Source organism: Telopea speciosissima, chromosome 6, assembly GCF_018873765.1.
Source record: "Telopea speciosissima isolate NSW1024214 ecotype Mountain lineage chromosome 6, Tspe_v1, whole genome shotgun sequence".
Taxonomy (NCBI): domain Eukaryota; kingdom Viridiplantae; phylum Streptophyta; class Magnoliopsida; order Proteales; family Proteaceae; genus Telopea; species Telopea speciosissima.
The window spans coordinates 47,337,372-47,409,460 of NC_057921.1; the positions used below are offsets into that span (position 1 = coordinate 47,337,372).

Genomic DNA, 72,089 nt, shown 5'->3' on the forward strand with positions numbered 1-72,089 from the left:
TAAAAACATGAAACTTGATCAATAGTCATAAAGATTCCTTTAGATTTATGAAATGATCAGACCAGGTCCGAGTTAATCCGAGTTTTTATTGATTCAATGTTTTTACTCGAATTATGTAAAACTCATCGAATCCTTTTTTTTTTTTTTTCCTTGGTTAAAGTAGGCCACATACTTTTCATAGATCATAAGTTTGATTTACAATTAAACAAAACCTTAGAATTTTTGTTTGTTGTCTTCAGTATTAGCCCATGTTTTTTTCTTCTCATGTGTGAAACAATCATGACCTCACTCGGAGAAGGAGAAGAAGGATGATAGTATAAAAATAAGAAAAAAAATGACTTGCCTTGATCATGTTTGACTTTCTCGAGTCAACGGATTTTGAAAAGGGCGAGGCGAGTCGAAAATCCTAGTTCTCAAATGTTTTTTAATCAATTTACTCTCTCTTTTGTGTTTATTGTGGGACCTCTATCGATATACCGTCTCATACGCTGTTATTGATGTGACATGAAAGATTCCTCCTACACTAGCAGTGTGAGACACTATTTCCATATAGATAGCCTTTTTATAAGGATCGAGTTTTCCTTCAGCCATGATGAATGAGAATCCATTCATCAAGGTGGGTTCAGATGCACATGAAAGGTATCGGGAAGATATTTTGGGGAGCATACTAAAACCCTATAGGGTTTGTGAACCCTTGGATGGTGGCTAAACATTCACCAAGCGGTGGAGGAAAACTTTTTCTTTTCTGGCAAAAGGTTCTGTACACAACCATGCACTATGCACGATCAAGTACAGAATGAACGATGAGGACTTTAGGGGGTCGAAATGACCAAACACCCACTATTTGATCGTATAACACCTTCATTTTCTTTATTATAGATTGCAAAAAATTTGACTTTTTGAAACAAATTTAAAGTATCATATTAAGTTTGTGCAGAAGTAAAATTGTCTTCTTACCCCAAAAAAAATAATAAAAATAAGGGTAAATTACATATACCTCCCCGTACTTTGGCCTAATTACACGTTCCTCCCCTTGGTTTTCTCACCTTACATTTTGACCCCTTATGGTGACGGTGTTAGGGTGTCTTAGTTAATGGTTTAAAAAGACTATTTTACCCTTTACTAACAAATAAAAATTGCATTTCCAATTCTACCCTTTTCATCATCTCTAAAATCGACTAGGTTTTTATTTTCACCCACCTCCAACCTTATCCAAACAGTACCACCTCCAAGCAACTCCGCGAGCAACACCTCCAAGCATCTCCATCTCCGACGAAGGTTAGTTGCTTCTTCAGACAACAACCTTCAAGCAACTCCGCGACAATCACTCTAAGCATCTCCATCTCCGACGAAGGTTAGTTGCTTCTTCGGCGACAACAACCTTCAAGCAACTCCGGCGACAGCACCTCCAAGCATCTCCATCTCCGACGAAGGTTAGTTGCTTCTTCTTTTTCATTTCATTCTCTCATAGTGTAATACCATATGCTCATTTAGCGAAATAGCTTTCAATCCCACCCCTATGTTCAAAAAATTAGAGCAAAATCATTTTCAAATGAATTAGGTAGAATGTATGTAGGTTGTAATTCGAATTAGGGAAAAATCATGTTCAAACGAATTAGGCGTAATGTATGTAGATTGTAATACCATATGTTGATTTAGCAAAATAGACTTGGCTGATCCAGTTTATTTATAAATTGTGCTTTTATATCCATGTTAATTAAACTCGCTTGATAAGATTAATAGATTTTCTAATACCAACTAATCTAGTTTCTTGTTTGTGAGCCAATGTCTACATCCGTGTGAATGGCAAAGAACCATCCCGGATTGAAGTTCAAAAACATGAAGTGTTACCGTGGGTTTAGAGCGAGTAAAGATATCCGAGTCTAAGGTAATCCGGACAAACTTTATTGTGTTTGTGGAGCAAAGAATAAATAGGACAAGTGCAGGTTTTTCTCCTGGTGTGATCCATATAATGAAGAGATAATTGGTGATAGGATGGTGTTGAATGAAGAGATGCAAAGTGTACCAAACCCCGCCCTCCGTATGTGGTGGAAGAGATGTCCAATTTGAAACTCGATTCGGCAGATGGAGCTTAGACAAGCGCAGATGGAGGTTAGACTAGGTCGGTGGGAGCTTGTTGGGCAAGTTTTATTTTGCTTTGTTGTTGTAGTTGTTTTAGCCTTTATTGTTAAAAAATTGTAAAAGATAAGTTGATGAAGTATTGTAATCAAGTACTATTTAGCAATGAAATGAACAACTTTTTTAACGTTGTGTTTGTTATGATTTGTTATAATCTTCAAAGTGGCAACATTTCCCATATTTTAGTAGGTAAAAGGACCTGATAATCTGAAAGTTGTCCTAGTTCCAAATGGGCAGCATCTCCGTTAAAACATGAGAAAAATTGACAACATGTATGGACCTTGATCATATGTGAAGTTGTCCTAGTTCCAAATGGGCAGCATCTCCACTAAAACATGACACAAATTTACAACCTATATGGACCTGATCATATGTGAAGTGTCCTAGTTCCAAATGGACAACATCTCCCTAAATCAGACAAAATTTACAACCCGTATGCAAGGATAATATGTAAACATGTAATAAAAATCATATGGACAGCATCTCCTCTAAAATAGGACAAAATTTACAACCTGTAAGCAAGGATAATAGTAAACATCTAATAAAACCCATATGGGGATCCATAATAAGTCACATCAAATCAACCACACAACATTACATATGTTCCACATAATTCAACCATCCAACACTTAAACTTTCAAACATCCCTAAATTGTTCCAATCAACCTACTTCCACAAAGTACGAAAACTTCAAAACACATGACATTGTTTGAAGACCCATATACAACCTGGGTCAATATTACAAAACAAGTTCATAACACTCATAAAAGATCCAAAAAATCCAAGTCTCAGCCAACACCATCCGACACTTGCTTCCCTTTAAAGTTTTCAAGCTGCTCACCTACTTTTTGTTGCTTGTTCCCTTTTGTTTTGCCCGTTTAATCGCCAATTGGGATCTAATCCTCTTTTGTGGAGTCTCATGTAGTAGTAGTAGAAGCTTGTGATCTAGTTACGATCCGTGACATGTGCACCTCATCTTCTTCCTCATTTTTTCTCTCGTTTCATAAACATAAAACAAAAAAAAAGTTAGAATGAGCTTACAATATAGTTACACTACATATAATGATGTAAAAATTTGATGGAATTACCTTTCTAGGCCTTGAAGTATTAGAAGAAGATGTCCCTTCTCCTTAATGGAGCTCTCTCGCACCTCCTCTTATTATGTCCAAGTTCTTTACACTTTTCACATCTCACGTCCTACTTCTCTTTTCTAAAATCTGCCGCAGCCTCCTCACCAGGTTCCCTCCTCCGTTTTTATGAGGTCTACCCGGTAATCTCTTCGCTTTGGAGGCCGCACAACACCTTGTGGACCTTCTTTACTCAAATCTTGTATATCCGGGAGGGGATGAATCATATTCGCATATGTCACCAAGTACCTCGCCATCGTAACATCCATCACAGTAATCTTCAACAACTGCCTCTTGTATGAGATTGCCGCATTGCATGCTTACATGGCACCCCAATACACTCCCATACTCTACATGTACAACTTCTTTTCCAAATCAACCACAAACTTTCTCACAAACTTTTCTCGCAACTTCAAATTCATATGGAGAAGATGCATAGACATGGCAATGTCTCGGACTGTTTTTTAACAGCTTGCTATTTTGTGCAACACCTTAGGGGTGATCATACTTTCATATGTGCAACCCTTTGGTACCTATTGTATAACCTCTCCATCACCTTAATCCTCGATGGAGTCAAGTAAACTCAATATTGGCTTGCTTCTCAAAGATCCAACCCAACCGTTAAAACTCTCAGTGACATTGTTTGTAATAGAATCATTCTTACATCTCAAATCAAATGCATGCCTAGACCACAATGTATGTGGTTTCCTATTCAACCACTCATAGGCTGCATTGTCAATGGATTTAATGGTATCCATTGCCTTTTGAAATAGAACCAAAGTAGATGCTTCGTGTCGCCCAATAATATCTTCTCAATATAGATCCAGGGAACTTTGCCTTGAAGTTCGGTATAGATGTCTACTACAACATCTAATATTAGAATACGGGAAGAGGTCACCAATAATCTCTCGCCAATCCCTACATAAATCAAATGCAAAACATAGAAATTAAGTACCACTTAAACTATATCAATTCAAAACTTATAAATTTTCAAAAAATAATTATAGCATACTAAATCGACATACCTTCCGGTTATCCGACATAAAAGTTAATGTGTTGTCATCACTTGCATCCCCTAGAGCATCATGTAAACAATCCAAAAAACCTCCAACGGATTTTTTCAATTTCCACCACTCCAAATGCAAGTGGGAATATAGAGTTATTCCCATCAATCACACAGATAACAACACCCTCCAAATCTACCCTTAAGATGGCAGCCATCAAGTCCAACAAACTTTCTACAACCATTCACAAAACCATCTCTACATGCTTTGTAACATACAAAACATCTCTTGAAGACTGGATTAGTTGACATATCCACCGGTCCGTCCTCATATTGAAGTATGAACATGCTACCGTGGATTTGTTTGCACAACCAACCTTGCATAGCTAGGTAACATTGCATAAGAATCGCATGATTACCTTCATTCCATTCATGGGCAACCTTATGCGGTCCCTCCACAGCTTCATGTATGAAACTTGAAGTCCAAATCTTTTTAGCAAAATAGCCGACATGGCTTCTCTTGACATTCCCGGGTCAGCCTTGAGCTCTTCACAGAGTTTCTCAAAGAACCCACTTGTATGAAACATTGATTTCGTTTGAATCTCTCGACACATGTATGTTGTGGGTTAAGAGTCTTTATCATATATGCCTTACCATCACCATCCGGAGAAGCATGAATTCTCCAAGTACAACCATTACCGCACATCTTGTCGTGACTCTTGACTTCTCATTTTTCTCGTTTTTAAAAGTCGGAAACCCTCTTGAACCACATATTCATACAAGATTTTTCTCAAATGATTCACATCATCATACACCAAACCAACCTCTAAAGTTATTCTTTGTCTTTCATCAAAACCATCATCACCTTGAAGTTTGTATCCATGGGACTCATCGGGGTCATAGTCGACAACTCATCCTTCTCATCCATAATCTGTATCCTCATTTGTCCGCCCTTCCACATCAAGCACATCAGCCTTCTTCTTCATACTCACTATCATTTCCAATCGTTATCACTCACATCAACTCTCTCATCCTCACTTTTATAGACCCATTCATCATCGCGATCGTCTTCATCGCTCTGCCTTCATCGCTGCATTTTCTATTGGTTTACATCCTCCATAACTCTTGCTAGTTGCCCTGGTTCTTGTACCAATGGGTGTCTCCCTACGGTTGCAATGCCCAAGCTTCTAGTTTTTGCAATGGGTGAAGTGTTACCGTAAATGCCTTGGCTTGAGATGCATCCGACCGCTACTACTCTCTCTCTCTAGCAGAGGCATCGAATTTGCCTTGGCTTTTCACCAATTGATTTGCCATGGATCTTGTAGTAGCAGCTTGTTCCAGAGCCTTTCCCATGGCTGAACTTCTAGTATCCCTTTCTCTTTCACCAAGATTAGCATTAGCATTAGAAGCAAGATGTGCAACAATCGTGCAATGCAGATTCCTAGAGATGTACATTTTGAATTACAACCCACACCACCTCTTCTAGGAGTGTGCTTTACCACTTTTTGCCGAGTAAAATGACCTACAATCGGAACATCTCTATCAATTACGAATAAACCTCACTCTCTTCAACATTTTCTTCTCTCGCTCACTATTGAGTTGTCGTGAGCCATTGACCGTATAATTCTCATTAACTTCTTCATTCACAACAAGACTATGGACATGAACATTCACCTGAAGCAGATTTTTTACATAGTGAAAACATCTTGTACACGTGTAATCATCATTCACTTCAATCACTTGTCTATTTGGGGTTACACGCTTAGTCTTGAAGTTCACCGAACGACCCACGGGGACTTCTTTAAGCAATCAGTATTGTATATGTCACAGAGCATGTCCAGGTAGCCATACCTATCTGGATCAACCTTCTTCGTGCCCATTTATCTTGCCAAGTAAATTCAATATTGCATATTACATCCATTACTAGGGCTGTGCATAAACAAAAAATTCAACATTGATGATATGGGTCAACGGATATTTAAAAACTTGCTAAAAGAATTATCTAAATAAATAGCATCCAAGTGTAAAATTAAGAGACTAATAAACTTAAGGATTTCTCGCTAAACAAAATATCAAATAAATCGATGACAATTCTTAGATTTATAGCATGTAAAACTTGGGTCTATGCCTCACCTTATTGCATAGTTATTCATATGTATGTATGGATTTACAAACACAAGTTCCGTTGTATTACATCAACAAAAGTATAACAAAGGAATTAGGGCTATACCTCAAATCGATTGAAGGAGAGGAATTAGGGCAAGTGAGTCAGCGGTATGGTACACCTCAAATCGATTGAAGGAGAGGAATTAGGGCAAGGTTGTCGATGTATGGAAGAAGAGGAATTAACTTCCCATCTCATTCTCCAAACCAAGATTAGCCATAGCTACCTGTATGGAAGAAATTTTAGGTCATGTAGGAAGAAGATTGAGTTTGAAAGCAAAAATGGTTGAAATCAAAAGAGGAAATTAGGGTTTCACACATACCTTCTCCGCGCCTTTCTTCTCTAGCCACGATCATCAAACGATGCGCGGATGGTTTGGTGTATCGTCACGGAGAGTTCATGGGTCGAGGTTGAAGACGAAGTTTGGAATTGGAAGTGTCTTTCTCCCTTTCCCTTGTTATTGTCATCAAAAGGGTAAATGGGTCATCTCACAATGGCCAAGGGGTAATTTGGGTATTTAAAAAATCTAACTCACGCCATGTCAAAGCACATAACAAACAGATGCTAACGGTAGGGGAGGAATTAGTAATTTTTGGAAAACTTTAGGGGATCGAATGTAAGGTGATAAAACCAAGGGGAGGAACGTGTAATTATGCCAAAGTACAAGGGAGGTATATGTAATTTACCCTAAAAATAATTGTTCTATAAATAGTACCTAGGGGGTCTAAATTTGATTCTTTGAAACAAATTTAAAGTATCATATTAGGGGAACAAGTGTGAGGACAAAGGGCTTCTGTTAGGAATGTCGGGGAAAACTTTCCCTCCTCTCTATCAAAAGGAGTGACGGGGTCTTTAATTGACAAGGAATCACCACCTAAATTAGGATATAAGACCCAACTTAAAAATAAAAGAAATGACTCCATCCAAATTGATCTAACTCAAAGTTTAAGGTCTGTGTTAGGTTACGGTTTGGGGAAGATGTTAGGCACCCCAGTCCATCCGGTATTATGTATGGCAGTATGGACTAAATCATAAAGATAGGAAACATTCCAAATTTTACACACACCAAGGAATAGTAGAAGGGGAATGATGACATACTTTATCCAGCTTTATCTGTATGGTTGATATATTGGAATTTAAAGCAAATATGATCTAGACATGGCATAAATGAAGGCAAGAGCTCATAAAAAATAAAAAAAATAAAAAAAAACAGAAAGGAAGAAGAAGAAGAAGGAAAGAGATCCCAAGGTAAACATGTTAGAATATTCCACATCCATCCTGAAAATTACAGACTTGTCATTCATATTCATGTTATCATATATAACATTCTAACATGGCAATTGGCATGGAACAAACATGAAAATCATGGCATACATGCATATTTTGTGATCTAAGCATGGTAAACAAGGGTATGTCATTTCAAAATATCAAATAAATAAATATAAAATTTGTGCATGTAAATTGTCAAAATACCCATCATCAACTTTTGAGTTCGAGTCTATTGACTGGTACCTTCCCCCTCCTAAAAAAATTGCCAAAATACCCCTATACTCTAGACACTATCTAGAAAAAGAAAAACATGAAAAAATGAGATGGAGAGAGGGGGTGGGTCTAAAACCCAAAACGAGAAGAAAACTCGATAATACAACGAAGAAGATATCTAAATAGTCCTAAGTAAACATGAATCCAAGAGAAAAAATTGGAAGACAAGGGATCATGACGACTGCGACAAGACAAAAGAAAGAATGGAGAAAAATTAAAGACAAATAAAAAGCTCCTGGTAAAGACTATGGAAAACTAAAAAGCTAAGGAAAAACAGGAAGTAAAGGGTTTCTCATGAGGCTCAACCGAAAGTCCATATAACTGTGCACAAGTAGGGCAGTGGTGAGTCAGTGACACGTGCTCCGTATAAAAACAGATAAAAAATCACAGAAAATATTGAAATTAAATTAAATGAAAACCAAATGAAAATAGACTTAATTACCTTTCTATAACTTTCGTGAAGGGGGTATAATGGTTGGAGAGGCTTAGACTCAGGTTCTGACGGGTTCAAGCTATAATTAATGTAATATATCAGTAACTCAAGCTCCAAATAACACTCCAATACGCAATGATAAGTATCACTTGTGTGTCTAAATGTCGGTATCCCCTAAAATGTGAGAGGGGTCACTTATTTATAACTCTAGGGTCTCAAAACCATGCAAAACATGAGTTCTTAGTTTCCATTTTCAAGAGATCTTTTTTTTTTTTTTTTAAAAGAAGATATATCTATCTTGGCTTGGATGGAAGGAGATTACTTCCACTCACCAAACGAAGGTTTCTAGGGTCTTTATGAATGCCATTTAGGTTCTAAAATGTGTCTAGGGGGAACTAAGGTCGCAATGCACGAAACCCAATCGAATCCCAAGTTGGGGTTTCATGTGAAACTGGTGTCGTTTTTGGCCAACATGAACCTGGTCCGAAATAATACTAAAGGGAGGTTTTTAGCCGGGGTCTAACCTTATCCGGCTATGGTCTTGGTCTCTGGGGTTAGTCTAATTCTATCTAAATATGTCAAAATCATTAACCATTATTTAAAAAAAATCATTTTGTCTAATTTAACCACCTATATCATCACGGGAACTAAGGTGATACGATCCTAGATCTCAGCCCACAAAACTGGTTTGGTAGGTGAGGGTGCCCAGGATTATATTAATCCACACCAGAGTTCATTACGCTCCGATATGATGTGGGATACCCACTAGAGTTCATTACTCTCGAGTGGGACAGCAGGATCGTAACATTCCACCACGGTTTTGGACCGATGTCCCTGGCGGCCCACTCCATAGCGGCTTTCACTCCGGACCCCTCGAGCACCAGGTAGCCCTTTCCATAGGTTGCCCCTGCCAGTGCCCCGACCTGTAGATCTGGCAGCCCGCTTTGATACCACTGATACGATCCTAGATCTCAGCCCACAAAACCGGTTCAGTAGGTGAGGGTGCCCAGGATTATATTAGTCCACACCAGAGTTCATTACTCTCGAGTGGGACAGCAGGATCGTAACATTAGGATACCGTTGAGAAACACTATTGAGCATAACTAGGGGATCACTTCACATTTAAAAAAAATTTTGAACTCATCATCGCCTTAGATACTCCGGAGTGACAAAATGGGGTGTCTACAACAAGTTTAGCCTTGTCGGGCTGATCCCGCTTGGCTTACCCTGACCTCGAACAAGGTTTGGGCTCGGATAACTTGGCGCTTAGGGCGGCTCAGGGCTAGGAAATTCTGGCCCTGAGTCAGGGTCGAGTAGGGCCAGGGTTGAGGCCTTAGGATGAGCCCAGCCCAGCCCAACCTGACCCTGCCTTATTCTTCTTCTCCTTGGCCTTGCCCAACCCTTGCATCTCCCCTTCCCCTTACTCATGGTGAGGGCCAATTAGAGTCAACCCAACTCGGCCCTGAAGGCGGGTCAGGGTTGGATTTTTTAGTCCTGAGTCAGGGACGGGCCTGGCCCAGGCCCAAGTAAGGGGACTCTGGGTTGTGCTGGGGTTTTAAAAAGCCCGACCCAACCTTGGATTGGGCTCCTCTCCACAGAGTGGAGAGCCCAATGAGGTATCCGACAATTGGGCTATGCCGCACACATCCCAATGGCTGATTGGACACATGTTAAGATGTGTGCAGTACAGCCCAGCCTTCAGATGCCTCATTGGGCTCTCCTCTCAGTGGAGAGGAGCCAGATCCCCTAACCCTACCTTGTTGCAGCCCTAATAGAACGCATAGCTAAATAATAATATGAACAGTAAATCTACAAAAGTTCTAGCTCCAGTTAAGTATGCCAGTGGGAAATAATAGTCCTACACTGTTTGTATAGGAACTAGAGGGGTCATTCATGGTTAGTCATACTGTTGAGAATTGGTACAAAATTTGACATTTAGGCTATTCGATTGATTCCCCTTTTGATGTCTGGAAAAGGACAAATTGTTCTTGTTTAAAGCATAGTTGGAAAAAACAGGTTTTGACTCGGGCGAGTCACTTGAGTCGAGTTAGGGAAAAAAAAAAACAAAAACCTGGTCAAGAATGATGAAGACTTGTCTAGGTTTAAGAAATGGCCAAACTAGATCCAAGTTAGTCCAAGTTTTCAAAGACTTGGTGTTTTTGTCGAGTCATGTGAAACTCATGGAATCCATTTTTTTTATTGGACCATATACTATTTTTTTTTTTTTTTTTTGATGTGAGACCATATACTATTCATAGACTAAGATAGGTATACAACTAAACAAAACCTTAGAAGATTTGTTTGTTGTTTTCAATATTTTTTTCTTCTCATTTAACTTACCCTGATCATGTTTGACTTGGTCGATTTACCAATTTTGGAAATTATGGACAAGTTCAATTGACAAACCTGATTTTCAAATTATAATGTAAAGGCAAAAAGAACTTTGTCCAAGAGTGTGGCCTATGCCAACACTCTCATGAGTCTCTCTCTCTCCTCATGTAAAAAGACATCTCTACCCCCTTGTTTTGAGGACAAAAATAAACATATGAGAATGCTGGTGTAGGCCACACTCTTGACAGAAAATTACATCCCTAATTTAAAATACTAATCTAGAAAACACAATCACTTGGGCTATAAAACCTGACCAAAAAAAATATTACAATTTTCAAAATTAGCATTTTCCCCTCACATCAAGCAAAATCATTAACATTGAAGAATTTCCATGGGTAGCTATCATAGTTATCCAAAGAAAACCATTGGATCAGTTGTGAATCCGTCTAAACTTCAAACTCCATAGATGCTTCCAAAACTTTTTGACAAAAAGACACATATGAACGTGTGGTTGAGAGGTACGAATAATAAATCGTTTGGTTTAATTTTGGCAATCTTAATTAGTTATCAAATGACAATGAAGTCTATTGAAAAGTCTATACCGACTCAAAGGTATGACACATGCAACGGTAGGTCCAAGACCAGCCTTGCTTAATTTGTTCCCTAATCACTTGTTGAAAGCTGATCCACGATGATGACATCATCGCATAAAAATAAAATCAAAGATATTTGATTGCTAAATAAAATAAGGGTAATTTACACATACCACCCCTGAGGTTTGACGAAAGGATGATTTTATCTCCCAGTTTTAGAAAATTCTGCGTACCCCTCTGAGGTTTATAAATGGTAACAAATAAATCCATTCCATCAGTTTATGACTAACACTGTTAAAATCAAAAGGTAGAGTGACAAAAATGCCCCTTCAAGAAAAAAAAAAAAAAAAAACCCTGCAACTCATCTTCCCCAAATCGATTGGGGGAAGATGAGTTACAGGTATCCCCATCGATTGCTCCATCCATGGCTTCTACTGGAACATCTCCGGTGAGCTTCCGGTGTTAATTTAGATTAACGAAACTAGGGTTTTCTTGGTTTTTAGCATATTTCCAATGATTTATTCCTCTGTGCAACAACCTGGCTAATAAGTTCATTCAGTAAACCATTCAAAATCTGGGAGAACTTATTTGGGTTCGATACGTTTTGCTATTGATCATTCCAGGGAGGATACTTTCCAGCATAAACCATCACAGAGAAGAACTTCTGGTACGAATAGCGCAATTGGCAATATTCGTACCAGATAATCACATCTTCCTTCAAAGGACACAAAGATTGGATTTCTCGACTTGCATTCTCCACACAGTTCTGACAAACATCGCGGTTGACATCGCTTCTACAGAGCACAAGCCCATAGACTTGGTTCGTGTCGTTGCCCACTGAAGTATTATAGAAACCACTTGAGACAGAGGTGTTCGAAGAAAAGTACAAGAGAAGTAGCTTAAGGTTAGATTCAAATGTGCTGTTTTGTTTATATTGGGCTGGATTTGTGCAAAAGGAAAGAAGTGGATCTGCTGAACAAGAACCATTAATGGTGATTATTAGTAGGCAAGAAAGAAATAAGAGCAGAGTTGCAGGTGAATCTTTGACAGACATGATCTAAGAGAGAGCTAGAGAGAGGGAGAGAGTAATTGTAAAAGTTGAAACTTAAAAGAGACTCCGAACTAGAAGGAGATTCAGAACAGAGGTGAGACACTAACAGCCGCACATGTTCGAGGTTTTCTTTTAACTGCTTGTTGACACGTTTGCTGATGTTTCCTATTTTGCCAAGGAAGAAGAATGCTAGGGAATTTTCTCGTTTGCATTGTTGAAGACTTGAAGAGTTGAAGATATGGACTGGAAAATTTAATTCTTCAGTTGCATCTCATCAGGTTTAAAACCCAAGAATCAGATCCGGATTGGAATCTGCCTTGAATCATTGGAAATATGCTAAAAACCAAAAAAACCCTAGTTTCGTTAGTCCAAATTAACACCGGAAGCTCACCGGAGATGTTCCATTAGAAGCCATGAATGGAGCAATCGATGGGGATACCTGTAACTCATCTTCCCCAATCGATTTGAGGAAGATGAGTTGCAGGGTTTTTATTTTTATTTTTTTTTGAAGGGGTATTTTTGTTATTTTACCTTTTGATTTTAATAGTGTTAGTCATAAACTGACGGAATGAGTTTATTTGTTACCGTTTGTAAAACTCAGGGGGGTACACAGAATTTTCCAAAACTGGGGGGTAAAATTATCCTTTTGTCAAAAATCAGGGGTGGTACAGGGTGATACGTGTAAATTAAAATTTAGTGAGATCGATTCATCCAATTTTCTATCGGTTTGCTTTTGGTTTTAAGAAAATTTTAAAAGACTGAAACTGATTGGATGGACTGAAACCTACTCATTCAGCTCCACCCTGTTCCCATACCTTTGCGTTTAAACATTCAAGTCAGTCTTTATTTTATTTTGATAATCACTCAAACAACACGTCAATCCCAAAAGGATAAGTCAGTCTTTATCTAATTTTAAAATGGAGATATATAATGGGAATGAGTTTTTTATGCATCCATGGTGAAGAGGGAATTTCCACATCCATTCTCAATGGTACCATCGGATTGCATTGAAAAGAAAATTTTCAACTTCGTCAATAAGGATGAGAATGTAATGGTAATTCAAGAGTCCAATCACATGGTCACATCGCTACTGGGGAAAAGATTTCTCTTCTTCACATACGAAGAAAATTAAATTTATTCCTATATAGTATAAGGTCTATGGATGCATCTGGTATTCTAACATTAACTGATCAGGTCATTAAATTATGTATGGTAGAGGAAAAAAGAACGTTAATCCGTCGCATGGTTTCTATGCCCAGACATAGGATACTACAAAATTACCAATCAACCCCTATGAATTAAAAAATCTCGTTCAGTCGTTTGTATCTTTGTGTGTATTATTCTCCTTCCTTGATCCTCTGTGAGCTTTTCACTGTCTTTTAGGATGTGAGGGTTCTCTTTTCGTTCTATGTATGGAGTCTTCTTTGAGCCCTACGTCTTCTGGTCCTCCCACTGTATCTGCCTCCTACAGTTCTTTAATCTCGCTTGATTGTGAGTTTCTTTTAAGTCAGTACTACCTAAGTGAATAGTAGAAATCATCAGTGTCGATGCATTTTAACATTTAATGCATGTTGTCTATTATTTTACCATCTCATGCAAATAAACATCTTTGGTGAGACAAACGAATGTTTCATTTCTTTTGATCTTGTAACCAAATTTCATATGCAATTTACACCCTTAGCGTGAGACTTGTAAACGAATCATACGAATTGTTGGATATTCCTTTTCATGTGTCAATTGACTTAACGTGAGAGAAGACATTATTTGTGAACCTTTGATCCCGAGTCCAGCTCAGTCCACTCACTCTCTTGGATTCCATCTGTGTGCCCCACACCAGAATGTTTCTCATAAGAGATCTTGAGCCAGCCTTGTAGATCCCTCACCCTATTTATTTATTTAATTATCTACTTTTGGCATTATTATTATGTTGTATAGGGTAAGTAGGTCGGATAGTCTTGCACTCTTGACCCCTTGTTTAGCCTAAAAGCGTAGGAATGAAAAGGCTATTCTCACTCCATTGTGAGATCTGGGTAAAACTCTCCTCTATCTCAACATTGGACACGCCCTTGAGGCCGAAAACCTCTAAGTACCCTTTTGGGGGTATACACATCTTTAGGAGTATACTTGTCTTTCCATTACATTCACGGAAGAGGACATGTTGCTCGGGACGGCAAAGCACAATCGCCTGTTATAAAGAATTGAAACATCTACCCTTTATCATGGTTGATAGTGATTGGCAGCTAACAAAAATCGCCTCCTAACATTGATAAATCGGTATCGGACAAGGGTTTGGCCTCGGCTAATACTGGTCCCCCTGGATTGGCCCGGATAGGATATTCACCCTTTCTTTTCATTTAAAAAAAAATATTTTAAAATTTTTTACCCTGTACCAATCCACCGATACAGGATCTCCCAAGAACTGAAATTGCCCTTGATCGATACTAATTCAATCTGATCCAAGCTATTCTACCTATCCACAACCGATCCCTGAAGCCATGCGAGTGACAACTCATTAGGATTTTATACAAGCTTTTGGATTGAGAACCGTAAGAAGGTAAGTAGGTGACCGGTGCCAACTGATACTCCTTATCCTAGATATTAATTTCCTCCTTTTGAATTTGAATTGGCCAATGTAAGAAGCTGTCACTATTTGGTTAACCTTTTGGGATTAGTGTGTGATTTGTGTGATTACACATTCATCAAAAAAGACGGTGTCACCATTGATTGTCCATATCGTTGAGAAAAAAAGATGTAGAAGATACTAATAAAGGACCAAAAAAATTCATAACAATTCAATGATGGATTAAAATCCTAACATTTTCCATAGACGTAGACATTATGATCTTTAACAAAAAGATGTATAGATGATCTCCACAAATTCTTTTAACACTGGAATATGGAACCTAAATTACAAAGCTGCCATTGCTTTCCACCACATCAATTGATAACACCTTTACTTTAGGCATGCAATTTGTACTATCCGTAGTGAGGGTACATAGACAGTCTGTGTAGCTATATTAATATTTGAGCTCTGCAACTTGAGTTCATGTACTTATATAATAGTATATATACATTACAATTTTCAAACTTAGTATTTTCCTCTCAAGCAAAATTTTTAACATTGAAGAATTTCCATGGGTAGCGGTCATAGTTATCCAAAGAAAACCATTGGATCAGATGTGAATCCGTCTAAACTTCAAACTCTATAGATGCTTCCAAAACTTTTTGACAAAAAGACACATATGAATCATATAATAATATCACAGCTCTGCTGTGAACGTGTGGATGAGAGGTACAAATAATAAATCGTTTGGTTTAATTTTGGCAATCTTAATTAGTTATCAAATGAGGGTATTTGTGATAAAGAAATCATAAACACATACAACGGTAGGTCCAACACCAACCTTCCTTTGTTCCATAATCACTTGTTGAAAGTTGATCCACGATGATGACATCATTGCATACAACACAAATCAAAGAAATTTGGTGAGATCGATTGATCCAATTTTCTATCAATTTGATTTTGGTTTTTAGAAATTTTTAAAAGACTGAAACCTACCCATTTGGACCGGAAAAATACCAATAAAAGGTTAAGTTCATTCTGCACTTTTGTGGTTCATTTAAATATTCAAGTCAGTCTTTATTTTATTTTATTTTGATAATCACTCAAACAACATGTCAATCCCAAAAGGTTAAGTCAGTCTTTATTTATTTTTAAGATATATTAGAGATATATAATAGGAATGAGTTTTTTATGCACCCATGGTGGAGTACCATCGGATTGCATTAGGAAAGGAAAATGTCAACTTCATCGATAAGGATGAGAATCCAATCACAAGGTCACATCGCTACTGGGGAAGAGATTTCTATCTCCACATATGAAGAAAATTAAATTGTCTTATATAATATAGGGTCTTTATGGATTCAAGATCTGGTATTCTAACATCAACTGACCAGGTCATTAATTTATGTATGACATTAGGAAAATAGAACGCAAATCCGGTCGGGTGGTTTCTGTACCCAGACACAGGATAGTGAAATTACTGCTCAATCCCTATGAATTAAAAAATCTCATTCAATCAAATGCTCTTACATATGCTCTTATTTGCTATATTATATTATATCCCAAATTCAGATTAAATGGATTCCAATAGGTATGGGCTCAAATTTATTTTTGATAATAGGGGGCTCAAATTTGACCAGCCCATTTTATGCCTTACATCCTAGGGCTCTAAACATGTAGGGTAAGTTCAGATAATGGATTATATTTCTTCTGTATCTTTTTGTGTATTATCCTCGTTCCTTGAACCTTGTGAGCTTTGAGTTGGGATCCTCTCTAATGAGACATCTGACGGCTGGGCTGGCTGTGCACATGTCAGGATATGTGTAGGCACACATCCCAGTGCATGTCCAATTAGCCCAGCCATTGGATGCTCATTGGGTGTGCGCCTCATTCGGGGGGGGGGGTCTGGACTTGTGAGCTTTTCACTTTGTCTTTTAGGACGTGAGGGTTCTCTTTTCATTCTATGCATGGAGTTTTCTTTCAGCCCTACGTCTTTTGGTCCTCCCACTATATCTGCCTCTTTATCTCTTCCATCGGTTCTTTTATCTCGCTTGATTGCGGGTTTCTTCTAAATCAATACTACCTAAGTGAATAGTAGAAACCATCAGTGTCGATGCATTTTAGCATTTAATGCATGTTGTCTGTTGTTTTACCTTCTCATGCAAACAAACATCTTTGGTGAGACATATAAATGAATATTTCATTTCTTTTGATCTTAGTAATCAAATTTCATATGCAATTCACACCATTAGCGTGAGACTTGTAAACGAATCATACGAATTGTTCGGTATTCCTTTTCATTGTCGATTGACTTAACATGAGAGAAGACATTATTTTTGAACCTTTGATCCCAAGTCCAGCTCAATCCACTCACTCTCTTGGATTCCATCTATGTGCCCTTTAGGCATATCAGAATGTTTCTCATACGAGAACTTGAGCCAGCCTCGTAGATCCCTCAACCTATTTATTTATTTTTTTTTTTTGAGATTATTATTATGGTGTATAGGGTAAGCAGGTCGGATAGTCTTGCACTCTTGACCCCTCGTTTAGCCTAAAAGGAAATGAAACATCTACCCTTTATCATGGTTGGGAGTGATTGGCGCTAACAAAAATCGCCTCCTAACTAGGGATGTAAACGGATTGGATTCGCTCGAATAGTGCTATATCCGTATCCGCATCCGATTAGCTTTCGGACGGATTCGGATAGTGCTAAATAGATACGGACACGAATACGGATCGGATATTTTATCCGTTTACATGTAAATATAGCTTTTCGGACGGATTCGGATAGTGCTAAATAGATACGGACACCAATACGGATCGGATATTTTATCTGTTTACATGTAAATATAGTTTTTTCGGATAGGCAATAGTGCTATATCCGTATCCGCATCCGATTAGCTTTTGGACGGATTCGGATAGTTCTAAACGGATACGGACACAAATACGGATTGGATATTTTATCCGTTTACATGTAAATATAGCTTTTCGGATAGCTATAGCCTATCTGTATCCACATCCGTTTAGCTTTCGGATGGATTCGAACAGTGCTAGACGGATACGAACACAAATACGGAAATGCCTAACATTGATAAATCGCTAATGGACAATGGTTCGGCCTCGGCTAATACCGGTCCCCTTGGATCAGCCCGGATCAGATATTCACCCTTTCTTTTCATTCTAAAAAAGTTATTTTTAATCTTTTTAAGAGGCGGGATCATTCAAGAATTGAAATTGCCCTTGATCGATACCAATCCAATCTGATCCAGACGATTCGACCGATCCACAACCCAACCCTAAAGCCATGGGAAATCTGCTTTTGGATTGAGAACCGTAAGAAGCTGAGAAGGTGGTGACAAGTGATAGTCCTTATCCTAGATATTAATTTCCTCCTTTCACACCTTGAAGTCCTCTAATTTTTTAATTTGAAATGACTAATGCAAGAAGGTGTTGGGATTGGTGTGTGATTTGTGGGATCACATACATTCATCACTATTGATTGTCCATACACTTTCCATAGATGTTGACATTCTGATATTTAAGCAAAAGATTTATAGATGATGTCCACAAATTCTTTTAACACTAGAATAGGGCTGCCATTGCTTTCCACCCCATCAAGCGATAACACCTTTACTTTAGGCATGCAATTTGTACTATCCACAGTGAGGTTACGTAGACAGTCTGTGCAGCTATATTAATGCCTGGGCTCTGTCTTCCCACTACCTTTCGCTTTTTCCCTTTTTTTAATTTACATGCTTTCCTAGTATAAACATACCACTCCATGATGCATATTAATTACATTTAAGCAGTCATTATCGATAGTTTGTATAGATAAAGTCCAGTGTTCTATCGGGCAACGTTGGGTGTGCAAACACTTCGGTGTGACCCTTTTCCATCATGTAACCTTAAATTTGCCCATATAATTTGAATGAAGACCTCTATCTTATTCATCACGAGTCAATCCTTGCTCCCAAAAGAAGAGACAAGTATGGGTCCTAGATCCTAATTTAGGTGACGACTTCAAAATATAAAGAAATCATTCTATTCCCCGAAAATGACCCCCTAACTCTCGGGAACGGGGAGGCCCGGGCTGACGCCCTAGCTTGCCTCCACACCTTGGTAATAACATATTGATGAACTTTATTGTGGTCTCGAGATATACACTGGAATATTTAAGTGACCCCTTTTAATTGGGGAGATTGGAATCTTCAAGTGAACCAAGAGTGGGACTTTAAAACCCAAAATGAATGGTTGAATTTTACTTGTCAACACAAGCCTTCGTGGAGATTTTCTTCAGAAACTAAGAGTTGGGGGATCCACACTCTCTTTCTTGGCATAGCGACGTTCACCTCTCAATGTCTGAAATTCTGCAAGTTGAACTAACTCATCTGGAGTCCAAATTCCCAAGTTACGGTTGGTCAAAGATAGGGTGGCAATTCCATAATAATAGAGGTCAAAATGGTCACCAGGACCAGGAATGCCTCTTCTTCAATCTGAATGTGTGTTATTTACAAGCATTCACTTATCATATTTGTTAAAAACAACATTTGACAGCAAATTATGAACCCTGATCTGGAAAGGTTGGGTAGGGTTGAGTTGGGTTGGGTTGACCTTGATTAACGAGGCTCATGTGATTGGGTATTGATTTGTTACATACTCACTTGATTATTAGACTTTTTTTTGGATTAAAAAATTTAGTCCAATCTTAAAATTTAAATATTTTTGTTTAATAGAAAATTAGCCTTTTTGCAGTAAACCAATAGATAATTAGATACTAAACAAAAATTGTAAAATGTGATCAATAAATTGTAAAACATAACCTAACACAAGGCCGGGCCAGGCTGGGCTTAGTTTGAGACCTCAACCTTGGCCCAGTCTGTACCCCTAAAAATTTCAACCCTAACCTACTCCCAGTGTTGAAAAATCTAACTCAGGCCTTGTTCGGGCTCAGAGCAAGCCAGGGCAGATTTGGGCTGACAGGACCAAACTTGCACCCCTATGCGCAAGCAGGTTTTATATGATTATGACTTCTTGTAGTATGTCCTATAAAGTTGCCAAATTTGAACTACCAAGTGATTCTGAAAAAGCATCGTAATATAGTCACGATAGCATCATTTTGTTGAAAAATAACTAGTGGAATTTGAGTTTCTGATATGTCTGCAACACCTCTTACGCTTTTGTGTTACGTCGTCTGTATTAGTATGGGGTCAACTAAAGAATCTAGGGTATGACAGAATTATTTGCGATTAACATGTGGGATTTTGGCTATTGATTATCCTCTAGGATGAGAGGAAAGCTGCTTTGGCTTTGTCTCTAGTTGGCATTTGGATTATTTAGAAAGGAAGGAACAAAAGGATGTTCAGAGGATCTAACAGATCCTGTTGGGATGTAGCTTATTACTGTCATGAGAAGAACCAGATTTCGTGTCTTCTGGAGGACTTCCATGGGATTCCCATCAATTGCTTCTTGTGCTAACAAGGATGTTTCTCCCCCTCCCAATGCTTTCAACCTAAACTTTGACGGCAGGTCTTTAGCAATACTGGGCCGGTAGGAATAAGATGGTCATTAGGAACCAAGATGGGAATATTTTACTATCATTGCATAGCTGGAGCTGACAGTGATGGTTCTGAGACTTCTGTGTGGATGCTACTCGGTGGATTCCAAGTGAAAGCTAGGATGGATTCCTTAGTGGAAGATAGGATTCTCTTCGCGGTTTTGGTGGATTCCTACCTTGTTCCATCAATTCTTTTCTCTACCTCTATTTTATAATTTTTAAAAACATCTAATGCTATCCTTATCAACTAAAAGATAGAGATACAAACATCTAATGCTATGCTTATCAACTAAAAGATAGAGATACAAACATCTAATGCTATCCTTATCAACTAAGAGATAGAGATACATGTATCTCGTATGATCATCTATAAAGGAGATAAAATATCTCAGACTGTACAAACAGGGTGTGACAAATAGTCCACAAATATGTGTGTATGATTTCGAGTGTCTCAATATTTTTCCTCACACTCTTTTTTTGTCTTGTTTCCTCTAATACAATTTATACATGTACCAAAGTTAATAAAATTTAGAGTCTCAAGATCTCCATTGTTTACCAACCTTTTGATTCTAGATATGACCTAATCGTTAGTGTCATAATAACTTGAAGATTTTTAGAAGATTTCTCATTTAGAATACATCTTTTAGTGCCAATATTAACAAATGAAGACAGTAAAGTAGTTTAAAATGCAGAATCTAAATATATTAAATATAAACCATCCACAAGTGATTCAAAACCAGCCAAAAAAATTGTTCTTAAACAACTAATTAAAAGTTGTTCCAATAAAATTAAATACATATCCAAAGGGAATAACCGGATTATAACACTAATCTATAGACTCCAACTATCTCCACTTGAGAACGTATTCGGTTGTCTGAATAGATGTATTTCTCACTTTCCGTAGGATGCCTTATCTGTAGAAAGCTTTGCAAAGAATTGACATTGTGAATTGTAGTTTCAAAATCAATCCACCAATTACAGTAATGAGAATTGATTAAATTAGACTCATACAAATTAGAGTCCAAAACATATCTTTCTTCTCTAACAATTGCTTGAACTTGATGCAGTCCTTCGACAGGATTTGCTGGACACACACATGGTCAAGAATGGTCAAGTGCCACTCTCAACTATCCCACTCTTCACTCTTTTTTCCACTTGCACATAGGGGTGCAAGTTTGGCCTTGTCAGCCTGAACCCGCCCTGGCTCGCCTTGAGCCCGAACAGGGTCTGGGCTGAGATATTTGACCCTGAGGGCAGGTCAGGGTTGGAAATTTCTGGCCCTGAATCAAGGTTGGGTCGGGCCAGAGTTGAGGCCTTGGGCTAAAGCTTGACCCGGCCCGGCCCGACTTTGTTTTAAGTTATATTATAAAATATATATTGATATAATATAAACTTTAAACGTCACCCATATTTTGTTAAATAATATATTATATATAAAGATAATAAGTGATATAATACATTTTATTATAGTGTTATTTTACGTAAGATGATAATTTTCTCCCCAGTCCATGTATTTCCTTCTCCTTGTCCATGATCAGGGCCAATCAGAGTCAGCCCGGCCCGACCCTGAGGGCGGGTCAGGGTTGGATTTTTTAGGCCTTGAGTTAAGGTTGGGTCGGGCCTAGGCCCAGCTAAGAGGACTCAGGGTTGGGCTAGGGTTCTATAAAGTTTGGCCCAACCCAACCCTGTTGCAGCCCTAATGGCACACACACATGGTCAAGAGTTCATTTATTTGACCACTGTTGCTGATGTGTGTTGTAAGAGATTTTGAAGGGATTGGATTTTTTAGGGAGAACTAAGCACTTACTTTTTATTATATTTTAGCAATTTATTTCCTATTTTTCCAGCAAGATGGATTGCAAGTTTGCAACAGATTACCGTAAATTGTATACCACTCAAGAAAGCTTGTCCATATGAAAAATATATAGACTAATGGCAGGCATATGTCAAAAACTAATATAAATTTCGAGATAAGTTTTGTGGATAGATAAACTCCTAGAATCCATGCTCACAAGTTAGGTTTCATCTAAAATGTAGCTTTAAGAAAATCCAGGACTAGGGGAGAATCTGTAGTAGAGGGATGCATGGACCTAAATGTGAGGGTATTTGTGAACAAGTGTCTAGCGCACTTGGTAGCATGTAGTGATGTGTGGAAGCCCATTGCTATCAGGAGGTCTTGAGTTTAAGCCTCCTGGTTCACATCTCCTCCCCTCCTCCTATAGAATAGGATAAAGTATAGGACCTATTGGAAAAAAAAATGAACATGAAATTTGATATTCGGCTCGTTATTTTACTTCTTGCAATTATGTTAGGGCAGCCTAGATGGGGCATGCAAAACAGCTTTGCACATAAAATAGTGGGTGGTTATGATGAAACAATGGAAGGAGATCTAGATGTTTCTGAAATTCACAAGACAAATCTGAGCCATCCATTTTTATATTTTTAATTTAAACCCTCTAGTCTCGTTCAGAGTTTGTAGAGTGTATAATAATGTCTAGAGTACATGTATGCATACATGGACATATACGGGAAATGTGCTAATACAAAAAGGGGTGTTTGTTTGAATTAGACTCTGAAATTTGAGACATGGTTAATCTAGACCATGTCCATTGTCTTCTTATTCCAACGATCAGAATGAATATATCCACATGGAAGAATAGATGCTTTGTGGCAATAATAATTCACCAAAATTTTATTGTAATTTCAAAGTTTGTTTAATTAAAGCAGAAATTCAGTAGGCAAAAATATTCCTAGTTGGCCCCTACCATTAGTCATTAGAGGTCGATACACCTATTTGTGCCATATGGAAGGATGATATGCCAATTCTGACTATTAGATGTTTGGTGAATGGTTTGGATTGGCCTAAGTGTCAAATTTAAAGCCTAATTCAGTCATTTACCCTCGTATGTAATGGAAAATCCTTCCAAGTAGTCCACGCATTCTTTCATTAATTTGTACACCACTTTGGTAGTCCATGTGACAAATTTTATTTTGGCTAAAACTTAACATATGATTAAGGAATTGAATGTGGGGTTTACATGCCCAATGAATTTCAGCCCCATACAACTTCTCACATGGCAGAAATAAGTAGGACCTTTATCTGCTCCATTTTCTGGGCAGGTCCATTTTCCCAAGTTCCTCTAATAGAGGGGATGGAAATGACCACCCTACCCCTTCCTGAATACACTGCCCTGGTGGGGGGTGGGTCCACCCCCCCTCTATTAGAGGAACTTGGGGAAATGGAGCGGGTAGAAAATATAGCAGATAAAAATACAAATAAGTACTACTCCAACTAGAGATACCATCGTTGTTGGGCCAACCAAAAAACTTGCTCTCAGAAATAAAAATTGAAATAAAAATAGCTTAATTATAAAAAATAGAGAGATAAAAAATTTCCCTTCTAATTGGTTTCAATTATCTTTATTTAGAAGAAGTGTTTGGTAAGCTACATAAAGAGATGCCTTTTGAGAGGCACAAAATCATATTTATTCGCATCTTTTGTTTCTATAGGTTAAATTAGTCTAATGCGGTTTGAAGTCTAGACGAAGGGAAGCATTTTTTTTTATTTTTTCAAGAAAATAAATTGGCATCTTAGTGAATAAATTTTAGGTGTTTTTTTTGGTAATAAATTTAGGAGTTGGCTACTTAATGGATTATATGAGATTAGTTGATGTGTCTATGTAACAATTCATGTATATTCATATATAAAAAAAAAAAAATAAAAAAAAAACAAAGTCACACTGATTGTAGGATAGATTATATTTTCCATGGTTGTGGTTTAACTTCTTAATTTCTCTATTGACTTATGAACTTGGTTGATCTTTTGTGATTTGTTTTATGTAAATTTTAAAAAAAAAAGGATTAATTAAGGATTATAAGTCCAGTATCTGAATTCAATTTGATTTCCTATGGACGTTTTAATTGAGTTTCCTCACTTATATCTAAGTTAGATATCTTAATTCAAATCCGATAATATCTGAGTAAACATTTTAATTTATAAATAAAAATAAAAATAATACATAGTTATTTATTTATTTTTTTCTTTATGAGAAGTGTTAAGGCCAAGAGATGCAAAATAGTCTACCATAAAAAATTTAAAAAAAATAGTCTACCATAATAAATGAATCGGAGTATCAAATTAATTAATTACATGTGGTTAATCTCTATAAAATCCCACTTACCATGTGGGTCATACACATGTCTTGTCTCTGAAGGAGGTCAAACCTATATAAGAATTTTACCAAAAAACAAAAAAAAAACCTATATAAGAATGGTAATAACGGCACGTGGGTTCTCACACACATATCATACAAGAACCATCTGATAGAAATTGCTTACCACATTATCTTTGAGAACTAATTCCAAAGTGAAGATGCAAATTAAGTGGCAATACATGCATAGGGCCCACAATCATTTTGGGTACGACTACAGTAGAGTCGGGTTGGGCCGGGTTTTATAGAACCCTAGTTCTACCCTAAGTCCCCTTAGCTCGGCCCAGGCCTGACCTGACTTTGACTCAGGGCCATAAAAATCCAATCTTGACCCACCCTCAGGGTCGAGCCGGGCTGAGCTTGATTAGCCCTGATCATGGGGAGGGGAAAGAAATGCATGGGCTGGAATAGACCAAGGAGAAAATTATCAATTTTACGTAAAATAATTTTTAATGTTACTGTAATAAAATGTATTATATCATTTATTGTAATCATATGTAATATATTATATAAAATGTGGGTGACATTTAAAGTTTATAATATATATATATATTTTAGCAATATATATTTTATATTATAACTTAAAATAGGGTCAGACCGGACTAGGCTTAGCTCGAGGCCTCAACCCTAACCTGACCCTACCCTTGACTCAGGGCCAGAAATTTCCAGCCCTCACCCACCATCAGTGCCTAATTTTAAGTCTCTATAAATATCCCACTCATATATTCTACCATCATGCAAACATAGAGACTGAGATGGCAGGTTCTTCTTCTTCTTCTTCTTCTTCTAGCATTCTTTGTTTGTTGTTGGCAACCCTAATGATGGCCGCAATCTTATTTTCCGGTGACCAAGCAGTACTAGTGAGGGCACAGGTGGGAGAATGCCAAGGAAAGGTTCCCAAACTATTGACAGAATGCAAGAAATGTGTTCTGAAGATAGGACCACAGACGGATCCGTCACCGATCTGTTGTCATGCTGTGAAGAATAGCAATGTCACTTGTGACTGATCTCTTATCCCTCCATCGGTGAAGTAGACAATCAGCAGCCAGAAGGTGGCCTATGTTGCAAACTACTGTGGTAACCCTATTCTTCCTGGACTTAAATGTGGAGGTAAGTAATTCATTATAAGATTTCTTAATAATACATTTTTTTTTTTTTAACTTATGATCTATATATATCACTCATGAGTGGATGAAAGTTCCATTCTTTTATGGGTAAATTACATATGCCTCCCCTGTACTTTGCCCTAATTACACGTTTCTCCCCTTGGTTTTTCCACCTTACATTTTGATCCCTTATGGCTGACGGTGTTAGTTTGCTGTAAGTTAATGATTTGAAAAGACAATATTACCCTTGTTCTAAAACAACACAAGTTGAATTACAATGACACCCTTTTCATCATCTTCAACCTTAAAACATTCATTTCTTTCCTCCTCCACCGCCGCCACCACCACCACCACCACCACCACCACAGCCGCTGCCTCCTTCTCCACCGCCACCACTGTCGCTGCCGCCTCCTCCTCCTCGGACTCTTATTCCCTAAAACTTTAAATTCACGCACTGCAAAGACTGAACAGCAGATGGGTTCATCATCATAGCTTCCATTACCGCGTGAAAAGCACAGCAGAAGGTGTTGATTTCAATCTTCCGGTGCTCGCTTGAACACGCTGGAGCATCTCTTGTTCTATCACGTAGGAATCACAGAATAACAAATTAAAACTGCATTTTCAATTCTTCCTTTCTCATCATCTTCAACCTAAAACACTCATATCTTTCCTACTCCATTGCCGCACCACCACCACCGCCACCACTGCCCGCCGCCGCCTCCATCACCGCCACCACCGCAGCCGCCGCCCTCCATCACAAACAAATAAGAAGAGATTAGAGGAGAAAGAAGGGATACCGATTGGTAAAGATCACCGAAGGTTGCTGCAGTAGGACTAAAACATTAGAAACCGAACCATACGCAACCTCGTCCTGCGCACATAAGAAAAACACCGTGAACCTCCTGGTTCTACCCACGTTTTATATTTATGTCTTTCATCTAAATCATCTTCTCCATAATTGCCGGAGAAAAATAAGAAAGAAGAAGAAACAGAGAGGCGGAAGGAGCCCTTTGGTTTCTCCCGACAGAGGGCAATCAATTTCGGGAAGGAGAGACTAGAGAGAAAGAGAGAGATTGAAGGAGAAGACGGAATTCAATGCAATGCGAGATTCTGTATTTAAATTTTCTTTTTGTTTTATTTGTTTATCAGCTTTTGAATTTTTATCGTCAATAGATGAGATAAGATGAAAGATCCGATTATTTTCTTTCTCGCTTCTTATTTCGGCAGTGCTTTTATGTCTTTCCTTCTTGAATTCTAACAGGCATTTTCCTGTTTGATTCCCTTCTCATCCAAAATAGCACCAAAGATTCACTTCCACCAACATAATTGGTAGTTTTTTTATCACTCTTTTCAATGGAATTTTTTGTTTCTTTTACTGGTAATTCATAAATCCAGGCTTTTTCAAAGTGTACGAAATCACACACAAAGAGAGCATACCTTGTAGCAGAGAACCGTATGGAATGAAGAGAAGTTGGTGAAATTGAGGCTGAAGGTGGGAATGGGTTTCGATAGCGAAGAAGAAGTAACTCCATTCTCTCTCTCTCTCTCTCTCTCTCCTGCGTTAACAAGCCACAAATACAAGAATGGGGCTGGCTGCCCTGAAACTTAAAACTAGAAACTGAATCCTATAATACAAGAATGGAGAAGGGCTTCTAATAATTGTAAAAGAAAGAAAAAGAAACCGGTTTGGGAAGGAATCGTTTTAGAACCCGGAAACAATCAATGACAAGCAATGGTCACTGTGAGCATAAATACTCGTGCCTTGGTAGGGGTATCGTTGCGGCGATTACAAGGTTCGGAGGTTGAAGATGAAGTTGGGAGAGGAGAAAGGGCAAATTTTTCCTTCTTATTTTGGTTTTTATCAAAAGGGTAAATGGGTCATCTCACAATGACCAAGGGTTAGTTTGGGCATTATAAAAAATCTAATTATGCCATGTCAGCACTTAACGACGGATGCTAACGACGGGGAGGAATTAGTAATTTTTGAAAACTATAGGGGAATCGTATGTAAGGTGGGAAAATCAAGGGGAGGAATGTGTAATTAGGACAAAGTACAGGGGAGGCATATGTAATTTACCCTTATTTTATTTATTTTGTTGTTGTTTTTGTTTCAGGTTAGACAGGTCTAAAGGCCATGAAGTTGAGAGAATAATGGAGGAATAAAAGCCAAGTTAATAATCATGTGGCATATATATGTTATAAAAATAAATTTAGTTATTTATTACAACTTCTGATATTAATGTATGGATGATCAGTACTCTCTGATCAATATGAATCATATATGTATTTGAAAGCTTGTCATGTGGCATTAGGTTGATGAGATTGTTACTTGTCAATGCATGGCCAAGTATTCATCTAATTCTCTCTTCTTCTTTTTTTTTTTTCCTTCTCCCCATGTTCCCTTTTTAAAAATACATATTATAACGAAATCACTCTAGAGAAGAAGAAAAAACCCTTTATTTATATTAATAGAGATTACAAGGATAGACTCATATGTGTAATAGGAATCAAAATTACAAGTAAAAAGAAGGCTCCAATTTAGGACAATAAGAATAGATATTAAAAACAACACCATTTATGAATATCAATTGTAAATATATGCCAGTGAGCATAGAGAGAAAAAGACAAGCATCATTTAGGTAGCAATATCAACTCAAGTACACAAATCATTAGCAACATCAATATGTAATAATTACGGTTGAGTCGAGAAAATCCAATCAGTAACGAGTAAAATAGATGGTAGTGAACACTAACTAACTGTAATCCATAATATCATATCAGTAACAACAATATCAAAAGTACTTCACAGAGAAGACTAGTAGTAAGTAGTCATCTTCTCAAAGAAAGATACAAGTGTAACATCCAATGGATATATTAAAAGTTCTTCTTAAGGAAGACAAGTAGTAAGTAATAATCTTTTCTTCTACTAAAAAAAAAAAAAAAGTAATAATCTTTCCTATGAAAGATAAAAGTGCAGCAACCAATTAATGGCTACATCAAAAGCCCTTCTCAAGGAAGACATGTAGTAAGTAGTATTCAAACAAATGCAGATATTGAGTCCCTACTCCCAAATAGTGATCTTAGATAAAAACTCCAATGATCAATAGGCAATACAGGTTATTGTAGACCACATAGGCAATATAGATTACTACAAACCAGATAGACAGTATAGATTATTGCAAACCATACAACATCAGATTGTTGTAGACCAAATAAATATGAATTGTTGCTAAATATCTTCTTCAGATAAAATTATTGCTGAGGATACTAACAAATAAATAATAGTAATTTTCAGATAAAAATAATCTTAAGTTGATGACTTGAGCGAATAAGAAAATAATAATCTTCAATTAGTAAATCAAAGAATAATAATCTTCAATCTCCCCCCTCACGTGAACAAATAATGAACACCAATAATTAACATCTCAAATGATGAGTATCACAAAAAATCCAATAATCAAAAGTAGATTTTTAATAAAATCCCAATAAATGAATCTCCAATTCAACCCTTCATAGTAGAAATAATCTCCATACAAGTAAAACCCCAATAAATAATTTCCAATCTCCCCACAAGGTAGCAAATAATTATCATGCAAGTGTCAATTTTCAAAAATTAGAAATCCCAAACTGATGTAATTGAGGGCCCACAAAAAAAAAATTGAAAAATATTCAAGCCCAAGGGAAATTCTGTAAGGCTCCGTTTGGTTGCAAGGGGAATTAAAGGGAAGGGAAGTGAAATTTTCATACTTAAAAAAGGAACTTTTTTAATCATTACCCCATGTAACACCATGTGACAATATATCTAACTCCAAATCATTCCATATTTGGTTATTTAATTTCACTTTACTTTACATTCATTTCCTTTGGGTTTAAAATGTAAAATAAATATTACATGTAAAATGTATCTTTACTAGATATAGTAATACATTTAAGTAATTTATACAATCACATAAGGTAATGATTACAAAAGTTTTTTTTTAGGTTTGAAAAATTTCCCTTCCCTTCCCTTTAATTCCCCTTGCACCCGAATGGAGCCTAAATAATTCAAGTAATCCTGGGTTCGAAAACCCTATTTGGGCATACTATGGGCCCACCCAAAGAATTGAATAGGTCAATGTATAATGGTAGTGGTAGTTTTGTAAAAACGTAGAAATTTTAAGGGGTCATATAAAGGACAAAGACACAATTGGTATTTTTAATTATTATATACGGATAGACTTGGAAAGGACAAATAGTGAAATAGAGATAAGAATAGGGGTAAAAGTGGAAATTTCAATGTGGGGAAGTACTGGAATAAGATAAATATTAAGGGGATATTTATGGAAAATCTTAATAAAAAAAAAAGAAAGAACAAAACAAAAATGTGACCCATATTGCTTGTTGCGTGAAATCAAGGGGTGGGGGCTAGCGATAACAAAGGAAGAACTTGCTTGAGATGGATTCCTCCATCGACACTGCAACTCCAACAGAGACACAATGGCGGTGGAACGGAACGGAAGAGATGGTCGACAGGGGGACCGTCTAGAGAAGAAGAATCGACAGTAGGCAGTCCCTCCAAAAAGCCTTTATTTATATATGAATACAAAATTACATGGCGACCCCTGATGTTTGTCCTAAATATAGTGCGACCCTCTGTGTTTTTAAGATATACACCCAAGACCTCTAAATAAATGGTATTAAGCATAAAATTTAAATAATAATTTTACCGTTCAATTAAAAATAACTCTATTCTAACCCTTATTAAAAGAACTCATTCGAATCAATAAAGCCAATAATATGGAATATTTTCTTTTTAAAGAAAATAATAAGACATCTTAGTGAATAAATTTAGGTATTTCCAACTTAGTGGATTATATGAGATGATTTCATGTCTATGTAACAATTCATGTATTCATCAAAAAACAAAAAAGTCACACTAATTGTAGGGTACATATTTTCCGCTATTGTGATTTAAGTTCTTTCTCTATTGACTTTTGAAATTAATTGATCTTTTTAATTTTTTTTAATATAAATTAGAAAGAAAAATAAGGATTAATTAAGGGGGGAAAAAAAACAAAGAAACGAAAGAAAAGGTGGTAGCATGCATTGTGGTTGCAATGTAGGCTTATGAGCCACGACTAGGGATGTAAAGAGGGCAAATTCGAACCAGATGCATTAGTATTTAAATTAGTATCTGATTAACATATCCATTATTCGAATTCAATTTGGTATCCAATGAACATTTTAATTGTGTATTAGCATTCCTATTTGTCAAGGAGTTGGATATTTGACTTCAAATCTGATAACAAAAATTTGGCTATAAAAATCCGATAATATTTGATTAACATTTTAGTTTATAAATATAAATAAAAATAATATATTGTATTTCTACTTGCTTTTTTTTTTCTTATCAAAAGGAAATAAAACATTTATTCAAATAGAGAAGAGGCAAATCCTCCTCTCATAGAAGGAGGAACAAGTACGAGGTGGAGAGAGCCACCAAACTCAATAAAGATAAAGATAAACATACTCGAAGAGGCAAATAATTGTATGCTTACTAGTATTTCTACTTGATAAGAATACAAATAAATATACAATTATTTCTACTTGATGAGAAGTTTTAAGTCCAACACACGCAAAGTAGTCGACCATAATAAATGTACGGGACCACCAAAATTAATTAATTACAAGTGGCTAATCTCTATGGAATCCTACCTAACATGTGGCTCAAAGCCTCTCTCTCTCTCTCTCACTCACACACACACACACACGTCTTGTGTCTAAAGGAGGCCAAGCCTATATAAGAACGGCAATAGCCACACTTAGATTCACACACAGGCACACACATATCTTTGTGTATGAAGGAGGCCAAGCCTATATAAGAATGACAGTAACCGCACTTGGATTCACACACACACACACATACACACATATCTTGTGAGCAAAGGAGGCCTGCCAAGCCTATATAAGATTGGCAGTAACCGCACTTGGGTTCATAGACACACGCATCTTGTGTCTAAAGAGGCCAAGTTCATACATAGGCACACAAATATCTTGTGTCTAAAGGAGGCCCAAAGCCAAGCCTATATAAAAATGGTAGTCAACACACTTGGACTAAAACACACATAGACATATCTTGTGAGCGAAGGAGGCCAAGCCTATATAAGAATGAGGCCGAACGCCTGGATACCCTCGTTAGCTCCAAAAAAAAAAAAAAAAAGCCTATATAAGAATGACAGTAATGACACTTGGGTTCATAGACATGCAGATCTTGTGTGTGAAGGAGTCCAGGTTCACACACAGGCACACACATATCTTGTTTTTGAAGGAGGTCAAGCCTAGCACACACATATCTTGTGAGCAAAGGAGTCCAAACCTATATAAGAATGGCAGTAACCGCACTTGGATTCACACACACATAGACATATCTTGTGAGCGAAAGAGGCCTAGCCTATATAAAAATGGCAGTAATGACACTTGGGTTCACAAACACGCACATCTTGTGTCTGAAGGAGGCCAGGTTCACACACACACACCACACACACACATATCTTGTGTCTAAAGGAGGGAATTCGAGCTTATACAAGAATAATAGTAACCGCACTTGGATTCACATACACACACATATCTTGTAACCGAAGGAGGCCAAGCCTATATGAATGGTAGTAACCGCTCTTGGGTTGTTTGTTTGTTTTGATATTTTGTAGGGGCAATTACTATCACTACCTTACACTTAGCTTATATTTATTAGAACTACCTTATCTTAAACTTCATTTATGAAACAATCCTGCTTTTAAACTTTTACATCTCCTTCTACCCTAATGTTTTTAAATACCCAAATTGCCCTTCCTTTTCACTAGTAACCTGTTAATCTATTTAACCTACCATTCTTCTATTTTTTTACTATTTTTGTCATCAAAATAGTAAAAAATGAAAGCACCCACCCGCTTCTTCTCTCTCCCATTTTTTACTCCATTACGTTTTTTTTTTTTTTTGTTTTTTCTTCAATTCTTTCATTTAATTAATTTTTTATTTAAAATTTCATCCTCATCGTTCTTCTTCGAATAGATCGACCTGATCCTCACGGTGATCCAATTCTTCTTCTTTGTCTCCGTTACAGGTGCGTTTCCTTCTTTGAAACCGATCCATTTTTCATGGATTCTCAATTGAAATCTCCAAGAAGGAGAGACAATCCGATGATTGATCATGTGCCATTCTATCCCATGGCTGTGAGGTTGAGGAGAGATGGAGATGGTCGTGTATAGATCGATCAATTGTAATGTAGAGGGAGGGTTGCCTTCTGCTTTTGCGAATATGAAGAGGGAGAAGAAGAGTGACAACTTGAGAATCGCGCTATAGGTTAATAAAAAATAAAAAACACGTAAAGGTAAATTGAATAAAAAGAGGAAGAGAGAGAAGTGGGGTGGTTTGAAGAGAGTCGATCTGTTTCCATGGTTTTAGTGCATGGTATCGGAACGGGTATCGGTAACCTGCAAAACCAATACGATACTAATACAGTATCGGCCTGGATTGGACAAAACTATCCTTGAATCTCTTTTAAAAATGAGTTTTTGACCATTTTACCCCTTGTCAATACCGTGCTACCGATACAGTATCGACACAGATCGGTATCGGTGCCAGTAAAATCGGTATGTATCGCCCTACGAGCGATTCAATATCGATACTTAGAACCATGATCTGTTTGAAGAAGAACGATGAGGATGAAATGTTGAATAAAAAAGTTGAAAAAAAAAAAAAAAGAATGGAGTGAAATACGGGAGAGAGAAGAAGTGGATGGGTGCTTTCATTTTTTACTATTTTAATGACAAAAATAGTAAAAAATAGAAGAAAAATGATAGGTTAAATAGATTAGCAGATTACTAGGTGAAAAGGAAGGGTGATCTGGGTATTTAAAAACATGAGGGTAAAAGGAGACATAAAAGTTTAAAAGGATGGTAGTTTTATAAAAGAAGTTTACAGTAGAATAGTTTTAGTAAATATAGGTTAAATGTAGGGTAGTGATAATAATTGCCCCTATTTTGTAAGTTTTTGGGTCAGAGGCCCTTTTGGCTTTACTTTTTGTTTGATTCCCTATCAGAACAACTCGGCCGTTTTACTTTTAGGTCCGAAAAAAGTATAAAAAAGTTTGGAATCCGTTGAGGATCTATGGTGAGGATTCATTAATACATCATACGAGAACCATCTGATTGGAATTTCTTATCACATCAACTTTAATAATTAATTAAGAACCAATTCCAAGGTGAAGATGCAAAATGGCAATACATGCATGGAATTTTGGCTCTATAAATATACCATACCATGCCATTCTCTCTTCATGCAAACACAAAGACTGATAAGAGAGAGAGAGAGAGATGGCAGGTTCTTCTTCTTCTTCTTCTAGCATTCTTTGTTTGTTCTTGGCAACCATAATGATGGCCGGAATCTTATTTTCCGGTGACCAAGCAGTACTAGTGAGGGCACAGGTAGGATGCCTAGGAGATCTTCCGGGATTATTGAGAGAATGCATGCAATTTGTTCAGAAGTTGGGGCCACAGATGGATCCATCACCGAGCTGTTGTGATGTTGTGAAGAAGGTGAATGTTACTTGTGTTTGTGCTACAATCCCTGCCCCTGTGCAGCAGCTGATCAGTAGCCTGAAGGTGGCCCATGTTGCACAGTTCTGTGGCAACCCTATTCCTCCTGGAGTTATATGTGGAAGTAAGTAATTAAGAGATAAAATATAGATGCCTTTTCAATGGATGTGATGAAACTATATATATTTGCTCTAATCTTTTTGTTTGTTTTTGTTTCAGGTAGGACTGATCTAAAGGCCATGAAGTTGAGAGAATGAAGGAGCTAGGAATAAAATAAAAGCCAAATCATGTAGTGGCATATTTTATTATAAAAATAAATTTTGTTATTTATGGCAACTTCTGATATTGTATGGATGATCATTCTCTGACCAAGAAAACTTATAATGTGGCATTAGGTTAATGAGATTGTTACTTGTCAATGCATGACCAAATTTTTTTTCTTCTTTCTCCCCATGTTGCCTTTTAAGAATACATATTGTAACGAAATCAAATGGAACACCTAACACTAAATCTAAATAGAGGGAAGATTCTCACTATCCACTATCCAGTTATAACTCTATATCCCCACGGTACATAGTTTAACACATATCTTAATGTCTTCTTTTTTTTTTTTTTTTCTCATCGGAATTATTTCACAGAGACTTTCTATGGTAAGAAAGAAGGGGGAACAAACACAATTGGAGAGCGCATTACAACGAAGAATTGTATGTTGTGTTCGAGAAGAGTGAATCACCTCCAAATCCTAGCCACACCCTTAAAAATTGACCAATTAATGTTGTAGTTCAAATCATGGTAGAGGTATCCTCATCTTTGGCAGCGCGGACTTAACAAAGAAATCCGCTATAGGATTAGCTTCCCGATAGCTATGCGAGACATGTCTTTCGATGGAATGCAGATCTTTGTAAGGAGAACCATTCTTGTCGCATGAACCATGGAACTAGGCCTTTGGAAAGGAGGTGATAACGGCCTTGTATTCAGGAGAACCATTCTTGTCGCAAGATAATCCTTGAATTGCCATTGAAAATTATGCCTCAAAATTATTTATTAAATGAACATTTTAATTGAGTATAAGCATTCATAGCTGTCAAGGAGTTGGATAGCTGAATTCAAATCCGATAAAAGCAAAATTTTGGCTACGAAAATCCGATAATATTTGATTAACATTTTAAATAAAAATAGTATAAAAGTCACACACATGCACCATATCTTGTGAGTGAAGGAGGCCAAGCCTATATAAGAAGGGAGAAATACACATGCACCCTTTAAGTCATCCGAAAATTCCACCTGCAACCCCTGCTCTTCTGACAAGTCCACACGCACCCCCTAATATTCAGATAAATCCAAGTTTTAGCCCTTGTCGTTAATATTAGGTGTTAGATGTTAAAAAGTTTTTTTATGGACCAAACTACCCTTTCTTTGCAACCAGATCTGTCGACCATAATTGTTTCTATTTTTTGATTGAAGATTTGAAGGTCCATATCTCAGCTATCCTGCTGCCAACAGACGGATCCATCACAGAGCTGTTGTGATGTTGTGAAGAAGGTGAATGCTACATGTGTTTATGCTCTAATCCCTGCCCCGTTGCAGCAGATGATCAGTAGCCTGAAGGTGGCCCATGTTGCACAGTTATGTGGCAACCCTATTCCTCCTGGAGTTATATGTGGAAGTAAGTAATTAAGAGATAAAATATATATAGATGCCTTTTCAATGGATGTGATGAAACTATATATATTTACTCTAATCTTTTTGTTTTTTTTTTGTTTCAGGTGAGACTGGTTTAAAGGCATGAAGTCGAGAGAATAAAGGAGAAATAAAAGTCAAATCATGTGGCATATATATGTTATAAAAATAAATTTAGTTATTTAATGTGAATCATATATATACCATTCAAGAAAGCTTGTAATGTGGCATTTGGTGAATGAGATTCTTACCCATGTTGCCTTTTAAGAATGTATATTGTAACAAAATCAAATAGAACACCTAACACTAAATCTCGATAGAGGGAAGATTCTCAGTATCGAGTTATAATTTAACACATAATTTAACGTCTTCTTTTTTCTTCTCATTAGAATTATTTCACAAAGACTTGCCATGGTAAGGAAGAAGAGGGAACAAACACAATTGGAGAGCGCATTATAACAAAGAATTGTATGTTGTGTTCGAGAAGAATGAATCACTTCGAAACCATAGGCACACCCTTAAAAATTGACCAATTAATGATGTTGTAGTTCAAATCATGGTGGAGCTATCCTCATCTTTGGCACCGTGGACTTAACAAGGAAATCCGCTATAGGATTAGCTTCCCGATAGTGATGCGAGACATGTCATTCGATGGAATGCAGATCTTTTTAAGGAAAACCATTCCTTGTCGCACGAACCATGGAACTATGCCTTTGGAAAGGCGGTTATAACGGCTTTGTACTCACACTCCAGCCAAATATTTGAGAGATTAAGAGATATAACCCAAGATAATCCTTGAATCGCCACTGAAAATTCTGCCTCAAAATTATTTATTAAATGAACATTTTAATTGAGTATAAGCATTCGTAGCTGTCAAGGAGTTGGATAGCTGAATTCAAATCCGATAAAAGCAAAATTTTGGCTACGAAAATCCGATAATATATGATTAACATTTTAAATAAAATAAAAATAGTATAAAAGTCACACACACATACATATCTTGTGAGCAAAGGAGACCAAACCTATATAAGAAGGGAAAAATACTCATGCACCCCCTAAGTTGTCCAAAAATTTCACCTGTACCCCTTGTTCTTTTGACAATTCCACACGCACCCCCTATTTTTCAAATTAATCCATGTTTTAGTCCCTGCCATTAATATTAAGTGTTTACTATTAAAAATTTTGTTTATTGACCAAACTATCCTTTCTTCACAACCAGATCTGTCGGCCATAGTTGTTTCTATTTTTTGATTGAAGATTTGAAGGTCTATGTCCCAGCAATCTTGCTGTCAATAGGACTGAGAGTTGGAGGGTTGTTCGTGCTCCATTCGAACAACACTTGACATACTTTGAAGGCCTGTTGAGTACAGATCTGTCTGATCCGGAATTTACCCTTGGGAATCATACTGGCCCACAGGTTTAGGTTTTCTCTGCAATTTTAGGTTAGCTTTTATAAAAAGAAAAAGACCCAGAATTGGCTTGATGCCCACAACACCATTGAAACTGCAAGGATTAATAATGGAGTTATCAGTTTTTGTACCCAAGGAAACCGTCACCAAGTTCGCTGCAACGCTAACTACAGATCCTATGCTTGAACCTCCTTGGTTAGCGTGTATTTGATATGGGTTTTGACATTACCAAAGAGTGCCCAAGATCCGGATGTTGTCTCCAGTTTATCCTTGGTTGCAATATTGTCTTTAAGCAGCACTGGAATCCCTCGTAGTATAGCACCATCTGAGACGAATTTTTATCCTCTTTATCCTCTGCTGTCTCCAGTTTATCCTTGGTTGCACAGTGCTGTCCTTTCACATGAGGCACGAAATGACGACTTAACCTCCCTAGGGCTGTGTGTTCGGGCAGGGAGGTTAAGTCGTCATTTCGCCCCCATGTGAGGGGACAACAGGTGCTGTTCGGGTAGCGGACAGCAGAGGATAACGATTCCATCTGGGACTGGAGGTTCTTCACAATCACAGAAGCAGCGGATTTGTGAACTTCGTAGGTGTTGCTCTCTCTCAGCCAGGGCTAGAGCACCAGGGTTCACCTCGATCTCACCTTAACTACCATGCAGCCCCAACCCATCGACTACCATTGAAACCCCTCCCAACACCCATTGTGAATCACGAAAACATCCACCGCCCCACTCTGATCTCAATCAACGGGGCGTCCACTTTCACGGGCATCTGATGTTTGCATGGCAGAGGAGCATAGCAATCCTTCGCCAGTAACATCCAGACCGCCGGCCCTCTAGTTTGGCTGCCATTAAAGGCGACAGTGGGGTTTTGTGGTAATTATGCCCTAGCGAGGGTATAATTGTACATTATATTCTTCTATTTCAAATCCGTTAGCATTTAACGCCTGATATTAATGGCAAGGACTTAACTATGGATTAATTTGAAAAACAGGGGGTGCGCGGGGAATTATCAAGGGGTGCGTGTAGAATTGTCAAAAAAGAAGAGGGTGCAGGTGGAACGACTAAGGGGATGCATGCTTATTTTTCTCATATAAGAATGACAACAATCGCACTTTTTTTTTTTTTTTTTTTGAAAGTGTAACACACAAACCACACACCAATCCCAAAAGGTTAACCGACTTTTGGGACCATAGAATGGCGAATATAGGCAGTAACCACACTTGGGTTCACAGACACATACATCTTGTGTCTGAAGGAGGCTAGGTTCACACACAAGCACACACATATCTCGTGTTGAAGGAGATCTGCAAGGGGATGCATGCGTATTTTTCTCATAGACAGTAACCGCACTTTTTTTTTTTGAAAGTGTAGTCACACAAACCACACACCAATCCCAAAAGGTTAACCGACTTTTGGGACCGTAGAATGGCGGATATAGGTAGTAACCGCACTTGGGTTCACAGACACAAACATCTTGTGTCTGATGGAGGCCAGGTTCACACACAAGCACACACATATCTCGTGTTGAAGGAGATCTGCAAGGGGATGCATGCGTACTTTTCTCATATAAGAATGACAGTAACCGCACTTTCTTTTTTTTTGAAAGTGTAATCACACAAACCACACACCAATCCCAAAAGGTTACCTGACTTATGGGACCGTAGAATGGCGGGTATAGGCAGTAACTGCCCTTGGGTTCACAGACACATACATCTTGTGTCTGAAGGAGGCTAGGTTCGCACACAAGCACACACATATCTTGTGTTGAAGGAGATCTGCAAGGGGATGCATGCGTACTTTTCTCATAGACAGTAACCGCACTTTTTTTTTGAAAGTGTAATCACACAAACCACACACCAATCCCAAAAGGTTAACCGACTTTTGGGACCGTAGAATGACGGATATAGGCAGTAACCGCCCTTGGGTTCACAGACACATACATCTTGTGTCTGATGGAGGCCAGGTTCACACACAAGCACACACATATCTCGTGTTGAAGGAGATCTGCAAGCCTATTTAAGAATGGCAGTAACCGCACTTGGATTCACACACACACATATTTTGTAAGCGTTTTGGGTCAGAGGCCCTTTTGACTTTCCGTTTCATTTGATTCCCTATCAATGCAACCCGGCAGTTTTGCTTTTAGGTCCATAAAAAAGTATAAGAAAGTTTGAAATCCATTGAGTATCTATGGTGAGGATTCAAAAATCATACGAGAACCATCTGATTGGAATTTCTTATCACATCATCTCTGAGAGACATTATTTAAATCAAAACCTTAATAATTAATTAAGAGCCAATTCCAAGGTGAAGTTGCAAAGTGGCAATACATGTATGGAGCCAAAATTAATTTTGGCCCCTATAAATATACCATACCATGCCATTCTCCCTTTCATGCAAACACAAAGACTGATAAGAGAGAGAGAGAGAGATGGCAGGTTCTTCTTCTTCAAGCATTCTTTGTTTGTTCTTGGCAACCCTAATGATGGGCGGAATCTTATTTTCCAGTGATCAAGCAGTACTTGTGAGGGCACAGGGAGGATGCCAAGGAGATCTTGCCGGACTAAAGAGAGAATGCATGCAATTTGTTCAGAAGATTGGGCCACAGACGGATCCATCACAGAGCTGTTGTGATGTTGTGAAGAAGGTGAATGTTACTTGTGTTTGTGCTACAATCCCTGCCCCGTTGCAGCAGATGATGAGTAGCCTGAAGGTGGCCCATGTTGCACAGTTTTGTGGCAACCCTATTCCTCCTGGAGTTATATGTGGAAGTAAGTAATTAAGAGATAAATATATATAGATGCCTTTTCAATGGATGTGATGAAACTATATTTACGCTAATCTTTTTGTTTGTTTTTGTTTCAGGTTAGACTGGTCTAAAGGCCATGAAGTTGAGAGAATGAAGAAGCTAGGAATAATATAAAAGCCAAATCATGTGGTGGCATATTTTATTATAAAAATAAATTTTGTTACTTCTTGCAACTTCTGATATTGTTTGGATGATCATTCTCGGATCAAGAAAACTTATAATGTGGCATTAGGTTAATGACATTGTTACTTGTCAATGCATGACCAATTTTTTTTTTTTAAGCCTTTATTTATATTAGGGAAAAAGATCTCTACTTGGTGTTTCCTAAGCCCTCTTATAGGTCACCGTGAAATGATGTCTCTGCCCCTGGATAGATATCCAGACATGTTCTCCCATTGGCCTAGACGCTTGTGTAGAGACCATGCGACCAAGTAGAGATCTCTTGCCCTTTATATTAATAGAGATTACAAGGATATATAGACTCCTATTTGTATTAGGGATCAAAATTAGAAGTAAGTAACAACCCAAATATTATCAACAAATGACTATTCATAAATACATTATGACACCTAACACTAAATGTCGATAGAGGGAAGATTCTCACTATCGAGTTACAACTCTATATATGCCCCCACGGTACATAGTTGAACACATATCTTAATGTCTTCTTTTTTTTTTTTATCGGAATTATTTCACAAAGACTTTCCATGGTAAGGAAGAAAGGGGAACAAGCACAATTGGAGAGCGCATTACAACAGAGAGTTGTATGTTGTGTTCGAAAAGAATGAATGGGATATGAACTCTACAGGAAGGGAAGCAAAAAAAGCCAATAATATGGCGTCTTAGTGAATAAATTTAGGTGCTGGCAACTAGTGGGTTATATGCTATCATTTGATCCGTCTAACTATGGATTCATGTATTCTACATTTTAGAAAAAAATAAGGGTAAAATACACGTACCCCTGTAATGCACCCAATATTCCTCGTACACCCCTAAGCTTATGATAAGTCCACGTACCACCCCTGCTTTACCCCCTAATGCCATTTAAGGCCACACCAAGTGTTAAATGCTAAAAAATGACCAAACTACCATTTATTCTATCTTTTCTAAAATTTGAAAAGATCTAATTGCCCTGACCTATTTGCTAAAATTTAAAAATACCAAAATGCCCTCATCTTCCCCAAATCATTATCTTCTTTTACATACCCAATACCACCACCACCCACCATTAACACCATCACCACCGTGAAGCCCTGCCTCCAGCACCACCGCCACCCACCACCATTAATACCACCAACCATCTTCTTCCCCAGATTGTTTCTCCAAAACATGAAACCCTAAACCCATTTTAGGGTTTGAAAACCCCACTGCTGCCTTTAGCAGCGGCCAAACCAGAGGGCTGGAAAAATTTCTTATCTAAACATGGTACGAATACGATTACCCAAAAAAAACAGAAGTACTTAGCACATTTTTCACCAATCTAAGCATTATTCGGCATATAATACCTCAAATCCAATTTGGTGGGCGTGATTAATGGTATCCATTTATTCCAATCTTCCAAGAAACCAAATTTCCAATCCCATTTCACATCTTCACCTGCAAAAGACTTAAAAGTCTCTCCTCTCTCTCCGCTCTTATTGCTTTCTATTTCTTAGTTATTATCCATCTTCAAAGCTCGCAGAGTTGCAGGCTTCATGGTTGAAGAAAAAACAGTTTATGTATGTTGTTGATTTTATGATCTCTCACTTCTCATCAGTCTTCTTCAATCAAAATTGATCGGATATCTTAGCTGCAGAGCTGAATCTGCTGTCCTAACCTCCAATTCCAACACCAGTACAAGCTCCATCTCCACCTACTCTGCCCACAAACCCAAGAAGAAGAATTACAGAGAAGAACCCCTCAACATCCAACAATTCGAGTACAGTGACCTTGTAGAAGCCACCAATGGTTTCTCAGCGCAGAAACTATTGGGTAGAGGCAGCCATGGTTGCGCTTATAAGGGCGTCCTTCGCAGCGGCCGTCTTGTCGCCGTCAAGAAATCCTCCAGAGGCGGCGGCGGCGTCATTTCTCATGCTGCATCCTCTGCCAACAGCAACAACAACAGCAACGAAGTGGACAACGAGATTGATATTCTCTCCAAAGTTCACGGTCCTCGACTCGTGAACTTATTGGGCTTCACGAACGATTCAAGAGATCGTCTTCTTGTTGTCGAATTCATGAATAATGGAACCCTTTACGAAGTTCTTCACAACAGTTCTCGACCCCCCAATTGGGGTCGAAGAATCAGACTAGCCCTTCAGACTGCTGAGGCTATTGATACTCTTCACTCCTCCATTCCTCCTGTAATTCACAAAGACATCAAGTCTGCAAATGTGTTGATTGATCGGAATTTCAATGCGAGATTGGGAGATTTCGGGCTTGCGTTGCGTTGCCACGTTGACAATTTCCGGCTCCGGTCAACGCCACCAGCGGAAGATGATGATTTGGTGGTGGTGGTGGGTATGTAAAAGAAGATGAAGATTTGGGGAAGATGAGGGCATTTTGATCTTTTTAAATTTTAGCAAATAGGTCAGGGCAATTAGGTCTTTTCTAATTTTAGAAAAGATAGAATAAATGGTAGTGTGGTCATCTTTTAGAATTTAATACCTGGTGTGGACTTAAATGGCATTAGGAGGGTAAAGCAGGGGTGGTACGTGGAATATTGATGGTTGATACGTGGAATTATCAGAAGCTTAGGGGGTACGAGGAATATTGGGTGCATTACAGGGGTACGCGTATTTAACCAAGAAATAAAGACAAGAAAAAGTGACACCGTGACCCACCACCCTCAAAAGGGTGCTAGCACAGTTTTACATTGTTATTTTCTATTTCCAGTTTTGCTTTGCTGGTTTTCAACCTGTGTGCAGAGATTCCATTTTCTTGCATGGGAATTTTTTTCAAATGGAATATTTCTTTGAGACTATCAAAATCAGAAGTGGGAGTAGCAATTCCAACAATCATGAGTCTGCCTGTTGTTTCTTATTAAAAGAAATTTTCAAAAAAAAAAAAAAAAAAAAAGAAAAGAAAGGAAGAGAAAAGGATGTTCCCAACACAGCGTGGACCAGATCTGCTATTAATCACGATATTTCTACTGATGTGAGGAATCGTTTTCACTCCATCACCCTCAGGGGGAAAAGATCCTGTCGGAACTATTATTCTATTGATAAATGGGAGGTGAATGCTCTTCCATTGAGCTAGCTGAGTTGTTTATGTTTTTGTTCGCTTTCAGGCCTTTCTTTTTAGCCTCTTAGGCTGGTTGGAGCCCCTTTCTGTATATCCCTTCTTCTTATTCTATAAATTTGATTTACCAGTAAAAAAAAAAGATTTACTTCCCTTAACATGTGATTAGGGAAATGTGGGGTTTACATGCCCACTAAATTTAAGCCCCATACAATTTACCACATGACAGAAATAGGTACTACTCCAACCTTCGTCGTTGGGCCAACCAATAAACCTCCTCTCAAGATATTATGCAAAATTATACAATGGAATCTATGCATTGTTTTATATCCAAAGAATAATAAAAATTGAGAAATAAAAAATTTCCCTACTATATAATAATTTCCATTTTATGTTGAAATAAAAATATCCTAATTATAACTTCCAAACCCTAGGCACACCCTTAAAAAGCCATTCTAGTTTAAATCTCTTGTGGTTTCAATTATCTGTATTTGGAAGAAGAGCTTGGTATACTACATAAAGAGATGCCTTTCGAAAGGCACAAAACCATATTTATTCTCATCTTTTGTGTTTATAGGTTAAATTGATCTAATGGGTATGAAGTCTAGAGGAATTGAATCAAGCCAATGATGTAGAATATTTTTTTTTTTAAGAAAATAATATGAAATCTTCGTGAATAAATTTAGGTGTTGGCGACTTTCATGTTGTCATCAAAAAACAAGAAAGTCACACTAATTGTAGGGTAGATTATATTTTCCGCTATTGTGATTTAAGTTCTTTCTCTATTGACTTTTGAACTTTGTTGATTTTTTCTATTTTGTTTTATGTAAATTAAAAAGAAAAATAAGGATTAATTAAGGGGACAAAAATAAGAAACGAAAGAGTTCAAACAGAGAAGCCCAAAATGGTTAAGTCAGCCCCTCCCACGAACTGACAAACCAGATTAGGGGAAGCTTGACTACAGATAAAAAATCTCAACAAGTACGAAATCTCGAACACCCTTGAGCGTCCAACTAGAGATCTGAAACAATCGAACTTGAAAAATCAATCATGGTAGAGGTCTCCTTATCTTTGGCAGCGGACTTAACAAGGAAATCCGCTATAAGATTAGCTTCCAGATAGCAATGCGAGACATGTCATTCGATGGAATGCAAGAATCTTTGTAAGGAGAATCATTCCTATCACACGAACCATGGAACTAGGCCTTTGGAAAGGAGGTGAAAATGGCCTTGTAGTCACACTCAAGCCATATATTTGAGAGATTAAGAGATATAGCCCAAGATAATCCTTGAATCGCCACTGAAAATTCTGCCTCAAAATTATTTATTAAATGAACATTTTAATTGAGTATAAGCATTCGTAGCTGTCAAGGAGTTGGATAGCTGAATTCAAATCCAATAAAAACAAAATTTTGGCTACGGAAATCCAATAATAATTTATTAACATTTTAAATAAAAATAGTATAAGAGTCACACACATGCATCATATCTTGTGAGTGAAGGAGGCCAAGCCTATATAAGAACGGAGAAATACGCATGCACCGCCTAAGTTGTCCAAAAATTCCACCAGCAACCCCTGCTCTTTTGACAATTTCACACGCACCCCCCCTGTTATTCAAATTAATCCATGTTTTATTTCCTGCCGTTAATATTAGGTGTTAGACGTTAAAATTTTTGTTTATGGACCAAACTACCCTTTCTTAGCAACCAGATTTGCCGATCATAGTTGTTTCTATTTTCTGATTGAAGATTTGAAGGTCCATATCTCAGCTATCCTGCTGCCAAATAGGACTGAGAGTTGGAGTGTTGTTCTTACTCCATTCAAACAGCATTCAACCTACTTTTGAAGGCCTGTTGAGCCCAGATCTGTCTGATCTGGAATTTCCTCTTAGGAATCATATCGGTCCACTGGTTTAGGGTTTTCTCTGCTGAAATCTCAAACTGCAACTTCTCTGCGATTTCAAGTTAGCTTTTATAAAAAAGAAAAAGTGGCTTGATGCTCACAACACCATTGAAAATGCAAGGATCAATAATGGAGTTATCAGTTTTTGTACCCAGGGAAACCGTCACCAAGTTTGCTACAACACTAACTGCAGATCATGTGCTTGAACCTCCCTGATTAGCATGTATTTGATATGGGTTCTGACATTACCAAAGAGTGCCCAAGATCCGGATGTTGTCTCCAGTTTATCCTTAATTGGTTGCATTATAGTCTTTAAGCAGCACCGGAATCCCTCGTAGTATAGCACCATCTAGGACTGGGGGTTCTTCACAATCACAGAAGCAGCGGATTTGTGAACTTCGTAAGTGTTGCTTTCCCTCAGCCAGAGCTAGAGCATCAAGGTTCACCTCGATCTCACATTAACCGCCGTGCAGCCCCAACCCATCAACGACCACTGAAACCCTTCCCAACACCCAATGTGATCGAATCACAAAAACATCCACTGCCTCACTTTGATTTCAATCAAAGGGGTGTCCACTTTCACGGGCATTTGATGTCGGCATTACAGTCGCCGGAGCACAGCAATCCTTCGCTAGTAACATCCTGACCGCCGGCCCTCTAGTTTGACTGCCGCTAAAGGCGACAGTGGGGTTTTGAGGTAATTATGCCCTAGCAAGGGTAAAATTGTACATTACATTCTTCAATTTCAGATCTGTTAGCATTTAACGCCTGATATTAATGGTATGGACTTAACTATGGATTAATTTGAAAAATAGGGGGTGCGCGTGGAATTATTTAGAGGTGCGCGTAGAATTACCAAAAAAGCAGAGGGTGCAGGTGAAAATTTTGAACGACTAAGGGGGTGCATGTGTATTTTTCCCATATAAGAATGGCATTAACCACACTTGGGTTAACCAACACATACATGGAACTGGATCCTGTGCATCCGGGCAGTCGAGTTGCATGTGCAGCACCAGACTCATGGCGGCACGCTTTGACCGCCTTAGCCCTGCCCAAGCGCCTTGCCAGAGCAGGGGTAAGGCGGTCAAAGCACGCCGCCTTGAGCCTGGAGCTGCACATGCAGCCCGGCTGCCGGGGATCTTTTTCGCATATACATCTTGTGTCTGAAGGGGAAAAATAGCACCTCAATTTGTGTGCCCGTTAATTTCTTCAATTCCTTCTAATAAAGGGAGGTGGATCCCACCTCGAGCAGTGTATTCGGGTAGGGGGTTAGGGTGGTCATTTTCACCCCTTATTAGATGGAATTAAGGAAATTATCGGACAAACAAATTGAGGGGATAAAGATCCGTCTGAAGGAGATCAGGTTCACACACAAGCACACACATATCTTGTGTTGAAGGAGGCCTGCAAGCCTATATAAGACTGGCATTGACCGCACTTGGATTCACACACACATATTTTGTAAGCGTTTTGGGTCAGAGGCCCTTTTGACTTTCCGTTTCATTTGATTCCCTATCAATACAACCCGGCAGTTTTGCTTTTAGGTCCATAAAAAAGTATAAGAAAGTTTGGAATCCATTGAGAATCTATGGTGAGGATTCAAAAATCATATGAGAACCATCTGATTGGAATTTCTTATCACATCATCTCTGAGAGATATTATTTAAATCAAAACCTTAATAATTAATTAAGAGCCAATTCCAAGGTGAAGTTGCAAAGTGGCAATACATGTATGGAGCCAACATTAATTTTGGCCCCTATAAATATGCCATACCATGCCATTCTCCCTTTCATGTAAACACAAAGACTGATAAGAGAGAGAGAGAGAGATGGCAGATTCTTCTTCTTCTTCTTCTTCTTCTTTTTCTAGCATTCTTTGTTTGTTGTTGGCAACCCTAATGATGGCCGGAATCTTATTTTCCGGTGATCAAGCAGTACTAGTGAGGGCACAGGGAGGATGCCTAGGAGATCTTCCGGGACTATTGAGAGCATGCATGCAATTTGTTCAGAAGATTGGGCCACAGACGGATCCATCACAGAGCTGTTGTGATGTTATGAAGAAGGTAAATGTTACTTGTGTTTGTGATCTAATCCCTGCCCCAGTGCAGCTGATCATCAGTAGCCTGAAGGTGGCCCATGTTGCACAGTTCTGTGGCAACCCTATTCCTCCTGGAGTTATATGTGGAAGTAAGTAATTAAGAGATAAACTATATAGATGCCTTTTCAATGGATGTGATGAAACTATATATATTTACTCTAATCTTTTTGTTTGTTTTTGTTTCAGGTTAGACTGGTTTAAAGGCATGAAGTCGAGAGAATAAAGGAGAAATAAAAGTCAAATCATGTGGCATATATATGTTATAAAAATAAATTTAGTTATTTAATGTGAATCATATATATACCATTCAAGAAAGCTTGTAATGTGGCGTTTGGTGAATGAGATTGTTACTTGTCAATGCATGACCAATTTTTATTTTTTTTCCCTTCCCATGTTGCCTTTTAAGAATACATATTGTAACGAAATCAAATAGAACACAACACTAAATCTTGTTAGTGGGAATTGAAGATTCTCACTATTGAGTTACAACTCTATGTCTCCGCGGTACATACTTTAACACATAGCTTAACGTTTTCTTTTTTCTTCAGATCAGCATTATTTCACAAAGACTTCACATGGTAAGGAAGAAGGGGGAACAAGCACAATTGGAGAGCGCATTACAACGAAGAATTGTATGTTGTGTTCGAGAAGAATGAATCACTTCCAAACCCTAGGCACACCCTTAGAAATTAATTAATGATGTTGTAGTTCAAATCATGGTAGAGGTATATTCATCTTTGGCGGCGGACTTAACAAGGAAATCCGCTATAGGATTAGCTTCTCGATAGCAATACGAGACATATCATTCGAGGGAACACAGGAATCTTTGTAGGGAGAACCATTCCTGTCGCACAAACCATAGAACTAGGCCTTTGGGAAGGAGGTGAAAACGGCCTTGTAGTCACACTCAAGCCTAATATTTGAGAGATTAAGAGATATAGCCCAAGATAATCCTTGAATCACCACTGAAAATTCTGCCTCAAAATTATTTATTAAATGAACATTTTAATTGAGTATAAGCATTCATAGCTGTCAAGGAGTTGGATAGATGAATTCAAATCCGATAAAAGCAAAATTTTGGCTACGAAAATCCGGTAATATTTGATTAACATTTTAAATAAAAATAGTATAAAAGTCACACACACATACATATCTTGTGAGCGAAGGAGACCAAACCTATATAAGAAGGGAAAAATACGCATGCACCCTTTAATGTGTTCAAAAATTCCACTTGCACCCCCTGCTCTTTTGACAATTCCACACGCACCCCCTATTTTTCAAATTTATCCATGTTTTAGTCCCTGCCGTTAATATTAAGTGTACGGGTGTCAATTGCAAGCCTGGCCCTTCCAGAACCGACCAAGCCCGACTGGCTAAAGCCCGGCTCGTTTACTAAGCGTGTCGGGCTTAAGCCCGACACGTTTAGTAACCAGGCGGTCCCAGTGCAAGGTTCTAGCCCGTCGGGAGCCCGACCGGATGCTACCCCGACCTAGCCCGACCGATCCTAGCCCAACATAGCCCGACCTATTTACTGGTTTTGAAACCTTGTGATTGGTTCTAGCCCACTTACTTATGAAGGTTATGGCAGCAGATTGGGTGTTGAGAAGGGAGCCATTCTTGACTGGAGTGACTATTTCTTTCTTCAATACTTACCCAACTCCCTTAAGGACCATAACAAGTGGTCTGCTCTCCCAACTCCGTTCAAGTAAAAATTTTAATTTTAAAATTAAACCATTACTGTCGTGTTCCTACTGTACCTACATGAGCTGGCCCAACTTTTTAACTTGACTTATCAGATACTTGGAACTAAATCCGTATTATGTCTTTTCTTTCTGACCTGAATTGATCCGGACATTTTAACAAACACCCATTAATTGTAATTTTTTTTTGAGTGTAGGGAGAATCGAGGTGTACTGTGGACAATTGGTCCTCTGTGGCACTTTAATGAAACTCTTCTCCATTAACTTGGATTTGGGAGAAGATCATCTTCAGAAGTCCTTCGAGTGTTGTAACCTGCAAAAGACCCTGGGTGACAAAGGAGAACTGGTGTGGTTCCGGCCTAGGGCTCTCTGATGCCTAAGTTAGATCTCTCTGAGTAAACAGATGAGTGAATAGTAGAATTCAAGATGGATTGATGGGGTAGAGTACCTTCCCTTTTATAGTAGTGTGTGGCGATGTGGAGAGTCCCAGTTGATGTAGTGTGGCCTTCGTGGTGGATAGAGTCCCTGGGCATCAGGGCTCATCCTTGATTGGTTGTCTTCCTACGAGACATGGTGTCCTTGATAGACTTGGTATCCTTGATGGATAGACTGTAGATAGGTTCTGGGTGTTTGAGTTTGTTGTGGGTACGTTGACTGATAGGCGGTGGCCTAGAGTCCTGGAGATTGTGTACGTCTTGCAGTTGGAGGCGGGGTGTTTGATCTTGTTCGTGGTGTTTCAGCGTGTGTTTGTCCACGTGCACAGGGTCCTCGCCAAAAAGGGGAGCTCGCCCAGGGGAGTTCGCTCAAGGGGATCTTGCCCAGGGGGAACTTGCCCAAGGGGAGTTTGCCCAAGTGGGGGAACTCGCCTAAGGGGGAGTTCGCCCAAGTGGGGGAACTCGCCCAAGGGGGAGTTCGCCTAGGTGGGGGAGCTCACCCAAGGGGAGTTTGCCCAAATGGAGGTGTTCACCCTGCCTTGTCTGGTCTCGTCATGTGGCGGTCTCCGATTAGTCAGCTTTATTCGGGGTTCATCATTTGCCCCCCACTCTCTTGGAGTGGAACGCTCAAGAGAGTGTTTCTTAAGCTTGTATACCCCTCAAGGGGTTCTCGATGAATAATCTTCTCATCAGGGTCCTACTTGTAAATTATTTGAGGAGGGAGAGGTTGAGGGTTCAAACCTCTCCTCTTTCACCTTTTTTTTTTTTTTTGTCTTGTAGATATATACCCTTGCCTTCTTCCTTCTTTTCATTTTTTCTCTTCTCTTGCTTTTCTCATCTTCTCTCTCTTGCTTTTCTCTTTTTCTCTCTCTTGCTTTTTGAATCTCCACCTTTGCTTTGCTTTTGGCCTTCACTTTTTGTTGCCCACAAGGTGTTTGTCCTTTGGTGGCAAAGGGTGATGTGACATCCTCTTGTTTGTTGGTTATCATTTCTTGGCTTCTTCTAGCTCTTGGGCCATGGTTAGTCTCTTGGCACATGTGGCTTGGTGCTTGGTCGTTGCTCCACGCACATGCCCATCCTTAGTTCGTGCCTAGCTTGCCTTGACCATCCTTCGCGTGGTGCTTGATCGACACACATCGTCGTGCTCGTCCTCGATCGACGTCGTTCATGACCGGTGGGTTTCTCGTCCGACGTCCTTGCCCGTTCAGGCCCGCAGTCCCGGCCCGCAGCCCTCGCCCGTTCAACCTTCTTGCCCATTCGCGTCATCGGGGTCCTCACCCCTTCGGACGTCCTTGTCCGCTCGCATCTGTCCTGTGATCCTCACCCGCTTAGGCATCCTCGATCCACTCCCACTTGGGCCTGTAAGAATACACTTTTTTTTTTTTTTGGTATTACCTCTTTTGAGTGACGGGTTGTGAATGTTGATGGTTGCAAGTTGACATCCCTTTGCCTGTGGTTGGTTGCTTGACTTTGGGAGGTCATCGCTCTAAGTAAGTAGCCAACTTGCTTTTGTTGTAAATCCATGTCTTCATCTAGTCATTCCGACCTGGCCGCAGTTGTGGTTGGGTCCCCTTCCCAAGAGTCCTCTTCGAGGTCGTTCTCTTTTGCGGATGCTTCCCTTCCATTGTCTCCCCTTGTCGCTAGTGATGAGGAGGAAGAGGTTTCTAGGGATACCCCTCGTATGGGTTGTATTAGGGCTTCTAAGGCCTCCTCTTCCACTGGGTATCCTGGGAGCAAGTCGGCCCATACGCTTAGCATCGTGACCCCCTCTGATTTGGTGTCACTCCGTCGGAAATTCCATATACCATCTGAGGTCATGCTTCGCGCCCCAGGGCCCGATGACCATGCCTATTCTCACCGGGCGGATGAGGTCTGCCTGTACTATATTTCTTTCGTCCATGGCCTTCACTTCCCCATCCCCCGCTTTGTGGAGTTGGTGTTGGAGAATTATCACCTTACCCCTGGGCAGGTGTTGCCCAACTCTTGGCCGGTGGTTCTAGGCTTTTATGTGTTCTTTGCCCAGTTGGGGCATGCCGCTACCGTCCCTGTCACGCAACAACGAATAAAAAACATTATAAGGGGTGACCAGGATGATGCGTGTCATCCTACTAAGCTGCCAGGATCACTGACACAGTGTCCCAACGCACAATCATAATCAATATTAAAATAATATAATATCAGAGTGCGAAAAGGAAAATATTACATTTCAAAAGATCAATAGTTTTGCGGAAGCGTATAAAATCAAATAGTTACAAGATGATCAAAGCCTAGATGATAAATACTGTAATTAATCCATTTTCCATTACCATCTAATAACTATCAACAAGGGTATAACAGTAAATGTTTACACATGGGCTTTAAGCCCTAAAATAACAAAAGGGGAATAAGTCCCAAGTATCATCACACCGTAGGCGCAATCATCACAAGGACACCCGTCGCCATGTTCCTCAAACACAGCTTCCTGCTCCTCCGTACCTGCACCATAATCTAAAAAGTGTGTACACGAGGGGGTTAGCTCCACTGAGCCAGTGAGGGGATGGGGATGCACAAACACACAATTCACATGATCCAATGATGCATGCATATGTTAAATAAATATTTCACCTAACATCACAACTAAGTCAGAGGTATATGCTACTATGACAACTCGAGAAACACTGTGGGTCACTTAACTTATCGCCACAATGAACCTCAATTGTCACCAGGGGCCTACGCCAGTCGAAGCCACCAAAACCACCCAGGGGCAGACCCCGATAACCAATACTACCATGACTAGCCTCTCCCACCTCCACAGAATCCGGTGTACTGATTATCCAACACCTAAACCCCTGTTCGTAAGGGTCGTAGCATAAGAGTGCAAAAATCCTAGCCGTAAATATACTACATGCAAGTCCTCTCGTCCCGAGAGGTAATCCGGGCGTATCAACTTTTCATCTGGTTTAGTGCCCGGTTACCAGCATGGCACGACGCATACAATTCAACATGACATTCAACATAATTACTTCATAAATATATATAGTATCCGGGGTTCCGGCACCGGCACCCACCGGCACTATAACCCATCAAAGTAAAGCATCTCCAATCAACATCATAACAATCATATATAAAAGTACGCAATATGCGCAAGCATGCTTAATAATTTATAATGATGACATAATATACAATGCAGTAATAATATCAAGCCCAAACAACCAAACCCACTCACCCTAGGTGTTATATCCTGAAGTTATGAGATGTCGCCGCGATTAAGTAGCACGTTGTAAAAATGGGAGATTTAACCTAGTGAAAGGGTGAGAATAGGGTTAATTATGTCAAAGGGGAGGGTTCCCAAAAGATCCCCCCACAAATTACCTAAGTTGTAGATTTTAAAGGTAGGGTGGTTTTATGGGTGATTTCTTGCCCGAACCTAAAACCACATGTAAATCCAACCTTAACAAGGGCTTAGGAAGAGTTTTGCTAGGTGCGGTTTTATGGGTGGTTTCTCAAGATATATGAAATCGCGCCTAAAACTGACTTTAATAGGGCTTCTTAAGAGGATGGTCTCAGGGTGGTTGCAGGGGCGGTTTCTCGTAGGTCTTGAAACCACAGGTAAAACCACATGTTTCCAAACCCCAAAATCAAAGGATTCTTCATCAAGGCTTCCATTTCCAAGTAGATTGGAAGAAAGGAAACACAAGGAGGGCTTTCTCCTTGGCATATAAGGGTCCTAAGACCTCATTAGGCCCATGCAACCCAAGGATTCAATAAAAGAAAGCAAGGAGAACTTTATTTAGGGCATAATAGGGTAGAAACACTAGGTCTTTCCATTGGGATGGGATTGGGAGCTTTGAGGTTAGCCAAAGCAGTAAGATAGCTCCACCATGATCATGGCCATGAGTTCACATCGATCCTTGGGTCTCAAAATAAGCCCTAGATCGATTCTCTCCCATCTTCCAACCCCAAAATCCAAAATAAAGAAGGAAGAAGGCCTTAAAGGCTTACCTTCCTTAAGAAAGTGGTACCCACGTTGACGCTCCAAGAAGCAAGATCCACAAGCCCCCTATCAAGCTCCTCCACACCTCTTCTCCCTTCTCTTCTTCCTCCACGTTTTAGGCTTGGTGAGAATAGTAAAGAGAAGTAAATGCCTTTAGTTCTAAATAGGCAAAAGAAGACCTTAGGACCCATTTGGTTGGGTAACCTTAGAATAGAAACTCATTTTTAGTTCATCAAGTCAAATGGGCCTAATGGGCTAAATGGGTCGACCCACTGGTTTCAAATAGAAAAGAACCCACTTAGGGATGGATCCATCCACCATGGGATTATAAGCCCATCACACGCTCCCTTAAATAAGTGGGACCCACAATTGAAATATTCTCTATTCAAGCATAATAGCTCGGGTGGTTTAAACCCTGACCCGTACTTCAAGGACATCATGGAAAATGGTAAATAAATAAGACAAAGGGGCTACATCTTATATCACAACTACCATGGTGCGTCACCCATGACCCCGAATAGTTTCCTCTATAGGCAAACCTGTACTGTGGTCAATAATTTTGTAGCTGGATTTGACCACCAGTGAGAACAGCTCACTAGCATAAATGACAGCGATAACCACACGTCACGGGAAGAAAATAATAATTAATTATACTCCCGGGGTGTGGGTATAACATCCTCCCCACCTTATAAGAAATTTCGTCCCCAAAATTTGAGGCAGCTAGGGTCTCAAGTGATAAAGGCTGTTGGATAACAACATCCCAAGTCACCTACATCTTAAACTAAGTCAAAGGTCGGGTCAAGATGAGGCAGTGCCTGCATGGCACAGTAAGTCCGGTTTCACAATTCTTTTCCTTTATAGGGTCACATTACCACAAGAAATGTGGTTCATAATAACCCAAGGAAAACAGGGTTCCAACTACTAAGTTAAGTCTCAAGGAACAGAGGTTCCCTAAATCTTCCAGATCAGGTGATACCACTCTAGTCTTCACTACTCTGGTCGTTCTTGGGTTATAGGATTTAACCTGTCTATTTCCTAACATAAGGTTCACATTCTGAAGGCTTTCACATCTGGTTATCTCATTACCTAACCCAACTTTAGAATGATTTGAAATATTGATGGAATCTCCTATTGTTCACTCCCAGTACGGATGGGACGCATTCGGTGATCCATTACCCCATTCATATTAGTCGTTGGAGAAGGTCTTGTTACATCCTTCAGTTTCAGCTTTCACAACCTTTAAACCTACAACACAGTTATCCCACAGGGAAGAGTCCACATCAGTCATCTTTCGAGAACCAACAACCTTTACTAGCTTTTGTCCAAGTCAACTCTTCAAGCAGGTCTCCATAATTTAACCTACCCAGTCATTAAATTCATTATTCATTACCCTAAGGTTTGGTCAACCAAGGTCAGGGCTCCAACTAGTTACACAGTAAGGTCGAGGTAAGGTCATACTTATAGTACCATAAATTACATAGGTTGTTGGCCTTTAGGGCAGCATCAGATGCAAGCACGATTGTAGGCAGGGCCTTGCATCCGCCCTTGCATTCGATCATGGCATGACATAAATTTTGAAGGTGTTCCTTAACCCAATTTGTCCCACTTGGATCTTTAAGTCCCAAGGACAAGGGAATGGTGTCCTAGGGTCCGATAGGACCTCGTTATATCATTAAACTCATTGAGCTTGGAGAACTCAAGGTATTGAACTCTCAAAGGTCATGTTCTAGGGTTTTGAGTAATGAAACCCAAAATCCTAGTCACATAACTTCAAGGTTATAAGGGATATCTATATATATATATATATTTATATATTTTATTTTCACACCAATACATAGGCATAAATTCAATAATTATATTCATATCCCTATGAACATATCTGTCATCTAGATCAATCCACAAGAATAAGAAGTTCTCAGGTACGATTCACTAAGTCCTTTTTGAAAAGTCAAATCACGGTGTAGGACTTTCTCTATGAGTCTAAACAAGGTTTGGATAGACTAAGTAAAGTTCAAATAGAGTCGTCACTAGTTCGAGGTGTTATGAATATCTTCCAAATACACGTGACCTTCATGGCTTACTAAAATAAACCAGCCCAAACCAACCTATTACTTTCCTTTCCTAGTACCTACCCACAGGTTTAGATTCTATGCATCCCATTAAGGGTCTCTACCCTTATAGGTTTAGGTTTCCATATCCATAAGGTTCGGGTCTTTAAATTCACAGGGTCTAAGGTCTTTAAAATAAGCTCAAAATCTTAAAAGAAATTAGGTGGACTCATGAGCGGTGTCAGTACTCTGGGTCCGTTCGTGGCTCCTCCGCAAAAATAGGGAGAGCGAACTAACAAGCGGATGTGGAATGCGAATCCGTTCGTTCATCCGATCTCAAAAGTCTCAATGGCCGAGAGGGTTTAAGTCAAATGGATCTATGGACGGACGCATCAGTGTGGATCCACGAACAGATTTAAAATGATAATTTCAAGTTTTGTGCGGAGTGGATTCACGACAAGTAGATCCGTTCGTTTGTCTGTTCGTAGAATTTTAATAAAACAGAGCCACGAGTTTTAAAATTCACTTTTGACTCCAAAGAAAGGGACATAACCGCAGGGAGAAAAAGCTCTACAGGGACTTCCTTTCAAGCTTCCCTTGGGTGGTTTTCTTGTAATCTTAAGCCTCAAGGTTCAACTCTCACTTGTTCAAGATATGACTTTCTTCCCATTTCTACTTTTTCTTTTCGTAGATTTGGGATGAATCATCTCAAGTTGTGATCATGTCTTGATTTTGCTTGTAATCCCATAGCCATGTACACCAAGTCCATGCCAAAATCGATTGGTCGGAACTAGGATTTTTGGGTATAAATCAAGCCCTAGTTGATCGATGGCCCTAAGTTGTTGGATCCTTGTTTGTATACATGATTGTTGATAAAATCCTTGAAATCTTTCATCTTTTCCTCAAATAAATAATTCTTTTCTCTTGTTAGGGTATTTTCATCCAATAACTTGCTTGGTTGGCATTGCTTGGAATGTAAAGTAGCCAAAAGTACATGTTGTTCACATTGATCTCATTATTCACATCCATGCATTAGGGATCTCACATGGATTTTACATGTGCATTGATCTTACTCATTTCTCTTCACTCTAAACATCTTCATATGGTTATCATGTCTCATTTTCCCTTATAAGCTTTTATCGCAATACAGTTCCCATATCTTGTAGGCATTTCACTTCTATAATTTTATTTGCCAACCATAAAACTTAAATTATCGGGGTAAGCTATGCCACAAGAGGGGCGAGGGAAACATCAAACAAAGGAAATAAAAGCCTAACATAGGTTGGTTCATCAAGACAGGGCAAGAAAACCCTTTCTGGCTTGGGCGGTTTTATGCCTGGTTTTACTTAAATATGAAACCGCAGGTAAATCCGCCTGAGACTGATACCAGAATAAACAGCCTTGGTTAATCACGGATTTACAGGTGGTTTGTACCTGGGATGAAACCGTATATAAAACCGTTGGGCCTTTTTCTGTAAATTTAAAGCCTGCGATTTAAAGGCTCATTTTTCTCCTTTCAAAACACAACTTTAAAGCACTGGAGAAATCTCAACTGCAACCGTACTTGCTCTCTCCTCACTCCTTGGTGGATTTTAGTGCTCCAAATTACTCCTCAACAACATCCAATCACATTCAGGTAAGATCTCTCTCTCTCCTATCGATTTCTTTCTCTTGGAGAAACCCCAAAACAAGATTCAGGTTTTGGAAACTTGGGGTTTTTGCTTCTTTTTTGCCTAATAGGCTGTTTGTAACTTAATCTTAATCATTTACTCACCATAAGCAACTTATACAAGGGCTGGAACACAACCTTGGCATCTAACTCAAGGATTTGGGTTGGATGTTGGAAAAACCCAAACCCTAATCAAATTTTCTCTTCCTTCTTATCACATTTGAATCGGTTTTGCCATGTAGGCTTAGTCTACACTATTTTGAGTTGTCACAAACCAACTTTACTTGTTTCTCAAGATTCAAACTTCCAACCACAAAATCTGAAAATTTTCTTTGAAGTTCAAGGCATGCTCCATGATTGAATAAACCCATTTCTTGCTTGAACCCACAGTTTTGTTTGAAATATTACTTCCTAAGCATAGTGCGGCCATGAATCTCTATCATGTATGATTGCATTCACATAGTGGCCATGCATTCCCTTTTTTTTTTTTTTCTCCCAACTTCTTAGATCACAATTTGATAAAAATCAGAATTTTCTAGCCTAAGAATCCTGCTGTCACTTAATTTGCTTTGAAAGGGAAAATCAAGAGCTAGGTTTTGAACTTCACAATCTTACATTGATCATCTACTTAAGCCTTAGCATTCAAGGTACTAATTTTTTATAAATCTTGGCTTTTGGATGCAGGTTAAGAGTATCTAATGGCTCCAAGAACACAGCGTGCACGCATTGAACAGGCTGCACTAACTATCTTAGATCCACTATAGTTTCAAAAGATAGAGGACCAAGAGCTTTACCAAGACTACTTCTGCTTCAAAAATATAGTGGAAGGGCGGGATGTAGTATTGGATGATCTCAAAGCTTACAAGGTGGGACAGAGATTTAAGGAATTGGGGTGACCAACATTCTCAACCTTCCTGAACCATACTACCCAAAACTCATCCAACATTTTTATGCAAATCTGGATACCTAGAACCCGAGCACACAAAATAATCGGGTTGTCTCAATGTCAAGGGGGCACAGTTAGCGGGGATTCTTAATGTGTCCATTGGGGAAGCGAAGACCTATTGCTCACCAGGAAAGAACTCCTATACCTTCATCAAGCGAGAGGTATTGACATCCTGACGACCATCAGGCAGCTGAACCTGTAAGTGGTGGATGGCTTCGATGAGGTCCCGAAGCAACTCTCTGACCAGACTCGACACCTAAAGGGTATCGAGAGAGGGGTAGATGACATTGACACCTTTCCTGGTCGCGGTGGTGGCGGTGGTGCAAATGACTAGCCCAGTTTTCTCTCAACAAATTGAAGTTATCTCGAATCAGTTCTTCTAGTTTCTTGTCTTAGGATGGATATTTGTGGAGCTCTTTTACTTTTCCTTTACTTTTCCTTTTTCTCTCTTGGAAATGGTGGACTTATATATATTTAATCTAAGATGAACATAATCAAATATTGAGTTGGAACAAATGAGATCTTGCATTTTGAGTTGGAAAAGGCACAGTTATGCCCAAACAGAGAATCTGGAATAATTATGGTGTTTAGATTGGTATCTTTTGATTGCGTAGAATGGAGTCATATGTTTTTGTTGAAAAGGATGAAATCATGAATGTTAAAATGAGAAGGATATGGTTGCCTTCCAAGAAGATTTGGAATAATTGAATATTTGTAATTAATCTTATATGTATCTCTATGTATTTGCTTAATTCTCTCTTGTTTAAATCATTGTTGATAATTGTGGTTGGTTATGATTGATTCATTATTGTTTATGAATTATAACATATAATCGACCATCTATGACCTACTTAAGACTCAACCAAGCAATTACATAGTTGTAGCTTAACAACCTATGGTTCAAGTCCTAAGTTCCATGCTGCCTATTATCTTCTAAGTTCTTGTTTCACCACAACCAGTCTTCTCCTATGTCTGCACACAATCATTTATGTTCTTGAAGATTTTTTTTTAGTTTATAACTTAATTGTGGAGAGTAAATCAAGAGTCCGCGAGACTGTGGTTGGTGCAGAGCATCATTGCTCTAATACCACTCTGTCACGCCCCCATCCCAATAAGGAATAAAATACATTATAAGGGGTGACCAGGACGATGCGTGTCATCCTACTAAGCTGTCAGGATCACTGACACAGTGTCCCAACGCACAGTCATAACCTTAGTTAGTAAGTTTGGGAACGGATACGTACGGCAATTAAACAGACTAGACGGTAATAATATTTTTTAAAAATCCGGCTTCATAAAATGTATACGGTAATAATATGGTACGCGTTTGATACGGGTATAATACGGCATAGACGGCAATAATACTTTTAAAAAAATGGACATATATTCATTATATAACATGCATTCACCACCTAATAAACAAAATAATATCATGATTTTATGAACTAAAATAAACACAATAATATAATATGCTATATAACATCTCTAAGATTATCATTTAACATACCAAAATATCAATAATCTACAAGAAATGAATGTAGATTGTCTGAAAATGAGATGAGCAAGTTGATTACCTTATCATTAAATCATTCTTCCAACATTACATTTCTTTCTATCTACAATGAGATAACCATATATTTTTAACCAGATGTGTTCTTGTGAAGGGGGATGAGTTCCCACTAATTAACCAACACAAGACAAGAGGGAGAGTTCCAGATATGGATCTCCACTGTACACATTAGCTACAAGAGACGAAAAAACAAGAATAAAATAGAATAGAGATTGAGCCGTTCTCGCCAATATCACACCAGATTCATTTGCTTCACTACCACCATCAAAGTTCAAAGACCAGAGAAACAAGAAGAGAGTACAAGACTTAAGTGTCGCTTTGTTGAACAAAGATGGGGAGGATGATTGGAGATGGAGTGCGGCTACTATTGCCTGCTACGGTTGGATGTTCAACGCAAATCGAAAGGGACGAAAGGGAAAGTGAAATCGTTTCCCTAAATTCTAATCTTTTGGGTATTTTTTTTTAAATGTATAATACGCGTATTATATGAGTATAATACTCAATCGATTAAAAAATGTATTTTTTTATAAAAATATGGGAAAATACGGGGACGGGAGTATTATACGTTTAAAAATTTGGGTATGCATATAATACGCGTATTTACTAACTAAGGTCATAACCAATATTAAAATAATATAATATCAGAGTGCGAAAAGGGAAATATTACATTCCAAAAGATCAATAGTTTTGCGGAAGTGTATAAAATCAAATAGTTACAAGATGATCAAAGCCTAGATGATAAATACTGTAATTAATCTATTTTCCATTACCATCTAATAACTATCAACAAGGGTATAACAGTAAATATTTATACATGGGCTTTAAGCCCTAAAATAACAAAAGGGGAACAAGTCCCAAGTATCCTCACTCCATAGACGTAATCGTCACAAGGACACCCGTCGCCATGTTCCTCGAACACAGCTTCCGGCTCCTCCGTACCTGCACCATAATCTAAAAAGTGTGTACACGAGGGGGTTAGCTTCACTGAGCCAATGAGGGGAAGGGGATGCACAAACACACAATTCACATAGTCCAATGATGCATGCATATGTTAAATAAATTTTCCACCTAACTTCACAACTAAGTCAGAGGTATATGCTACTATGACAACTTAGGAAACACTGTGGGTCACTTAACTTATCGTCACAATGAACCTCAATTGTCACCAGGGGGCCTACATTGGTCGAAGCCACCAAAATCACCCAGGGGCAGACCCCGATAATCAATACTACCATGACTGGCCTCTCCCACCTCCACAGAATCCGGTGTACTGATTACCTAACACTTAAACCCTTGTTGGTAAGGGTCGTAGCATAAGGGTGCAAAAATCCTAGCCGTAAATATACTATATGCAAGTCCTATCGTCCCGAGAGGTAATCCGGACACATTAACTTTTCATCTGGTTTAGTGCCCGGTTACCTGCACGGTACGGTGCATACAGTTTAAACTGACATTCAACATAATTACTTCATAAATATATATAGTATCCGGGGTTCCGGCACCGGCACCCACCAGCACCGTAACCCATCAAAGTAAAGCATCTCCAATCAACATCATAACAATCATATATATAAGTATGCAATATGCGCAAGCATGCTTAATAATTTATAATGATGACATAATATACAATGCAATAATAATATCAAGCCCAAACAACCAAACCCATTCACCCTAGGTGTTATATCCCTAAGTTATGAGATCTCGTCGCGATTAAGTAGCACGTTGCAAAAACGGGAGATTTAACCTAGTGAAAGAGTGAGAATAGGGTTAATTATGTCAAAGGGGAGGGTTCCCAAAAGATCCCTCCTCAAGTTACCTAAGTTGTAGATTTTAAAGGTAGGGTGGTTTTATGGGTGATTTCTTGCCTGAACCTAAAATCACATGTAAATCCAACCTTAACAGGGGCTTAGGAAGGGTCCTGCTAGGTGCGATTTTATGGGTGGTTTCTCAGGGTATATGAAACCGCACCTAAAACCGACTTTAACAGGGGCTTCTTAAGAGGATGGTCTCAGGGTGGTTGCAGAGGCGGTTTCTCGTAGGTCTTGAAATCTCAGGTAAAACCATATGTTTCCAAACCCCAAAATCAAAGGATTCTTCACCAAGGCTTCCATTTCCAAGTAGATTGGAGGAAAGGAAACACCAAGAGGGTTTTCTCCTTGGCATATTAGGGTCCTAAGACCTCATTAGGCCCATGCAACCCAAGGATTCAATAAAAGAAAGCAAGGAGAACTTCATTTAGGGCATAATAGGGTAGAAACACAAGGTCTTTCCATTGGGATGGGACTGGGAGCTTTGAGGTTAGCCAAAGCAGTAAGATAGCTCCACCATGATCATGGCCATGAGTTCACATCGATCCTTGGGTCTCAAAATAAGCCCTAGACCAATTCTCTCCCATCTCCTAACCCCAAAGTCTAAAATAAAGAAGGAAGAAGGCCTTAAAGGCTTACCTTCCTCAAGGAAGTGGTACCCACGTTGAGGCTCCAAGAAGCAAGATCCACAAGCCCCCTATCAAGCTCCTCCACACCTCTTCTCCCTTCTCTTCTTCCTCCACGTTTTAGGCTTGGTGAGAATAGTAAAGAGAAATAAATGTCTTTAGTTCTAAATAGGCAAAAGAAGACCTTAGGACCCGTTTGGTTGGGTAACCTTAGAAGAGAAACTCATTTTTAGTTCATCAAGTCAAATGGGCTTAATGGGCTAAATGGGTCGACCCACTCGGTTCAAATAGAAAAGAACCAACTTAGGGATGGGTCCATCCACCATGGGATTATAAGCCCATCATAGGCTCCCTTAAATAAGTGGGACCCATAATTAAAATATTCCCTATTTAAGCATAATAGCTCGGTTGGTACAAACCCCGGCCTGCACTTTGAGGACATCAAGGGAAAGGGTAAATAAATAAGACAAAGGGGCTACATCTTATATCACAACTACCATGGTGTGTCACCCATGACCCCGAATAGTTTTCTCCATAGGCAAACCTGTGCTGTGGTCAATAATTTTATAACTGGGTTTGACCACCAATGAGAACAGCTCACTAGCATAGATGGCAGCGATAACCACACATCGCAGGAATAAAATAATAATTAATTATAATAACCACACGTCGTGGGAAAAAAATAATAATTAATTATACTCTTGGGGTGTGGGTATAACAGTCCCCCTATTCTCGTATTTCTATGTGCTGAAGAAGGGGGAAGGCGGATGCTATCACTTTGCACATCGCCCTCCTAAGGGGTCCCTTGCTTTCGTCGATCCTCTTGTGGGGATCACCCATTCGGTGAAGATGCAGAGGGACCGCTTCTTTTTTGCCTTGGTCCCTCGATGCGCACTACGGTCTACTTGGGAGACCATTGATGTCAAGAGTGTGAACCTTCCCCTCGAGTTGAGTGACTTTAAGTGAGAGTCTCTCCAGCGGTGTCAGGGATGCGACCCGTTCGACGTCCTTGAGTTGGATTCAGAGGTCTTCTTATGCCTTTGAAAGTTGAGTCCTGGTAAGATGTTCAGCTCCTTTGGTATTTGTTTATGTACTCTTCTTCTGTGTGCTTGTCGTCTGACTTGTTTCATGTTTCTTGATTGTATGTTGTTGTGTAGTGGATATTTGACCAGACCTTAGCGTCTTCCGCTCGGATCTACGGAAGAGGGGTACTCAGGCTACCCCCTGGGGTTGGTTGTGCGGCTTCATCCTCTCCTACTTCTTCTCCTTCCACTGTAGTTGGGACCAAGCAGAAAGGTGGTCCTGATCCCTCTGGTACAGCGAGGACTGGGCCACGCATGCTTCTTCCCCGGACGTCTCCTCCTGCCTCTGCGTCTAGATCTGTTGTTCCACCCCCCTCTAAGGGCAAAGGGATGACTCTTTCTTCTGTTGACGCTACTATAGCCCCTCCGACCTCCTCCTCTTTGGTGCTTCCTTGGGATCTTCAGGAGGGAGCGACGTTGGCTAGTCGTGGCACATGTCGGGAGTGGGTGGATATGGGGAGCCTTCCTGCGGAGAGTTCTGTTGTTCAAGGATTTAGTGGTGTCTTCCTGTCATAGAGCCTTTATCAGGACCTAGCTTCTGTGAGTCATTCTTCTTTGTCTTTACTTTTTGTGTCATTGCTTCTTTTCTGCTTGTGAATGTCCTTTGACTGCCATGTTGGTTGCAGGTCCAGCACCGGATCACAGAGGTGGTGCTCCGTCTAGAGGGTTAGGCTTTTCATGAGGTCCAGCGGAAGCGCGCGATGCAGAGTATGGAGAGGGAGCTTCAGGGTCATAAGACCGCTCGGGAGGAGGCTGTGGCTCGCGAGAGGAGTGCCTCGGAGGAGCTCAGGGTGGCTACTGCAGCGGCTGGTCAGTGTTTGTCTAGAGTCTGAGCTTTGGAGGAGGAGCTTCGCACCTTAAGGCAGAGTCACGAGGCGGAGCTGTCTAAGGCAAGGGAGCATACGGTAGCGGCATATCAGCGATCTCCTGAGATTACTGCGCACTTTTATAAGTACAACCAGGAGATCTATGACACAGGCGTCAGGGACTTGGCGGCTCACATTTTGGAGAAGACCCTAGGTTATGATTTCTTATAGTTTTCGGAGGTCACCACACTACTCCCAGAGACTGCTGGTGGGGTTTGAGTTTCACCTGAGGAGGGTGTTGCGGCGACCGAGGAGGGTGTGGCTCTACCGAAGGAGAGTGTGGGTCGCTCTACTGAGGCTGACATGATGTCCCCTGTTGGGTCAGATGCCGCTCCTCCATCAGATGCTCCCTGATCTTATATGTAATTTCTGGATGTTGAACTCTTGGATTGTGGTGTTTACTTCCTTTTCGGATTGCAGTATTTGACTTTTTCTTCCTTTGGTGTGGATGTAGTACTTATGTGATCGTCATTTCTTTGATAAGTCCCTTTCTTTTTCGCGACCCCTGGTGGTCTGTAGCCTTTAGGGGTGTCAAGTCTTAGTGGTCAGCGGACCCTAGTGGCCCACAGGCTTGGTGGCATTGCGCCTTGGTGGTCTACGGACCTTTGGTGGCCAACAAGCCTTAGTGGCATTGCGTCTTGGTGGTCTACGAACCTTGGTGGCCAATAGGCCTTGGTGGCATTGTGCCTTGGTGGTCAACGGACCTTGGTGGCCAATGGGCCTTGGCGGCGATGCGCCCTAGTGGTCAACGGACCTTGGTGGCCAACGGGCCTTGGCGATGATGCGCCCTGGTGGTCAACGGACCTTGTTGGCCAACGGGCCTTGGCGACGATGTGCCCTGGTGGTCAATGGACCTTAGTGGCCAACGGGCCTTAGCGACGATGCGCCCTGGTGGTCAACGGACCTTGGTGGCCAACGGGCCTTGGCGGCGATGCACCCTCATGGTCAGCGGACCTTGGTGGCCAACGGGCCTTGTCCTTGCGCCTCAATGGTCGATGGACCTTGATGTGTGTGGTGGGAGTGCTTCGATTGAGTAATAAAAGAAGACAAGTATTTCGAAACCAACTATTTACTTCATATAACATTTTCAAATTATCCTTGAAAACTGTAATGTAATCTACTGCTACTGCTACTGATGAGCACATTTATGTGTGAAAGCTTAGGACATAAAGCATATATTTTACCACATTGGACAGAGTTACTCGGTGCTTTCTTGTGCTTTTCCAGGTTTAGGTGAATTCTTGTGGAAATGGAGGAGATGATGCTAAAGAGATGTTTTAAATTTTTTTAGAGGTGTTAATAGTATGGATGCGTAGCCCATCGAGTCAGCTTCGCAACGGTTCAAACAGTACTTGATTCCGAGTTGAAACGAAGAAGTTACGGTCGTTTTCGTAACGAAGCACGAAAATGGTCTATAGGGGTTTATTTGTAATTATTAACAGTTATATGGGGACAAAGTGAAGCGAAAGTTCGGATTTCAGGGGCCTTAACACAATTATCAGAAGTTACTTTCCTGTGCCCGAAAGATTCCATTTGGAGGGCTCTGGACAGTCCAACTTCAACTTGAGATATCTTGGGCTCCCCAACTCCAAATTAGACGAAATTTGGGTCTATTTTGGATGATTTTTCGCAAGGAACACAATGGTGAGACCTATATAACCAGCCCATATTCCACGTTTTTGAAGGACAGATTTGGCATTTCATTAATTATGAGTAGAATCCTAGTCATCACTCTCTCTCTCCTCCAACTTTCTAAGGGCACTTCTGAAATATTACTTGGGATAGATTTATTTTGAAAGATATTTTCATATCTATGGAAGGTTGAAAAATCAAAGATGCTTTAATTTTATTGCTTGGAGAAGATATCTATAAAGAAAAGGAAGCACTTGTTAGAATTGGAAGTTTACTTTTATAGAAATAGAAGGTCTATGTAATCTGCTGCAACTGCTACCACTACTGTTGACGGTGCTGCTGCCGTGACTTCTACTGATACTAATTCTTCAAGTGTTTCGAGTTCCAGGTACGGTCTACCTTCTTGCCCCCCGAAGTTTTCAAGCAGTATGTCCCTGAACGTATCTGCTTGAAAACTATGTAAGGTCGTTCCTAGTTGGCTGATAGTTTTCCTTCCTTCCTTGGCTGTGACGCACTTTCCCTTCTTAAGACTAAGTCTCCCTGATGGAATAATCGTTCTCTCACCCTGGCGTTGTAGTATTTGGCTGTTCGTTACTGATATGCCACTTTCCTCAGCAACGCCTTCTCACATTCCTCATCCAAGAAGTCCAGGTTTGCGCGCAGTCCATCTGCATATGTTCTTTCATTGAAGTGCAGTACCCTGTGAGACATGGCTAGGACTTCCATCGATGCCAATGCTTCTGTGCCATATGCTAAGCGAAATGGGCTCTCCCCTGTGGGTGTCCTTATTGCGGTACGATATGCCTATAAATCGCTTAGTAGTTCCTCGACCCATTTCCCTTTAGCTCCTTCTAACCTTTTCTTTATTCCATCCAGCAATGTTCTGTTGGTCACCTCCACCTAACCATTGGCCTGTGGGTAGGCTACCGAGACAGGCCGATAGTCAATGTTATAGCTTTGATAGAAGGCTCTGAACTTGGGGTTGTTGAACTGCTTCCCAATTGTCAGAGACTATAATCTTGGGCATGCCGAACTTGTAGATGATGTCATCATGGATGAACTTCTCCATTTCATTTTCTGAGATCTTGGCTAATGGCTTGGCTTCCACCAACTTGGTAAAGTAGTCCATGGCGACCACCAAGTACTTGCGGTTACCTGACGCTGCTGTGAAGTCCCCTAAGATGTAGACCCCCCACATGGCAAAGGGAATGGGGTTGAGGATCGATGTTAGCTTGGTGGCGGGTAGATGGGGTGCTGGGATGAACAACTTACATTGCTCGCAGGCCTTGACGTATTGGATGGCTTCCTTTTGCATTCTCAGCCAGTAGAGCCCCTGACGAAGGTTTTTATAGGCTAGGTGTCTTCCTCCCATGTGGCTTCCGTATATCCCTTCATGTACCTCTGCCAGGGCGTACTGGGCTCCCTTGGGTCCTAGGCATCGAAGTAATGGTGTTGTGGCTCCCCTCTTGTACAGTACTCCATCGAGGACGGTGTACTTTATAGCTCTCATCCTTACCTTTTTTGCTTCGACCTTGTCTTCTGGTAGGATGTCATTCTGTAGGTAGTTGAGTATAGGGTCCATCCAGCTAGGTCCTTCCTCAATCTCATTAACCTACTTCTCCTGATACGTTGGCTCGTGTAGTATTTCAACATATACTACACTGGCCAGGTTTCTAAGTTCATCATTGGCTAGCCAGGACAGTACGTCTGCGATGGCGTTCTCGATCTTGGGAACCCAAACCATCTCTAACTTCACGAACTCCACGATCAATTCTCAAGCACGTGCCAGGTATGATGACATTCGCTCGACCTTCGCTTCATACTCTCTATTCACCTGGTTTACTACAAGTTGGAAGTCATTCCGGATGGATAAGTGGGTGACTTGAATGGCTTTAGCCACCCGGAGTCCAACTAGTAGTGCTTCGTACTCTGCTTCATTGTTGGATGCTAGGAAGGTGAATCGGAGGGCGTATTGGATTCGAAATCCTTCAGGGCTGGTGAGTATGAAGCCAGCCCCACTTCCAGTGGCATTACTCGAACCATCCACATACATCTCCCATGAACGTCGATCCTGGTCCTCTGGTTCCTCCGTTTCTGGTTCGTTCTCTGGCAGGGTACATTCAACGACAAAGTCTACTAGGGCCTGGCCTTTTATTGCTGTCCTGGGCTAGAACCTGATGTCGTGCTCACTCAACTTGACGGCCCAGGCGATCAACCATCCGGAGACGTCTGGCTTGTGCAATACCTTCTTTAATGGTAGGTCGGTAAGGACCATGATAGTATGGGCTTGGAAGTAAGGCCTTATCTTCCTAGCTGCGATTACCAATGCATAGGCGACCTTCTCAATTCTTGTGTACCTAGTCTCCGCATCAATCAACACATGACTGAGATAGTAGATAGGTCTCTATACCTTACTCTCTTCCCTCAATAGTACCGCGCTCACCGCGATAAGGGTCGCCGCCAAGTAGATATAAAATTCTTCATTAGGTTCTGGTTGTCCAAGCAGTGGTGGACTCCTGAGGTATTCTCTTAGCTCCTCGAATGCCTTCTGGCACTCCTCCGTTCAAGTAAAGTCTTTAGGACTTCGGAGATTCTTTAATGTCTTGAAGAACGACAGACACTTGTCTCCTGGCCGTGACACGAACCTTGAAAGGGCGGCGATCCTTCCATTTAACCTTTGCACTTCTTTGACCGTCTACGGTGGTGCCATCTCTTGAATGGCTTTGATCTTGGAGGGGTTGGCTTCTATTCCACGTACTGATACCATGAACCCCAAGAATTTTCCTAATGTTACCCCGAACGCACACTTCACAGGATTTAGTTTCATCTGGTTTCTTCTCAGTACAGTGAATGCTTCTTCCAGGTCGGTCAAGTGCTGGTGGGCTCGGACGCTCTTTACAAGCATGTCATCCACGTGCACTTTTATGTTGCACCTGATCTGTGCCTCAAACATCCTGTTGACCATTCTTTGGTAGGTGGTTCCTACATTCTTTAACCTGAACGGCATGACGCGGTAGCAGTAGTTCTCCTTGTCTGTTTGGAAGGCAGTGTAAAACTCGTCATCCTCATGCATGAGGATCTGGTTGTAACCTGAGTAGGCATCCATAAAACTCAACATCTTATGCCCAGCGGTGGCATCAATTAATAAGTCGATCCTGGGTAGTGGGTACTCATCCTTTGGGCACGCCTTGTTCAAGTCAGTGTAGTCGACACACATTCGCCACTTCCCATTCGGCTTAGGTACCATGACCATGTTTGCGAGCCAGGTAGGGAACTTCTCTTCCCAGATGAACTCTGCTTGGCTCAACTTCTCGACCTCTTCCTTGATAGCTGCCTGTCGGTCGAGGGCAAAATTCCGTCTCTTCTGCTGGACGGGCTTCCTGGTAGGGTCTATGTGTAGTCTGTGCTCTGCTATGGACCTGGGTACGCCTGGCATATCGACAATTGACCATGCGAAGACATTCATATTGCTCTGGAGGAGGTGTCCCAGCTCTTCTTTCTGCTCCTTGCTCAACAACGAGCCAACCTGCACAACTTTGGAGGGGTCGTCCCTGCTGAGTGGCCAGGGGACAAGGTCCTCCACCGGTCTTCCTCTCTTCTCTCTCAGTTCATCTCTCTGGTCGCTGATTAGATTCTCCATGCACAGCGCCATCCCTCGTGTGTTATCATTATTTTTCTTCACAAAGGTGGCATAGCAGTCTCTAGCTTTCTTCTGGTCGCCTCGGACTTCACCCACTCCATTATCAGTGGGGAACTTCATCTTTAGGTGGAGCGGAGACACGACACCTCTAACGGCTATCAGAGATGGTCACCCTAGGAGACCATTGAACGACACCACGAACTTGACGACCATGAAGTTCACCATGATGGTCACCTATCGAGGGTGTTCTCCAAAGCTGACGGGTAGCTCTATGGTGCCTTTGATGGAGGCCGTGGCACCCGAAAACCCATGGAGGTAGGTAGGCTCTGGCTTGAGTTGGTCATCTCCGAACCCGAACTGGCAGTAGGCTTCCAGTGAGAGCACATCCACGGATGCCCCTGTATCTATCAGCACCCTGTGCACTGGTCGGTTAGCTATCTCCACCTGTACTACCAGGGCATCCTCATGTGGAAAGCTCACACCTTCCAAGTCATCATCCGAGAAGGAGATCACCATCTCGGTCTTCGCTATCTTACTTGGCTTCTCTGTTACTCCCACGAATCTGGCATGGGCTTTGGCCTTTCTGGTAGACTCCTGCCCCGGTCCTCCAAGTATGGTGAGGATGGGGGCTCCCTTAGTGCCGCTTGGTTCTGGTACTTCTCTCTTCTCTCCTGCGCGATCTCTCTCTGTGTCTCGATCCGCTCTTCTCTCTTCCCTCCTTGATTCTTCTCTTTCTCGATCCCATCCTCGATCACCTTAGCCTGACCGGCCATCACGTCTCCCCTTCACGTACTTATTCAAACTCCCTACTTTCACAAGGCCTTCTATCTCCCTCTTCAGTTGGTAGCATTCTTTTGTGTCATGCCCATAGTCCTTGTGGAAGAGACAGTACTTGTTGGGGTTACGCTTCTTGGGTCCTGCTAGCATGGGTCGTGGCCATCGAATTAGGTCAGCGGTGTGAACTCTGGACTGCCTGCTCTCTCACTCCTCTCTGAGCGACAGTCACTTCTTCCTGTTGGGCGATTGCCCTTATCTTATCGACGTTCAGTCCTCGACCTCTTACTCTCTTTACGGTCATCAGGTGCTGACCTCTTATTGTCCTGTGGTTTGGCTTTGATCGCCTTCTGTCAAGCTTACACTATCTCGGCCATGTTAGCAAACTCATTGCATCACTCCAGTAGCTCTTTCATGGTCCTGGTCTTATGACGTGCCAGGTCCTAGATCAACTCTATGTCACGGATGCCCCCAGCTAAGGCAGCATGCTGGGTCTGGTCATCTAGGTCTTTGACTTCCAAGGACTGCTTGGTGAACCTGCTGACATACTCCCTGAGGGACTCCCCAGGGTTTTGGATCACGTGTAGTAGATTTACCGTGGTCTTCTTCTGCTTGATGCTGCTCTAGAAGCGGGTCACGAACTGTTCGCATAGCTCTGCAAATGATCCAATTGATCGTGGTCGCAATCTAGAAAACCATGAGGTCGTTGCACCCTTAAGGGATGCAGGGAATGCTCGACAGGATACCACATCCGATCCACCATATTGTGGTATCATGCCATTGAAATAGTTGATGTGGTCATTAGGGTCAGTGGTACCACTATAGAGTTCAAAGGTAGGTAACCTGAACCTGGATGGCAGTGAGGCTGACATGATCTCTTCTGAGAAGGGGTATTGTCCAGGGATTGAGTGTGTCTCGCCCTTGGTTTGCTTCTTCAACCCTTCCAGTTTCTCGTCCAATTCTCGGAGTCTTTTATCTAACTCTTCATCCCATGCTTGTTCCCCACGCCTTACTGGTTATTCGCTCTGAGCTCGCTCACGTCCTCTCCTGAAAGTCCCCTCCCGCCTCGACTGTTGGTGGGATGGTGAGGGGTCACGCCGTGATGAATCATGTCTTGAACGCGAGGGGGTTCCTTCACGGTAAGTCCAGATTCGCTCTGGTGCATGACTTCCTCCTAGTCGACCATCAAACACCGATCTCTGAATGGACCCTTCAGGATTAGGTACCACGGATCGGTGTGATGGTGTTCTCCCTCGGTCCGACCGTGCTGGAAGGTCCACCATTCTCCCCCTAGGTTGGGAAGGCTCTCCCTGCTGCGAGGTGTGCCTCTCTGACCTGTCACCCCTGGGAGGTGTCCTCCTTGGGCTCTGCTCCTGTCGAGGGTCCGTCCTATGATGGTGTGATGTTATACGCTGCCTCAGGTAGTAACGAAAGAGTTGTTGGTCGTGGAGGATTTGTCACTGCAGGTCATTGATCTGACCCACAGTTATTGGTGCATTGGGGTCAGGTACTACCTCCACCACTACTTCGTTGTTGGGTTCGACCTCTGCAACTTGATCGTCGGCTGAGATCTCCCTCTCCAGGGAGACATGGTCTGTGGCTCTACGACATAAACTCTCTGGAGGAGGCGATCCAGTCCTCTCCCTCGCAGCATTGTTGGTGGAGGGAGCGGCCTTCTTGCCTCGCGGTGCCATGGTTGAACAGATATGGAAACTTACTAGTAGAGGTAATGGCTAGCGTTGTTCCCACAGACGGCGCCAATCTGTTGGGCCGAGAAATCACTCAGCGGTCCTTCGAGTGCCGTAACCTACA

At 40.1% G+C, this 72,089-nt stretch overlaps 1 protein-coding gene across 1 annotated transcript; it reads left to right on the forward strand.

Annotated features, from left to right (window-relative positions):
• The first annotated feature begins 39,966 nt into the window (after positions 1-39,966).
• Positions 39,967-47,700, forward strand: LOC122665849 (serine/threonine-protein kinase-like protein At3g51990). The gene is made up of 5 exons (XM_043861983.1): positions 39,967-40,256; positions 40,347-40,355; positions 42,047-42,776; positions 47,421-47,598; positions 47,696-47,700. Exons 1-5 carry the CDS (start codon positions 39,967-39,969, stop codon positions 47,698-47,700), a joined length of 1,212 nt encoding a protein of 403 aa, XP_043717918.1.
• The last annotated feature ends 24,389 nt before the right edge of the window (positions 47,701-72,089 follow it).

What these genes read in the sequence shown, in the direction of transcription:
- LOC122665849 (XM_043861983.1), top strand. Translation starts at nt 39,967, where the DNA reads ATGGGCGGAATCTTATTTTCCAGTGATCAAGCAGTACTTGTGAGGGCA. An exon ending in CAGCGGAAGATGATGATTTG is followed by an intron (nt 42,777 to 47,420) that starts GTGGTGGTGGTG and finishes CAATTTGTTCAG; the next exon opens with AAGATTGGGCCACAGACGGA.